The following is a 72,089-nucleotide window of genomic DNA, read 5'->3' on the forward strand; positions in this document are numbered from 1 at the left end:
AGAGAAAGAAAGAGAGAGAGCATATAATATATCTTCTCGTTGACAAATATTTTGCATGTGGAGTAAGGTATAGTGTATGAAGCTTCGATTAAGATTCAGTGGTGTAAATTGCATGTGAGAAGGTCGGATTCAGAACAAAAGAATAAAAATGTACGTTCATTACAAGACAAACTTAGACTTGCCCTAAATTGGAGGGAATCCATGGACCATGGTATACACGATGAAAAAGTTGGACATGTCTTCATCAGAATGACAATAGTGATAAAAGGATATCTTTATTGGTCTGGCAATTGGTTCCCTGTATCCCCTCTATAAACAAAGACTATCAGGACTAATTTGATTTTATTAAGCTATGATTTTTATTGGTTTCTTTGAAACTAAAGGGCCGAGATCGAGGAGTCCATTTAGGTGACATGTTATACATGGGACAAATGGGCAAATAGTGTGCCAATATCTCTCATTTAATTAAACTTTAACGACTTTTTTATAGAGACATATCCATTGAATTAATGATCATAAACTTTTAAAATTTTAGCACATCTTAATATATATACAGATACTCAAAGAAATGCTCCTACAGTTACAACTAACATAGTTCATTGAAATATGTAATTCAAGCTCTAGAAAATAATCATGAAGTTTCATAGCAAAGCTTGTTCAAACATTAGGAAATAATCATAAGGTCTTAACTTATGAAAGATGAAATTTCAGGACATTGTCGTGGCTTTTAAAAGAGGTACCATGAATGAAAAATCATTTTCACATACCTAGTTCGCTCACAATATCTATTTTAAAAGGTACACTATATTTTATCATTATTTCAGACATGATACCTATTTTAAAACTTTATCAAGAGGTACGTACCATGAGCGAAATAATCACTCATAATACCTATTTCACTCCATAAAAATTCCCCTGAGTTTGAATCTTTATATAATCTCAAGCTTCACCAAAAATTCCTATAGGAGTTCGAAATGTAATTGAGAAATGTCAATTTAAACTCTAGGAAGAAATGTTGGAGTTTGAACTGCATTTGTAACTCTAAAAGTTTTTGAGTTCCACTTGTCAAAGCATGGTGTTGGAACTTTTTGTGTTTTAACAAGGGTTATTTTTATCCAATTGTTACTTTCGGCCTAAAAGCATGCAGCTATAAAGTGGCTAAACTTTGATTGCCCACTCAAAAACTAGTCATCCCACCTAATTTGTTCGTTATACATTGACTTAGAATATTATGGATTTAACTTAACTGACAATGCAAAAAATGTTAACATTATAATTAGTTCAATTAATTTGTTATATCAAGTTACAATTACATGTATCTATATTTTAGTTGAATTCATGAATAAAAATGATTTTTACACTGTTAATGTCATAAAAAATCCGACAATTATATCTCAGCAACAAGAGAAAATAGTGGTAAAACCCTAATAATTGTACTCACATTAGCCACACATTATAAACAGAATCACAGCTGATGTTGTACGTACAATGCAACGACAAGAAAGAACTACTACTAATATGAACATTGAACAAGCTCAAGCACTTTCTTCCTTTTTTTTTTCCTTGTTTTTTTTTGTTTTGTCCAGTGGATTCAAACTAGGAAAAAAAAACATGATAAAGATAATAGGGTCTGTTCCCTAGGCTTGGCAAGAAAGGGCAGTTGCTTCCTCCTCAATTATTCTTAGCATGTGGTGGACTGCACCTGCTATGTCATCTGCTGAGTTTAGTTGGCAACCTTCTTCCACCTGCCATTTTTTTGGTAAAAGAAGATTAAAAAAAATACGAGAGCTTCTTTCAATTCTATAATTACAATATGTTAAAGACATAATTAAGAAAATAAAAATATACTATATAAATAAAATAATAACATAATTTAACATGATATCAGAAGGGGCAAAAATTCTTCATTCGAGTCTTCACCGCCATCTATTACTATCAATTTTCTATTTTACGTGTTTGGGTCCATAAACAAGAAAATGAAAATGTGATCTATTGCACAATTTAACACAACCACTCCAAAAAAAAAAAAAATCTTCATTTGCAAAATATTTCCTAATCAAAAGTGCTAAAAGACAAGTATAACTTTACTAAGAAACGCCATACAAGAATTGTAAAGAAACACCCTTTCTGACCCATTATTGCCTTCTGAAATTAGTAAAAAGTAGTAGACCTTTTTAAATTCCCAAAATACCCTAACAATTGTTTTTTGTGCTTTAAAAAAAAGAAAAAAAAAAGGAGTTGATATGTACATAGGCTATAGCAACAAAACAATGGCTCATATTTTCATGTGATGAAAAGTACCTGTGCTATAGTGTAAAGTATATAGATTCTTGCAATCTCTAGTCATTTTCTTTCAGAAAAAATTCATATGAAAGAAAAGTAAAAAAAAAAAATAGTTTAATGAGTTGTACATTTAGAACGAACCTTAGCACTTATAGAATAGAGAACCAATGGATCTAAGGTGGTGACATTGAGGTGAAGTACATTAAGGTACAATGACTGAAACGAAGCTACCAATTTTGATAGCTGACGAAATCTTCTTCTTGATAGGATTCTAACGTTTGCATGAGTTTCAATGAGAGTCACTTCAATATCCGCTATTGCTGCCTTGCTCTTTGATGTGTATTTGTTTGGTAATTGACAACATGTGTACTGTGGGTACGAGAAAAATTGAGCAAATGGGGTCGGAAAATACTCCGTGGCAGCGGCTGGGGAGGCTGAAATATCGCCTGTGCTTGTGTTTGGTACTTCACCATCGCCACCACCACCGCCACCATCACCTTGTTGTAATAATACGAACTTTTGAGCTTCAAAAGACTGTAAAACGTGCTCTAACTCCTTTACGAATTCAATAGCACCACCTACTATTGAGGCCTGGTCACCCTGAACCACAAAACATTCGTTACATACATACCACAATAGTAATTATGTCTCAATTTTAAGTAAATTGTGCATTTTTACTGTTCATATCGCTTTATTTAAATTTGCAAAATAGTTCTTTTTTAACGGAAAAAATAAATCATGATGTCAGGATTGAGGTAAGAAAGATAAATTAAAGAGTCATTTTCCAAAACTAATTTATGTCTATAGGACATTCTTACATTGAATATTCTTAATAATTAAAGGTGATGGAAATGTTGCTTCTGCTACTTTAATAAATACACAAAATGATTGAATTTCAAGTTATTAATTGACAAATGCACGTTGGGTGTTTAGAAAAATTGAATGCAAAGCGTTATTTTCTGTTATTCAATTATTTCAACCTCTTTTTCGTCGAATCCTCGACAAAACTTTTTCCTGTTTGTACCTAAAAGGAAAAAAGGAAAAAATAATACCCTCCTAGTTCAAAGAAAAAACATCAAACCCCACACCAACCCACAAATAAAATAGAAAAAACAAAAGAACTTTTGATGAACTGATTAGTAATAGAGGGACCAAGGCTGAAAGTTTCATATATGCATAGGGTTCATAATTCGAGAATGAATGAAGAATAGAGCTATGTTAGTGCAGTCACTTCAAACGAAGCAAAAAAAAAAACCTTTATACTGTTAATTTGCAGAATAGAAAACAGTGTTCGTTCAAACATATTCAAAAAACTTTTAACGTCATGCATAATAATAAAATAAACTGCAATTCCTTTGCTCCAATTTATTAGGCATTTTCATTTTTCAAAAGTCAATTTTTACTGAAAAGTGCCAAGTCAATTTGACTAATAAAATTAGCATAATTCTTACGTATATTAATATTAAAAAAAATGTACATACGTACCCTTTGAACATAGGATTCAGGCATGAGTGAACGTAAAACAGAAAGATGTTCATTCATTTGTTTCCTTCTATTTCTCTCAACAGCAATGTGTGTCATTCTTTGATTTTCAGCTTCTTCTTTATTCTTGCAAATTTTAGGTCTTCTCCTCCTCTTTTTTCGACCACAGCCGCCTTGTGCCGCCACAGCCAAATTATTCTTCTCCTTACGTGTGGAAGTTTGTGGCCGCACGGTGGCGGTGGTGGTGGAATATTGTTGCTCATGAGTACCAAAATCTTGAGGTTTTAATAAATAGCCAATATTTTCATGTTGATGGTTTACAAGTAAGGCATCATCAAGATTGCTGTTGTTGTTGTTGTTAAAAGGGGTGGAAGAGATTTTATGATAGATGATGAAGTTGAGGAGTTCATTGGTAGAAAGTGCTTCTAAAGCCATTTGGATTTTTCTATTTTGTTGTGATTTTAGCTATAGCTTAGCTGCAACTCTGAACTTTGCTTTTGTAAGAGGGTGGTTTTTTTTTTTCGGTTGAGAAGTCCAATGAATATTTGACTTGCTTCTTTGCCTGCTTACTCTCTATTTATATGGAGCATATAAGAACAATTATTTTTTATAGTGCTAGCCCAAGCTTTAACTTAAATAATCTACTATTATTTAAAAGAATTAACAAAATTAATATGATATTCTTAATATTTTCAGAAGTAGATTATAGCAGTAACGTTTTACATTAAAACATTTTAACGGACAAACGTTGATAGTTGACAGAGGGGAGGATTTTCTCTTTCTAAAAATGGTGAAAAGATCACATTCTGATTTTTTTTGAAAGCAATGGGTGAATTATTTTGCTGAGCTATAGTTTTGTGTTTTAATTGTTGATTGTCAATTTTAAGGATTGAACCAATTTAGTGATTAATAGAAAAATCTAATTAACCAAAAAAAAAGCTTAAGAAGGACCGAAGTAAAAATCACACGTTTTTTTCTCTCTCTGTGAAATTGTTTTTTATTACAAATTCTATAGCATTTTTCCTTGGCAAAGTGTAATGGAAGGGGGTTATTCTCTCAAGTACCTTTTTTTTTTTTTCTTTTTTTTTTCTCTCCTACATTGACAAAACAATTTTGATCTGGTTCTTTTCAATAATTCCACCACAGCCAGACAAGATTGGCAACTAAAATAAAGAGTACCAACAACTAGGGAAAGAGCATACAGAACAGTTGAGTTCCTTGCATACACTTAGGCCACAAAGAATCAAAAGCCACAACAAAAAAGTATCAACTAATTCACAACAGTTCATTTGGACCAGAGTGTCGTTAGCCAGAATAATGAAATACCGGTAAAACGTTACTCACAGTTATGTTTTATATCTGTTTACTCCATTTTCTATATGTTAAACTTTTGAATAAAATATTACCGAAAACGTTATTCACACCTACGTTTATTCTATTTTTGAAACTTCTTAAAATCTTGTATTATTTTTGTTAACTGCTTTAATAATGTATTGTGTTTAGGTCAAAAATTCGCTGAGTTCCTTGAACTTGCATGTGTAACAGTGTAAGACAAAGGCAGATTATGGCTATTAAATGATGTGGTGGCCATGTTTGTAATTTCATTCCTTTTAGTTAGAAGTCTTGAGTTCGAGTTTGACAGTGAAAATTTTCTTAGTAAGAAGATTTTATTTTATGGTGGACCTAAGCCTGGCAACCGGTTCAACCGGAACCAGATCGGTAACCGGTTATAGACCGAAAACCAGCCACCGGTTCCGGTTCCGGTTTACCTGTTCCAAATATGGAAACCGGAACCGGCCGGTTTCCGGTCTAAAAAATGGAACCGGCCACCGGTTCCAAATATGAAAACCGGAACCGGCCGGTCCAAAACATTAAAAAAACCTTTTTTTTTTGTTTTTTGTATAGTATATATATATATATATATATATATATATATATATATATATATTATAGTATTTATTAGTATATTGTAGGTATATTTATATATATTATATAAGTTTATAAGTAAAGTTTATATATTTACTAACTAACAGCATATATGTATATATATATTAAGTTATATGCTTAAGTTATACTACATATACCTAAAATATACTAAGAATATACTTATAATATCAATATACTTAGGTTATATAACTTAAACATATATATTTAAGTTATATGTATACTATATATAGTTATAAGTTATATATATAGGTTTAAGTTTTTCTTTTGTTTTTTGTATAGTATATATATATATATATATATATATATTATAGTATTTATTAGTATATTGTAGGTATATTTATATATGTTATATAAGTTTATAAGTAAAGTTTATATATTTACTAACTAACAGCATATATGTATATATATATATATATATATATATATATATATATATATATATATATATATATATATATATATATTAAGTTATATGCTTAAGTTATACTACATATACCTAAAATATACTAAGAATATACTTATAATATCAATATACTTAGGTTATATAACTTAAACATATATATTTAAGGTATATGTATACTATATATAGTTATAAGCTATATATATATAGGTTTAAGTTATATATATACACTATATAAACTTATATAAATCATATATATATGTTTAAGTTATATGTATACTATATATACTTTTATATGTTTAAGTTATACTATATATACTTAAAATATACTAAGAATATACTCATAATATCAATATACTTAGGTTATATAACTTAAACATATATATTTAAGTTATATGTATACTATATATAGTTATAAGTTATATGTATACTATATATACTTTTATATGTTTAAGTTATACTACATACACCTAAAATATACTAAGAATATACTCATAATATCAATATACTTAGGTTATATAACTTAAACATATATATTTAAGTTATAACTATATTCTTAGTATATTTTAGTTATTTTTCAAGTATATAACTTTCTAGTTTTTAATTTAAGTAGATGTATATTATAAGTATATTCTTAGTATATTTTAGGTATATTCCTAACTTAATATAAGTAAAAATATGAACACAAGTAAATAGAAGAAAACTCAATAAGCCATATATTTTATTCATTCATGGATAACATTTATTTGCAAGTTGTAGTTTTTTTTAACTTGCAAATAATACATGAGTTGCAAAGAAATAGTAGAATAATAAAATCAAAAAGTGTTAATCATTTGGCTAATATCCGTCATATCATATTTGGTCATGGAGATATCTTCAAAGTCTTCCATTTGGTCCACTCCACTTGCTATCAAATCTTCAATCTCTTCCTCTTCGCCTTCCACCTCTTCTAAGTTTTAGTTGCGTCGCTCCGATCTAATCCAATCGCGAATGCACACTAGTACTTGCAAGCTAAATCCGGATAATGAGTGTCTATGGTCTCCAATTTGTTGTCTTCCTTGGATAAATGCACTCTCCGAAGCCACGGTTGATATTTGAACCGTAAGGATATCTCGAGCCATTCTTAAAAGTACCGGATGGCTTGCCTCGTATCTCTTCCACCATGCTAAGACGCCAAATCATCTAGTTCCTTGATATCCATATTTGGCTGCATCAAATAAAGGTGATATTCATCAATGTTTGCATTATGAGAAGGAGTTGGATGTGAATATAAAACTTTTAAATTCGACAAGCCCTTTTTGCTACTTTGAGGAGTTGGATTTGAACCCGTTTGCTCTCCTCAAACATCCTTATGTTTACCTTTCATACGATTCGTTAGTGTACCCGTTCCACTATCCTTACTAATTTGTTGCTTAAAAACAAATTCTTGTCTACATTTATTGCATGTAGCTGTTTGTCTTTCCCTATTCTTAGTCATAAATTTCCAAATTTTAGCGGTTGGCTTACGAGTTCTTGGCGGTTTGTCTTGTATATGCGATTGTGCAGGACCTGTATCTCCTATGGGATTTTCGGGGGCTTGTGTTTCATCATCATCATCAATTTCATTAAAAGTGTCGGTATAATGTTGTTGCATTACCTCATGATCTAAAAGTGGATTATTTCCACCAACATCAATACCTAAATTGGGTGTTTCGTTCACAAATTTTTCCTCATTAAACCCACCCCTAACAATACCACTACTACCGGCACCATGTCTAAATCTCTTCACCATTATTAAATAGAATTAATTTAAATCACAAGAAAATAAATTGCAACAAATTAAATTGCTAGGATTAAATTGCGTAAATTAAATAGCAGAAAATAAAGATAGAGTTGGAACGAAAGTACCAAATTGCCGGACTAATTTCCAACAAAGTGAAGGTGGCTAGCATTGCAAATCCACCAAAGCTTTGGAGTTACTTCGGATTGTTACAAAATCACCAATTCCACCAACAATTTTTTTTATAATTGCAAAATTAATAATTGAAACTAGAATAAAACTTTATAATATTTAATTGAGAGAAATTTAAAGTACCTAATTGTTGCAAAGTAACGATAATTGAGAGAAATTGAGAGAAAGAGAAGAGTGAATTGGTGTGGATTAAAATGGAAATGGAGAGGGGTTTATATAGGGGTGGGGGATGCGTTAAAGTGTTAAAAAAAAGTTTGGGGGGGTTGGGGGGCCAAAAGGGGAGTATGGAGCCGTCGCCAACGACCATTTTAGCAAATGGACCGTTCGCCAACGGTCCAGCCCATTTTTTAAACGACTACTTTTTAAAAAAAAATCGTTTTTGACAGGTTTAACCGGTCCGGTTCCGGTTTGACCGGTTTAACCGGTTATCCGGTTCCTAAAATACAAACCCGGACCAGTAAAAAATAAACGGTTGACCGTAACCAGTAAACTGGTTCCACCGGTTCTGATTCCGGTTCCGGTTACAGGTTTGAACCGGTAAAATCGGACTGGTTGCCAGGCTTAGGTGGACCTATTCAAGGCGAATACCAGGTAAATTTTATAAATAGCCACTATGTAGGCCCCTATAATTAAACAATAGCTATTGCAGTTTTAAGATTTCACAGGTAAAATCTCAAGTTATCATGGAGTTTTACCACTAAAATTTAAAAATCGGTGACTATTTTCCAAAAACGAGGCCGAAAAATGGTCAATTAACACTATAAATTTATGATCTCTTCATAGGCCTACTCAACGTGAATTTAAGGAGCCGTTTGGACATGGTTTGAAACCATGAGATGAAACCATGTTTGGACATGCAATTTAGATTTCTTAAGTTGTATTTTTTCTTATAGACATAAAAACCCCCACAAGTTGTGAAAGCTATCAAAATATTCTCAATTCTTAAACAATCTTACCAAATGAGCAAGTCATAGTTCGTAACAAAATCAATACGCTATTAGAAGGCCTTTCTAAAAAATACAACATCAATTGATCAAACTTTAGTTCAATAAAAAAGAAAATTTAACATGAATAGTAATGTAACTACTCTTTAATATAATCCTCCCACGTGGTAGACATAAATAAAGGTTGGTAAATGGTTGGTGGGAGTAATTGTTAAAAATATCTACCAACTTATGATTTTTTTTTTCAAAATATAAACTTAAGGGTCAAGCTTTATATTTACAAATTTTGAAACCATGGTTTGAAACTCAAATCATATCTTGTTGGATGATTTAGGATTTCAAATCATGTTTTCAAACCATGAGATTAAATGCATGTCCAAACGTTAATTTCATCTCATGATTTCAAATCGCATGTCAAAACGCCTACTAAATTAATTGGTAAGTAAAATTTGGATACAAAATTATCAACCAAAAAACAAAAAAAGATAGATTATTAACTGGCATCTATCTTTTCTTTCCTTTTCTTCCTTTTCCCACGCACACATTTTCAAGTATAAAAGCTCATTTGGTATACTACCCTCACGTGCATTATATCCTTCATTTCTAGTCCGGAGCCTAAAGGACATAAAAATACACGGTACAAACCAAAAGGAGGATGTCTTTCATTTATATACCAAAACGGGTATAACGTGGACTCCTCCACGTTATACCCCCAATTTTTTTTTTTGCATTGTCAGAATCACAACAATAATAAAACAATAAAAAAAAATTAACGGTATAACGTGGACTGATCCACGTTATACAAATAATTTTGTATAACGTCGATCAGTCCACGTTTTACAACATATATGTTGTAAAACGTGGGACTGTCCACGACTCATAAAATTGTTGCCCTAATTTTTCTCCTTTCTCCTCCGCCTCTTTCTCTATCCTTTTGAAGTTACAGAATTTCTTCTTCGTCTCCGTCTCCTTCTCCTCCATTATTTTCTTTTTAAACCCTGCGTTACAGTCTAATTTTTGGAGCAACTTCTTCATCAAAAATCTTTTGTTGCTATCTAAATTAAGGTATGTTTTCTAACTCATATAATATTGTATATTTATAGTAGATGTAGGATATCTGTTTGTCTTATTTATCTTGATTGTTATTTTTTATTTGTGTTATTTTAATACCTATAAGATATTTGTTTGTCTTATTTGTGTTATTTAATTTGAACTTAAGATATGATTGTCAGGAGCATTATTATATAAAAGGTCCGATTTGTTTAGTAGCACTTTTGAAGAAATTCGTTGTTATGTTACTGTTATTTTTGTGGATTATTATATAAAAGATCTAAATAACTAATTATTTTTCACAACTTTAATGTGATATTTATATATCCAGAAAAGTAAAACTTAATTGATGTCTCACTAGCCCAAAAAAAAGATACTTAAAATGTCATGATAATGCTTTATTATATGAGACCTAAGTCTAAGTGGGTGGACAATTATTTTGTCTATACCTTATAGGTATTAATGTGGTCCACTATCAGTGATTTCTAAATAAGGCGTATGGAAGTTGGCTTTATCTAGCCAGTGCATATTTGTTCTGCTAAAATTGGAATAATATTTTTTTAATAGTAAGTTACTCCAAATAGCTTAATCTGGACTTCAATTTTTTTTTTCTTCTAAGGTATGGAGCTTCCATGGGTATGCCTACATCCGGGGCCAGAAGAGTACGATGTGTTAACACTCCAGGAGAAGCATCGATCACAGGCTGTGTGGGATGGTGCCTTGAGAGGACCGACCGGATGCCTGTTTCCACGCCGCGCGGATACCGAATTTTGGAAGCACGTGAAGCGTCATCCTTTTCATCCTTGCATCCTTGACTACTTTGGCTTGTGTGGATTTAGGGGAGTAGTAGAGGTAGGATGTGTATCATATGATTAGGCAGTCATCACTGCACTTATAGAGAGATAGCGTCCTGTGACGCACACCTTTCATCTGCGTACGGGTGAGGCGACCATCACATTACAAGATATTGAGCTCATGGTTGGCATGGTTGTTGATGGTAATCCCCTGAATGATGTTAATGCTAGACATATAAGTATTGTTGGGTGGCAACAATTAATCCATGAGCTTACTGGTTAGGCACCCGGTCTAGATTGTTTTAATGGTGTTAGTAGGTTAGAAGTAAATAAATTAATTGAATATATTAGAGGTTTAGATGACATTACAGATCAGACCCAGAAATTGTTGTGCAACAGCGGGTTAGGTTGTACTTGGTATGGCTTTGTGGCGGCGCGATATTTCCGGATAAGTCCAGTGACTTACTTAATTTAGACTATTTGCTTGACATGCGTGACCTTAGAGCAATGAGTAGACAAGCTGCATTGCCATATTTGTATACTTGTTTATGCCACGCTTCGTTGAAGAAAGTCAAGGATATGTGTGGATTCATTTCCTTATTGCAGGTACGTGACCTTTAAAATTATATAATTTTATTTGGTTGTCCTATTTGATAGTTATAAGATTTTTATGTATTTATTTTAATTTTTTAATATAGTTTTGGGCTTAGGAGCGAATTATACCGATGCAGCCACCACCCAGGGCCCTTCAGCCACACACGGCTCATGCACGAAAGTGGACTCATCGTAAAGCTCGCGAAAATGAGGCACGTGTTGTGCTACCCATATGTAGGGATGTATTGTACAACCTAACAGATGGTCAGGTATTTTATCATAATTATGGTTGTTAATGGCGTTTTGATATAATAGTTACGCTTATGTGTAATATATTTATTTTATTATCATGTAATTTTATGTTCTTTCTATCGTAGTTTGTGTGGCAGCCTTATTCAGAGGTCATCATTAATGGACTCCCTGAGTGGTGTCGGCGTGGTCGAGCTATTTGGATGACGCAGGTTCTCCTTATTTGTGGGATCTATCGAGAGTGGCACATGGTAGACTGCGTTCTCAGACAGTTTGGTAGGAAGCAACATATTCCGGGACCATGTGCTGAGATTGATCCTTTTCATTACAAACGTGGCAAGCGGTATGCTATAACAGTGGAGGATCAACAAAATTTTATACAAACGGACCTTTTGTGGGAAAATTGTCGACAAAGGGTAATTCTGGCCGAGTATGAAACTCAAGACCCAGAGTCATTATCAGAGTATTTTTGTTGATATTGACGTCACTCGCGCACTTTCATAGGAAATCCTGCGCATACTGTGAATAGAGGATACCAACACATGGCAGGCAGGCATGAGGCACTGGTACGTACATTACATTCCATTAGATGTTTGATGTCTTTATATGTGTCTTAGACCACTATCAAATCTTATAATTTAATTATTTTTTTTAGGCTTTAAGACATCAAGAATCGTACAGGTTGGCTCAGGAGACTATCCAAGATCCAACCAAGTGTAATGAAGTGAAGAAATTAGCAGAGATGCTTAGCCACATTAATACAGAGTCCATGGCTGCTGCCTCTTTGGAGACGATGTTGAGTTTCGCTCCTAATTATACACCACCGGCGGAGTATGTTGAGCCGCCTACTGTGGAAGTTCCTCGTCGCCAACGTCCTAATGTACCAAGACCTGTGGCGCTTGGTAGAGGACGCCAAGCAGGTAACAGACGGGGTCAAGGTCCCGTGGATCACCATTTGGTTGACGAGGAAGAGGTTCGTTTTGATAAAGATATGCCCAGCTCAACGATGCCTGCAACTAATAATGCATATTACCCAATAATAGATTTTGGTATGTCCAGCTCATCGACGTCTGCTCCCGAGGTCCAATCACAGGCCGTAATCAGACGTGAGGGGCCTTTTCAGGCATTCGCATCGTCTGATCCTATTAGCCTCGAAGTTATGGCCCAACAGTTTGGTGTTCAGACAGGCAGCTCTTATGAGATGACTGAGGGGCCTTTACCTGCATTCACTGGACAGAGCTCTTCAATTGAGAGGAGACTGAGTTTTACTGACGTGAGTATTCTAACCACTTAAATAGCTTGTATCTTGTTTAATTTCATTAATGTAATGGCAACCTTATGTGTCTATATTATTTATTTTGCATAGTCTCCCATGGCATTTGATGTTGGATCCTCACACATTCCTGTGCCGGATGTACAAACTTTAGAGCCACAGGTTAGCTTTTTATTCAAAGTGTTTATCTATTAAATTAGATTAAGAAGTCTTTAAGGAGTGATATGGTGACTTGTGGTTGTTATGTCGTGTTTTGTCTTGGTTGCTTTGATTGTTTGTGTTGGTATATGGTATTGGAGGAAGTCCTTGTTACAGGGGAGATGTTGTCCGATTTTACATAGACAATTAAATCAATTGCTAAGAAAAGTTTTCTAAGGAATCCAATCATACAAAAATAACTTCTATTTTTTTTATGGCATTTACAGGATGAGGGTGTGATACAAAAGGAGGTTCACCAACGTAGATCAAAACGAGAGCGCCGGCAAACTACGTGTGGCGGGGGGGGGGGGGGGGGGGGGGGGGGGGAGGGACACTGTAAAAATTGAATTTTTAGTAATTATTGAATTTATCTCAAAATCTCAATCGTTATCTAACCTTTCAAGAATACATATTATGTTTTGAATAAAGGTCACATTTGAATGCTTGCCAACGTTTTACAACTAAAACAATTGCATCCTTGATTTTACGACTGCGTGGCAGATTTAACGACTGCATGGATTCTCAGCTATAATGTATATAAAAAAAGTTTCATGCATCAATTACACGTTTTGCAACAATTCATTTTCTCAATTGGTAAACGTTGGCCGGCCAACGTAGCAATAATTGATTCTTGAATTTTTTTTTACGCCAGAGAATCCATGCAGTCGTCAAATCACTCATGCAGCTGTAAAAGCAAAATAGTAAAATAATTTGTAATTTTTTTTTGTTAAAGCTGAGAATGCATGCAGTCGTCAAATCTGCCATGCAATCGTCAAATCAAGCATGCAGTCGTAAAATCAAACAGTAAATAAATTTTTTCAACATCAGCATTATGACATTCAAAGGTCCGTGAAACATTTTTTTATATACCAGTTAAGATTTGTATTCTGCATATCTCTCTTGTAGACTTCATTTTTCAAGAATTCTCCACTTCTCTCTTGCATTCTCCATTCATTTTTACATTTGTATTCTCTTGAAAATAATATGGCGGAAAATTATATAAGAGTTAATTTATATTGGGGTGGTGAAGTTGTGTACGAAGAAGGTTCAGTGAGATATAACCGTCGTCCGGGAGTCGTACAAAGGTTTCCAATTTCCCTCAAATACGATCGTCTACAGCGTGTTTTCATAAGCAAAATGGCCATAACTGATCCTAGCCTTTCAGTGGTTATCACTGGACGATATCCAACATCAATTACGACTAAGGGATTTCCCATTTACGAGGAAACTCTTATTTCGGATGATGACTCCTTATCATTATTTCTTCGAAGTCCTGATATATTTAGCAATCATATAAGCATAGCGACACTTGATATGTATGCAACTGTTGAACGCTCTACTAATATTGAAGCACCCACTGACGATGAGTTTGATATTCGGGGTACTACGTATCTTCCCGCTATGAATATTGAGAGAAGCACCCTTGCTGATTTGTTGATTGCGGATAAAAAGTTTTGGTCGCGCGCTGTTGAAATGAAGTTTGATGAATACTGGGAGAGGTCCCTAAAGCATACTGACATGCAGCAATACAATGCAGCTGAAGGGGTGTCTTTGAGATTCTGACATTTGCACACGAAGGTAAGGGCGGAATATCCATAAAGTCTCTGCCGAAGGGAAAAAGTGTTCGTGTGGGAAGTGGAGAAACTACCATATGCCATGTTCACATGCCATTAAATTTTGTGATATCCGCGGAATTCAACCAAAGACCTATGTTAGCAAGTACTACAGTTGCAGGTTTTACAACCAAACGTACAGTGGAAATTTTTCACCGTTGGGTGATGAGGCATATTGGCCACCTTCTCCCTTCAGTTTAATTGCAAACACTGAATATGAGCTAACTTCAGGAGCGCGGACTACAACTAGAAGGAGGAATGAAATGGATATAGCTCCTGCTCGCATGGCTAGACAGTGTAGTACGTGCAAGCAAACAGGTCATAGCAAGAATCGCTGCCCCAACAGAAATCAGTAGTTGTTGTTACTTGTTGGCTTTTATGTTTTTTCTTAAGGTGTACGATCGTTGTTTCCTTATGTAATCTTCCAAAAATATATAACATGTCTTGTGCCGTTTAATAGTTAGTATGTAATTTAACATTTACTACTCGGTTAATATGTGACGTTTATTTAACTTATATTTTATTTTTTATTTATGTTCGCATATATAACACATATTTAATTATTGCATATGTTAAAATATTTATTTGAGTTAATCACTGAAATTAACTGTATGCTTTAAAAAATTTAAAAATCAATAAAAAAAAAATTATTAAAAACACAGCTGAATATGATTTAAATAGAATCAACGTCTTACAAACTATTTTTGTAAAACGTTGGGGAGAAAAAAATATATGTTTTAAAACGTGGATCAGTCCACGTTATACCATTAATTTTTTTTATTTTTTTATTTTATTTTATTGTGATTCTGACAATGCAAAAAAGAATTTGGGGTATAACGTGGAGGAGTCCACGTTATACCCGTTTTGGTATATAACTGAAAGGCAGCCCCCTTGTAGTTTATGCCGTGTATTTTTATGCTCTTTAGGCTCCGAACACCCTTCATTTCCTTCTAATGTTTGTTTAAGTACTCTTGAAAGGGAATGGGTGATGCGGGGCGATTGGACCATCTTTGAAAGTATAATTAATTGGAGGTTTTATATAAATTCAAGATACAAGGCATACTACATGATTAAGCGAAGCACAAAGCAAACCTGCATTTTTAATTTAGATTAAAGTTATACAGAAGTTTCATTTTATAATATTGTTCCTTGTTAAAAGATTTTAAGGACCCGTTTGGCCATGAGAATTATTCACTTTTTTTCGGAATGTTTTTTTCACTTTTTCCCCGAATCAGCGTTTGACCATGAAAATTCCAAATACAACTTGAAAAACACCAAAAAACTTATTTTCACTTTTAATACATTCAAACAACCAAATATTTTTTGCAAAAACTATAACCAAACACAATTCCAATTCCAAAATGCCAAATAAAATGAAAAATATTTGGTTTTCATGGCCAAACGCATACTAGGATTTGCATTTTCTCCTGAATCTCAGTGGTGTTTTTGTACTGTGGAGCACTGTTCGATTTATGACGAGCCTTTTTTTAGAAACGCATTATATAACGTTTTCAAAGGCACTTTATAACTTTTTATTGTACTCGTACGTTTATGACAAATTAATAATTATGATATTTATATCCGGCGAAATACATTAATTGACAATAAGTAGCCGTTACCACGATACTGGAATTGGATACAAGATAAAAAGAATATATTTAAATTGAAATTAGAAAAGAAAATTAAAGTTCATTAGAACAAGAAATTGCTAGTCGTGAAAACTATTTTTTCACTTAAATCCTCCTCAAATTAATTTTTTAAGATTTCAAACACTGGATCTCAACATTTACAAATGCTCCATGTGAAATTTTTGTCCAACATAGTTTCAGCTTTTAAGCACATTTTTTCCACTTCAACTGGAAAGATTTTTTTTCACAACAACCAGGTTTTGTCAAATGCCCCACCCCACGGCCTGTCGGCAATAAACAAGCAATAACCAAATTGCACGACGAGGTAACAGCGGAAGAAATACCCAAGTCGAAACTTTCCACACTATTTGAACCAAGAGAAGACAATAAACACTAGCACAAATGGAAATCTAGGCAGTAGTTATACCAACAATAAAATAGCAAAGCAAGCAAAAATGAATCGAATAGAAGAGACACCAAATTTACGTGGTAAAACCCCTTCAAGGTGAAGAGGAAACATTCACGGGACCTCCGGCCCACAAAATCTCTACTATAAACAACAAGAGTTACAAAAATGTTCTCCAAATGGCTACAACAACAAAGCCAAGCACGGAGCAACAATACATAAAAGATAGCACCAAAACTAGCGAAGAAAAAAGAGAAATCACCCCCAAAAACGAGCTACTGTTCGTACTCGAAAACTGGAGCTACATACCTCAAAATCCGATCTTCACCGTTGAAATCGAAGAACCAGATGTTGAGAACCCCCAGTTCAAATTTCAGCACGATCCAACGGTTAACAAATCAAGAAACGCAATTTAAAGCGGAATGCTGTAGCAGAAAATTTCTGGACGAAAATCTGCTTTGTCTCTCACATTTTTCTCTCTATATGGCTGCTATGAATTCACTCTTGTGTTCTCAAAATAAGATCTAAATTGATCCTATTTATAGAGGAAATTTTGGGCAAAATTGGCTTGGTCCAAATTGGATTGGGTTTTATTAATCCAATTCCACATAGGAAGGGAAAACCCCAAAACCTAATTGGATTGAGTTTTATTAATTCAATTTCACATAGGAAGGGAAAACCCAAAAACCTAACAATTCTCCCCCTTCTGACTATGTGGAGGAAACCGCCATCCCGGCGATCAAGCAACACTCTAAATCTAGACTCGCAGCCAAGACTAGGACAACCTGAATGAATGACATCTTCACAACTGGAGAAAAGATTTCATCAAAATCAACTCCCTTTTTCTGATTGAAGCCCTTGACAACCAATCTAGCCTTGTACCGTGGAACTGGGTTACCATCTTCATGTTTCACCCTAAAAACCCACCTGTTTTTCAAAGATTTTCTGTCTCTAGAAATCTTAACCAGATCAAATGTTTAATTATCATGCAAGGATTTAATCTCATCTTGCATAGCATCAAACCACCTTTCCTTTTTTTCACTATCTATGGCCTCATCAAAACTTTCAGGTTCTCCCCCATCAGTCAAGAGTACAAACTCATTGAGAGAATAACGAGATGAAGGTACTTTCTCTCTAATAGATCTTCTGAGAGAACTCTCTGGAACATCAATAGCAACTGGTTGCTGGCCAACCATATCATCTTCCACTGGAGCATCAACAACATCATGCTGGTCATTCTGAACATGATCACTATCTTCAATATCAACTTGATCTTCATAATTTTGAAGATTTTCTTCAGGTGCAATAGTCACAGGAATTGGATCAACATCAACTAAGCTCTTATTGCTTTGAGAATCAACCTTCTCAGCTTTGTCAAAATCTCCAATTGTCTGGTCTTCAAAGAACACAACATCACGACTTCTAACAAGTTTCTTCTCAACTGGATCATAGAAACGATAGCCAAATTCGTCTTGACCATAGCCAATGAAGATACACTGTCTAGTTTTAACTTCCAGCTTTGACCTCTCATCCTTAGGAACATGCACAAAGGCCTTACACCCGAAGACTCTCAGATGAGCATAAGAGGCATCCTTACCAAACCAAACCTGTCAGGGACATCACCATCCAAAGCAACAGTAGGAGATAAATTGATAACATAAGCAGCAGTATTAAGTGCTTCTGCCCAAAATGAATCTGGCAACTTAGCATCTGAAAGCAAACATCTAAACCTCTCAACTAAAATTTTGTTCATCCTCTCTGCTAAACCATTTAACTGAGGAGTCTTTGGAGGAGTTTTCTGATGCCGAATACCCTGCTGTCTACAATAATTATCAAAGGGACCAATGTATTCACCACCATTGTCTGAGCGCATGCATTTTAGTTTCTTCCCTGTCTGTCTCTCAACCAAGGCCTGAAAAGTCTTGAACACATCAAGTACTTGATCCTTGGACTTCAAAGGAAATACCCAGAGTTTGTGAGAGTGATCATCAATAAAAGTCACAAAGTAAAGTGCACCACCACGAGAGCTTACTTTAAAAGGACCACACAAATCAGAATGTACCAACTCCAGCAAATCATGCTTTCTTGAAGGTGAATGACTCTGAAAAGAAACTCTTTTCTATTTCCCGGCTAAGCAATGAACACATCTCTTTAACTTTGCTTGTTTCACTCCAAAAAGCAAATTCTTCTTAGCCAAATTATCAATCCCCTTCTCGCTCATATGACTTAACCTTCTATGCCATAACTCTGATGAAGTATCATTCTCCACCAAATTTACTGAGTCACTACAAATGGAGCCCTGAAATAAGTACAAGTCAGACATCTTGTAACCTCGAGCCACAACCATTGAACCTCTAATTAGCTTCCACTGGCCACCACCAACGGTTTGATCATAACCCTCATCATTAAGTTTTCCTACATAAATTAAATTCAGCCGAACATCTGGAGCATGCTTGACATTATTAAGAACCAACCTCGAACCATTATTACTTTTCAAGCAAACTGTGCCAATACCAAGTACCTCAACCTCGCTATCATTGCCCATTCGTAAATTTTCAAAATTACCCGGAGTATAAGAAGAAAATAATTCCTTCTTTGGCGTGACATGAGAAGTGGCACATGAATCCACAAACCAGGTAGACCCATCACAAATAAGATTGATATCATTTTTACCACAAGCAACAAGAAGATCATTTTCAGCAACAACAGCAACACGATTTTCATTATCGCCTTCTTTCTTTTGCCTTTTCTGGTCTCCCTTAAACTTGTAGCAATGTTTCTTGATGTGCCCTTTCAAGTGACAATAGTCACATGTAAGATTCTTGTACCTGGAGGATCTTGACTTGCTTCTACTATTGCCTCTGTCATTCTGACCTCTGAAGTTATTTCTCCCCTGTCTTCAGTAACCAAAACATTGGAGTGTGAAGTTGAAGAAGACGAAGCTTGAGATCTTCTTCTCATCTCTTCATTCAAAACACCACTCTTAGCATATTCCATAGTTACACCATCACTGGGAGCAGAATTAGTCAAAGAAACTCGAAGAGTTTCCCAAGAGTCTGGCAGAGTATTAAGAAGCCAAAGTCCCTGTATTTCTTCATCAAACTTGACACCCATTCCAGACAGCTGATCAAGAACACCCTGAAAATCATTGATATGATCAGAAATAGGGCTGCCCTCTTTGTATCTAATATTCATCAATTGTTTCAGTAGGAACAACTTATTATTGCCAGTCTTTGAAGCATAAAGCGTCTCGAGCTTTTCTCACAAGCTTTTAGCATTTGTCTCATTCACAATATGATTTCGAACATTATCTTCAATCCATTGCCTAATATAGCCACAAACCTGTAAGTGCTCAAATTCCCAATCCTCATCTTTAATAGATTCGGGTTTCTTAGAAGCAAACACAGGTAAATGCAATTTCTTGACAAATAGAAGATTTTTCATCTTGCTTTTCCAAATTTGGTAATTACTGTCATTTAAACAAACCATCTTGTTCATATTTGCCTCCATCATTTAAATAGACGATCAACACAACCAAATAGAACCACAAGCTCTGATACCACTTTGTCGGGAAGAAACAACCAATAACCAAATTGCACAACGAGGTAACAGCGGAAGAAATACCCAAGTCGAAACTTCCCACACTATTTGAACCAAGAGAAGACAATAAACACTAGCACAAATGGAAATATGGGCAGCAGCTATACCAACAATAAAATAGCAAAGCAAGCAAAAATAAATCGAATAGAAGAGACACCAAATTTACGTGGTAAAACCCCTTCAACGTGAAGAGGAAACATCCACGGGACCTCCGGCCCACAAAAGCTCCACTATAAACAACAAGAGTTACAAAAATGTTCTCCAAATGGCTACAACAACAAAGCCAAGCACAGAGCAACAATACATAAAAGATAGCACCAAATCTAGCGAAGAAAGAGAGAAATCACCCCCAAAAACGAGCTACTGTTCGTACTCGAAAACTAGAGCCACAGATCTCAAAATCCGATCTACACCGTTGAAATCGAAGAACCAGATGTTGAGAACCCCCGGTTTAAATTTCAGCACGATCCAACGGTTAGCGAATCGAGAAACGCAATTTAAAGCCGAATGCTGTAGCAGAAAATTTCTGGACGAAAATCTGCTTTGTTTCTCACGTTTTTCTCTCTATATGACTGCTATGAATTCACTCTTGTGTTCTCAAAATAAGACTTAAATTGATCCTATATATAGAGGAAATTTTGGGCAAAATTGGCCTGGTCGAAATTGGATTGGGTTTTATTAATCCAATTCCACATAGGAAGGGAAAACCCAAAAACCTAATTGGATTGGGTTTTATTAATCCAATTCCACATAGGAAGGGAAAACCTAAAAACCTAACACGGCGAGCCACCTCTGTGCAAGGGAAGCCAGTTGACATATTTTTGCCGGAAAACTACATTGTGTAATGATAGGTAATTTTTTTTTACATATATAAATTATATTTTAAATTCCCATAATCATTTTCTCATATGTACTTATTTATATTTTAATTCATCTTAATAAAATCCTAACTCCGCCTCTTATGCCTCTACTAAAATCAGACGGAATTCCATTTACTAATAGCATCTCTTGCTACCCAAGCAGACCAGATCTTTCGTTTTCCCTACCTTTTCTTGTTAATTATTGCTTCTCTCTCTCTCTCTCACGTACAAAATATACATACAGACACATAACACTAGTCATATGAATTATGATGGTGGTAATGTTTTGGTTCCCAATTTTTTCATGGAAGATGTCAAAACATACTGCCAGAGTGTCTGCAAAGGAAAGGGATCCAAGCGGGGTACTGGGGGGACCCAAGATCTAGATTGAGATATGCATGAAAACAACACAAGAAGCTGTGCAAAAGCTACCCTTCACATCTTTATTTTATTTGTTTAATCTTATTTTTCCCGTTTCATTTCCTTTCGAGACTTGTGAATTTGCAAGAAATGACTGCCTCTCTCTGCTTTTCTCACCCACTAACCCAATTCCCTAGATGATACACGTACATCTCCCTTTCTGAGCTTTTTCTTGTGGCTTTCATGTCTTTAAAATACATTATTATTATACCTGCCAATACAATGAGAGGAAGTGTACGTAAAAAAAAAAAAAATTGATTCTCCCCAAACATCTTTTCTCATGCTTTCAGTGGGAAATGTCATTCACATCTTCCAATTTAACCTAGGTGAAAAGTTAGGGTCAGTAAGATCACTTTGGGGGTGGGGGTAAATAAAGGAGTCTCCAGTGTCAGTTTAGGGTCTGAAAAGAACTTCATAGAAATAGTAGGATTAAGCTTAAAAAAATTATTAGCAGAAGACGAACATACTTCTCGTTAGGTTCACAACAAGAACTTGTAAGAAGGTGATGAGCTCTCAACTGGAGGGTTTTTACTGTGGGTACCTATACCCTTGCTAAAAAAAAACAGGGATGCCATTTTTCTTTCCTTTCATTATCAGCTGGGAAAAGGGCCAATTTTGCCGGTGAAATATTCAAAATTGGATAAATTTATCATATGTTTCGATTTTGGTTCAACAATGTCGCCGTCGTTAATCAAGTAGCTCCAAAATGCATTGTCCACTAACATTGAGGGGCATTTTGGGCCAAAAGAAAAATGCAAGACAAGGTTATCCCGTTTGGAATAGTTCAATGATATTTTTAATCATTGACGGCATTTTTACGCATATTTTTGGTCTTTGCAGGGATCAATTTATATGGTGCGTGAGATGAAGAACAATTTGCAACTAGAAAAGTAGGTGCGTGCAAGGATTTTACGAAATTTAGGTGCATAACGCAATTTCATAAACTATAAGGGGGTCGTATGAATACCAGCAAACAACGAAACATTATAACATTTGCATGTCCCATATCAATCCATGAATGCCTGATTCAGAGGAAATAGTCAACACAACAGGATAGAGATTGTATGAATCAGCTCTCTGGGAACCATAATATTGTTTAATATAACGGCGTACATTATATCTGAAGAAGAGAACAACAGTTCCAATCTCAGGCACAGACATGAAGGCTCTATTGGATATTGACACATATATCGTCTTAATTTAAATATTTAAAAATCCCTCAAACACTTTTTCGTGAAAAACAGAGAATCCCCCTAAATCTCCACAAAAAAGGCGAAGTGCAAGCACGATTTTTCATATCGAACTTGCATTCTCACGGTGTCAATAGGAGTTCTCGACAAGTAAAAATCAGGGCGTGTCACGCTTCGTATTACTCATGTAATTTCTTATTTTTGATTCATATAATTATCTATTGTGTCTTGTACTTTGATTGTCATATGATTTTGTGATAATTACGTTATTGTTTCCTTTTCCAAATAGTTTTGTCATGCTTTATTTAGCATTTTACCATTCGTTACTTCTGTTAATTCTTTTTCCGGACTGCTATGATTTACTTTTCTTTGAGCCGAGAGTCTGTCGAAAATAACCTCTCTACCTACGTGGTGGGGGTAAGGTCTGCGTACACTCTACCCTCTCCAAGCCCCACTTTGTGGCGTTACAATTGGTATGTTGTTGTTGTACCCTATATAATATCTACTATATACTAAATATTACTCCCTTCGGATCAAAAACTGTGTCCACTTAGCCATTTGCACACTCCTTAAGAAAATACTAACTTCTAAACAAAAATAGGTAATTTGACTAAACTGTCCCTAATTAAATAGACATTGAGATTTGATCACATAACACTTAATTGGGGCAAATCTGAAAAAATAAGGTTAATTATTTCTTGATTTGATTAGTGCACTTTTTTTACCCAAGAAAAAAAGACCAGAATTTTTATTTGCCATAATTACTCCTAAGACTTAATTATGGATAGTAACTACCTTTTTTTTAATATTTAAGTTTAGTGGCTATATTATTCAAAATTACATTTCATAGCTACCCCACCTTTTTTATTTAAATGTGCTACCCCATAATCCCCAAGTTTTTGTCGTTTTAGCTTCATGCCCATCAAGTGTATTTTCAGTGTATACAGCCGTTTTCACACCAATTTTCAGTGTATACAGCCGTTTGTTACTCAACAGCGATTTTGTATTTCATTGTATTTTGAAAACGCAAACGTGACAAGACTCGACAACAATTTTGTATTTCGCTGTATTTCGAAAACGCGAACATGACCAGACTCAACAGCGATTTTTGTATTTCATTGTATTTCGCTGTATTTTGAAAACGTGAAAATGACCAGAAATACAACAAAAGCATTTACGAATTGTAATTTTGCAACTTGTAGCTATAAATTGTTAGAACCTATTAAAAAGTAGCTATTTGTGTAAGGTTTACAAAAAGACCCGGTGAACAAAGGTAGCTATTTGTATAAGTTTTACAAAAAAGACCAAGTGAACACTCTTTTTGATCGGGAGGGAGTAATAAATATTTGGCTTAATTTAGTTAATATTGTATATTAGCCTGAGATTGTTGGAGGATCCATAAGCTTTATATTCTAGATCTTCCTCTACTAATCTACCCACGTAATGGGTATCTTTTTTTCGAAAAGAATACGATTTCAATTCACTATTTAACTTGTCTTTTGCCTTTGCATCTCTATTTCCTTGTAGCGCTAACAAGTTCTACACTTATAGTGTAGTACTAGTTGAGCATATTTTTCCATATGGGTTAAATTGAACCAATGAATAATGGGAACACGAAAGTGGAAAAGATTCGTCTTTGATAAGAATAAAGTCAATACAATCAATTAGTCTAAAACGGAGTTACTCAACGATGAGTCAAAATTTAATAGACGCTTTTGTTCCATTACCATTCTGATGTATCATACCAATTTTACAATAGGTCGTGAACTTTATATTATAATATGTAGATTATACAGGAAAAAAAAGACGAAATCTGGCAAAATGTTGAGGGAAAAGCTGCCATACGAAAAGCCTTACAACGTAAATAGAATGCATGATGCATGCATTTGTTGTTCAATGCTTCTATCCTTTGACTCTTATTCTATCTACCTAACACGTTAATCAACTCATTAAATATGGAGTTCATTTTTTGACAATGGATTTTGAAATGATATCCACCAAAATATTTGGAACTTTGCATAAAACGTAAGTGCTCACTCGGGTCCTCCATGATACTTGAATCATACTTTTGACATCAAGTTTGTCATTTCCCCTTGTCCTACTCTACCTCTCACTGCCCCTTGGGTATCCAACGAGTTTCCACTTTCTTTTTGTTGCAAAACTTATACTCTCTCTGTCATAAATAATGTGATATATTTTTCTTTTTAGTAAACAAACAAACAAGAGAGAGAGAGAGAGAGCGATACACTTTTATATATAGAAACAATTCAACTTAAAAATTTTCTTTTTACCCTTGAAGAGATGCTTTATAGATAACCACACATGCCTATATATTGTTTTAGATCATAAGTTTCAAAAAAAAAAAAAAAATCCTTACTTCCTAAACATCATATCTGGTCAAACAATTAGCATAAATTAGGCGGAGGGAGTAATATCTAGGTGTGACATTTTACCCGCTAAACAATCCCTTTGAGAAATGCTACTACTTGTTAGTACCTTGCTCCCCAAATTTTCCCTCCGAAAAGGGGAAAAAAAAAAAAAAAAACTTCCTCAAATGAGCACTGCTTATTAGTCCTTTGAAGCCTACAGTCAGGCCACCCACATCATCAACCATGAAATTCGGTATTGGATTGACAATTTTGTGATAAAAAGAAAGTTACTCTTAACTACCTCTAGCAAATGTTTGATAACCTAAGGAACTAGGAGTTTTGTGAGACAATTAACTACTCCATTTTTTTTTTTTTTTGGGTAAAGGACAATTAACTACTCCAATTAATTCAACTAGAGATCTAGTTTAAATATATTTTATACGTGAAAAGATAATCTTCAATCCAAAATATGAAATAGCTCCAGTTGTTTATCAAGCACCTGCTACGCTTGTGGACTATACAAAGTACTCAGTGCATTAGTGACCAAAAAAAAAGTACTCGGTGCATCAGTCAACATGCACGCATATTGATCCGAACACCAGCATCACTAAAAAAAAATAAAAAAAAATAGAATGATGTTTTATAATGCAAAAATATGTTGTACATCGTCTCATGACTGTACCTTGATCTTGTCGATCCAGATAAAAACCTTATATGATAAAAATATCCAACCTTATATTGTTCATAATCACCAAAGTAATAAAAGGTAAAGGCCAAACAATAACTCACCAAAAAAGAAAGACAGAGAGAGAGAGAGGGGGCTTGGGGGGAAGAAGAATAGGAAGGTAAACTGTAGATAAGGACCACGTGAAAGACAAAGAAAGGAGAAACACAGGAAATGTCACCTTATCTGGAGAAGAGGACGGATGAATGCATGTTGGACCATGGTCCAACCTGTCAGACCCTCTCTGTATAGGGTATCCATAATCCATGTGACCAACCAAACCTCTCTCTTCTAAAAAGTACATTTCAGCAATCATCTGCATTCAAAACTGAAACTCTCGTTCTATTATTATTTTAAAAAACAAATAGTATTATCACTTTCTTTTTCTGGGACCCTTATGTTCCTGGGGGGACCCGTTAATACCATTTCCCAAATGGGCTTTGAGTTTAGCTTTCTTTTTTTGCCCCAGTATTTGGTATTTATGTACGGCCATGGGCAATCCAACCCGGTGCATGCACAAAGAATGCAAAAAAGGGATTGAGGTCTCACTCTCTCTCTGCTGCTTCCTGTCACACATACTCCTTTGGGCTGTTGCAACACAGCAAGGGCATATGATTTAGGCCGCGATAACATGCTCATGTGAGTATGCTTTGCTCACTTCTCTCACAATCCTCACTGCACATTTCTAATTACTATCAGAAATAAAGTGTTTCGTAGCGCAGTTTAAATCAACAGGTTCTTCCCCCCCCCCCCCCCCCCCCCCCCTCTTCTTTGAAGGGAAAGGGGCAGCGGGCAAGGGAAAAATATTGTTCAGCCATATTGAACTAAAACTGAATCCAATACCTCGATTTCAGAATCTATTGTAGACACACAGGATCTCTTACAGGAATAACATTAAGAATAGTCATAAAATGGAGCATGGGTTAAAGAATGAACGAATGAAACACTAGAACAAGCTCCACTACCAAAACTTCAATCGAATACCATAAAAATGTGCAACTGCTGCGGCAATAGATAAAATGTATGCATATCCAACCAAGATAGCAAGTGCAGTGAATGGTGAGACAGAGAGGGTATCCATGGACAGGTTAACCATTCCAGTTAGCACGTTAGCCTGCATGATTGCACAACGATTGTTATGACTAAACATCCAGAGATCTAAGGTTGAACATAAAGTATTATAGAATGTAATGTCAGTCAGCAATAAATTTTCCTCACCAGAAGAAAAGAGCCCAGTAGATTTCGGTCAAAAACTTCTATCAGTGAAGCAACTTTATATCCAGGTACATAATCAGCTAGAGTTAAAACTGCAAAAACCTGAAAAGGGGAAACGTTGAGTCATGCCTAAATCAAAAAAAGAAATGCAACATTATATGGATCACGCCAGCAGATTTGGGTATGAAATTATGCAGCATTGCATTCAAGAGAAATTCGCAAGTAATCCCAAAGTTCTTCCCAAGAAAATACGAAAAATTGCTAATTAGTAAAGTCTTCCTCTATCTAGCAGTCCGTTGATGTTCCCTTACGAGAGTGAAATGAATCTATCTTTGATCAAACCTTTTGGAATGTGTTAGCAACATTTTGAAAAAGCAGTACGCAGCTTGTGTAGATGTATATTAAGTTGAATCTTCAGAAGAAAAATTAAGAGCAAGCATCGTACTTCACCCAGAAATTTGGTCAAACAACCCAAAAAGCAAAATAGGATTAGCTTTTTCAAAAGACAAGAAGTTATCAGCCAACCTTTAGTTCTTAGCTCAATGACATCCATTCTCTGTGGTATTACTCACAAGACACTCTTTCACTAAGAAGCGTGAATGATCCCTAACTAATTAACTTGTTAAAAAGAAGTTTAAAGTTAAAACATTTCCTTACAAGTCACAACTTGACCCATGCTATTTAGTAAATAATAATGGGAAGAGATACAAAGAGATTTTCATTGAATCCAGTGCCTAACAAAACGAAAGAAAAAATTTCGGAACAGTGGTGGGAGATACAATGTTATACTGGAGTAAATGTAGCGTCTCGATAATGCAATATATCCGGAAGACGAATGTCATAGAAATGCACAAGTTAACATGGATATGCAGTTGAACAAGATTACAAAATTGGGCAAAGTTCGAAACAATTACATCAGATGGAGGATGCAAGTAGCACATAAAGGATAAAATGAGAAAAAATATTATTGGAGATGGTTTGACATTATGATGATTGAAGATGCTAGAAGAGGATAACAAATATGGGAATATAGTTATGAAACTGGACATGGCTAAAGCCTATGACAAAGTTTCTTGGCTCTTTCTCAAAGCTGCTATCAGAAAAATGGTTTCTCTGAAATTTTTATTGATGTCATTCATAGACTCATTTCTGAGGTTTGGTACTCAGTCATGATCAATGGTGTGAGACATGGTTTCTTTCATTCTACCAGAGGTCTCAAGCAAGGTGACCCTTTGTCACCTTGACTTTTTGTTTTGGCAGTTGAGACTTTGTCCAAGGCACTGAATCAACTACACAACAAAGAAAAGTATATTGGTTACACTGTGCAACAAAAGGGGCCTTTGATCAATCATCTATGTTATGCAGATAACATAGTCATTTTCTCATCTGGAAACAAGAGAACCATCAAAATGATCACTAGAATTTTGAAGCAGTATGAGAAGGAATCTGGACAAGAGATCAATATAGACAAAAGTGTTTTCTTGACTGGAACTCATTCACCTGAGAATAGAAGAAGTATGATTAGCAGGATTACTGGGTACAAACATCAGTTTTTTCCCATGAAGTATTTGGGATGTCCTATCTTTCCTGGAAGGAAGAAATTATCTTATTTTGCTGGCATTGCTAAAAGTGTCATGAACAAGGCTCAAGGATGGCAAGGCAACATTCTGTCATCTGGAGGAAGAGCAATCATTATTAAACATGTACTCCAGTCCCAAATCCTTCATCCCCACCCCAAGGGGATAATAAAACAGCTTGAAAAGTATTTTGCAGACTTTTTCTGGGGACAGACTGACAACAAAAAGAGGTATCATTGGAGTTCTGGGACAAATATGTATTACCCTCAATCTGAGGGAGGTACAGGTTTCAAAAGCATAGAGGACATCTGTAAAGTTTTTGCCTCTAAAAGATGGTGGAGGCTGAGAGCAGAAAATAACCTATGGTCTCAGTTAATGATGGCAAAATACTGTCAAACAGGTCATGTAGTTGCAAGAAATGTTCAAGGTTATCAATCTTTCATTTGTAAAGAACTTTTGAGAATTAAAGCTGACACTGAACCTCACATCTTATGGATGATTAATGAAGCAAAAATCTCATTTTGGTGGGACAATTGGACAGGTCTTGGTCCTCTAGCTATCTATCACCATTTTAACAGTAACCCTGGTACTCTTATGGTAACAGACTGCCTAGAAGGAGACAATTGGGACATGGAGTATATTTCAAAGCTGGTTCCACCAGATATATGCTATGTCATTCAGAAGGTGGATATTGGACAGAGAAACAAAATGGGCCAGGCCATCTGGATAGATAATCCTTCAGGAAAGTTCACCTGTGCCAGTGCCTTCCATGCCCTGAGGAAAAGATTGCCTAAATCTCCTCTATGGAAGTGCATATGGAATAAAGGAAATTCTTTTAAAATGGCATTTATCAGCTGGAGAATTATCAAGAATAAGCTGCCTATGTATGATAGAATTAAGAATTTCTCTAATAATTCTGATCCTATGTGCATTTGCTGTAATCATCCTAAGGAGGTGACTATGCTCCATGTCTTCATTGAAGGGGATTTAGCTATGAAGGTCTGGGGATTCTTTGGTCAGTCTTGGGCATCAATATGCAGAATCAAACTATTCAAGCAAGGTTTTTAACATGGTGGAACTTTTACACAAAGAACTCTATGTTAAGAGTAGCATACCAGTGCATTCCTGTCCTTATCTATTGGGAGTTGTGGAAAGCTTGGAGCTCCATAAAATATGGAAACAAGAAGTATTCTGAGGCCAAGATTTGCTATGAAGTGGGTCAGCATGTGAAGTGTATCATGATTAAAAAAGGATACAATATTGACTTAAGAGACAATTGGAGCAGGATATGCAGTAGCATGGAAGTTCATAAAGCTGTGTTAACTAGCCTACCTGTTGTTTGGAGCAAACCTCCAGATAATGTCATCAAGATGACACTGATGGAAGCAGCACGGTACACAGCAACAAAGCAGGAATTGGAGAAATTGCCAGAAATTCTAGAGACATCATTATGGCATTTGCCAAAGCAGTAAATTTTTGCTCTAATAACAGTGCTGAAATTCAGGCTGCAAGCTTTGGTATCAACTGGTTCGATCATAATGATATCAATAATGGTATTATGGAAGTCGACTCAATTCTGGTGGTTAAGTGGCTTGATGGTACATATGGCATCCCTTGGGAATTCTTGAAGGAAATTGAAGCAATGAAAAGGATCATTGACAAAAGAAACATCAAAGTGCAGAGCAATGAAAAGGATCATTGACAAAAGAAACATCAAAGTGCAGCATTGTTTCAGACTCTTTAGCTAAATTTGGTAGTAATGCACAGTAAAGTTTGATAGCTAACTTGTATAATTCTGTAACATCTCGGATCTTTGAGCTAACATTTAACGCGTAAGATTGGGGGTATAATGGAACCAATATGGGAGATACAGGAAGTGTTTTGAAAACTAATCAAGTCATAAAAAGAGTCTTTGGACACAACAAAGTTGCAAGCCACTCTACGGGGCATGTTTTCAAGTGAGTTTGTAGAAGGTCTTACTTCCAGCTGACCATAACCCCTTTATTATTTGTGAATTTGGGAAAACTTCCTTGAAAGTTGTAGAACTTTGAAATATCTTTCCAACGGTATATTATGGAGGTCAACCGGACATCTGTACAAAAAGTTATGGCCATTTTTACTGAAGAGTCGCAGAGCACTCCAAAAATACGACCCGAAATACGACCCATATTATGAAATACGGACCGTATTTAGTGGCCATATAATTTACGACCCAGAACAGTATATATTCGTCCAAAGCAGTCCAAAATCATTATTTTTTATTCCTTCAAGCCTAGAACGACCTCATATCCTCTCTCATCACCAAGAACAACAAGGTAAGCCAATTCTAATCATTCCAAGTCAATTCTAATGTATATCCTTGTAATCTAAACAAGAAATCATTGTTCCTAACCTAAGGTTTTCAAGAAAACCCGTTCCAAGTTTCAAGAATCAAGATTTAGAATTTCTTATTCAAAGATTCCGATTTTTCTCAGGTTTTTGGAGCGATTAAGGTATGTAGAACTTCTATCCACGTGTGGGAATCTCTACGTTCTTCCCCACGCTCAGTTTCTTGATATCCATGAAGTTCAAATCCTTGAGCATTAAACCCAAAATATTGGTAGCCCATATTTATGTATTTATGAACATGAATTTTGTATCTATATTCGTTATTGTATTCCTAGTCTTCCATTACTGTTATTAGGAACCCTAGCTTAATCCATGAATCATGAATTCTTCCTCATGTGTTCTCATTATGTTTATATCAGTGTTATCAAAGGTGCGCTTTAAGCGCGCTTAAGCCCTGAAGCAAGGCTCAAAACATGTTGAGCGCTTCGCCTCACTTTAGTGTCTTCATCAAGGCTCTAAGACATACTTTCCTTGCCAATGAGCCTCTCTTGAGAAGGTGACACTAGATGATTGATATTTCACTTTATCGTAATATTTTTACAATTTTTTTGTCCATATATTTGTTATTCATGCTTATTATTATTAATCTTGGACTAAACATATATATATATATGTATTTTTGCACCATTGCGCTTTTTTTCATTAAAGCCCACGCTTTATTTGCGCTTTGCGCTTAAAGCCCCAGCTGATCTTAGAGCTTTTTTGCGCTTTTCGCTTTTGATAACACTGGTTTATATGAAGCCTTATGATTTTATCAAGCAAGTTACAAGCATGTTTTCAAGTTAATTATATATATAATTATGAACTATTATTATTACTCATGAATCAAGAACATGTTTGCAAGATTATGACAAGTATCTCATGAAACTAAGGACTCACAAGCTATTATGATATTTTCAAGAAAAGCTATATATGTTTTATAAGTTCATGCAGGAATAACACGAACGATATCCATGTACATGCAAGTTATAATTCATGAAAAGCCATGGGCGGCAAGTGCCATTTATTTTCCATCTTCATATTTTTGGGAGTTGCATTAATTACCGAGAAAGCTTCAAGCAGCCTAAAACTACGCAGCCACCGTAGGATGAGGATCGCTCCACCCATGCTTAGGATGATCTCTCTTAATGACTGGATCCTTTCATGCCATGTTTAAATCTCATTACCCTGGCAAGGTGTGAGTGTTCTGCTGGTAGGACGCAAATACCAGACCATGTTGTCGGTTATATATTTATTGCTCTCCCAACTTGAAATGTTTTACCCATGTTATATATATGTAACGGAAAAGGTCCAAAAATACCCCTGAACTATTGAAAAAGGCTCATAAATACCCTCCTTCCACCTTTTGGTCTAAAAATACCCTTCCATCCACCTTTTAGGTCTAAAAATACCCTTAAGGTTTGTTTTTGGCTCAAATATACCCCTCAAACTAACAAGTTAAAATTAACTCTTTTAAAAAGCCAAATGGCAATTTGTAATTGGTCAATAATAAAATTCCGTAATTTAAAAAAAAAATCCAAATTTAAAAAAAAAAAATTGCCAATAATAAATTTCCAGTAATTTAAAATTCCAGATTTAAAAAAAAATTGCCAATAATAAAATTCCGTAATTTACATATTTTTTTTTAAAAAAATTGTGTGGAAACTTAAAAATTAAAAACTAAAAAATTTAAAAATATGAACGAAACTGTTTTTTTTTTTTTTGCATTTCGTGAATTAATCAACGAAATATGTTTTTTTTTGCATTTCGTGAATAAAAAAACGAAATAGGAAATTATAATTTTTTTTTGCATTTCGTGTATTAAAAAACGAAATAGGATAAAAAAAAATTATTTTCGTTCATATAAAAACGAAATTGGAAAATTGGACAATATATTTTCCAATTTTGTTTTTATATGAACAAAATTAATTTTTTTATCCTATTTCATTTTTCAATACACGAAATGCAAAAAAAAATTATAATTTCCTATTTCGTTTTTTTATTCACGAAATGCAAAAAAAAAAACATATTTCGTTGATTAATTCACAAAATGCAAAAAAAAAAATCAGTTTTGTTCATATTTTTTAATTTTTAAATTAAATAATGTGTCCAATCACAAAATGTCATTTGGCTTTTTAAAAGAGTTAACTTTAACTTTGTTAGTTTGAGGGGTATATTTGAGCCAAAAACAAACCTTAAGGGTATTTTTAGACCAAAAGGTGGAAGGAGGGTATTTATGAGCCTTTTTCAATAGTTCAGGGGTATTTTTGGACCTTTTCCGTATATGTAATTATGTCCATGTCAGATATTCATGTTCATGATCATGTTTCAGTTCAATCCCTATTATGCTATTTCCATGTCTCATGCTATTTCATTCAATTGCTTTACATCCCCTTTTATTTGTCTGGGGCCTGCATTTCACGATGCAGATTCAGATTTACAGGACGACGCACCTGCTCAATGGGACTTCAGACTTATCAGCCTATTGGTGAGTCCTATCTCATTCGGGGTTTAGTCAACTTTTTATTTTATGATTAGCTCTGCATTTCAGGTATGCTGGGGGCCTTATCCCAGCAAGTATGTTTTTCAGTCAGACTCATAGACTCATGATAGAGGTTTCATAGACTAGACAAGTCAGTTATGCTATGTCAGACTTTCAGAGTTGGTTAGCCACCCTAGTTCATTTATGATATTATCCGCATTCATGATTTAAACAAGTATTTCTATTTAATATTATGACTTACTATGTTTTACAAAGGCTCATTCACTATGCATTTATGTCTTATTCTGCTTATGATACGTCTCATAATGATTCAGGAAGCCATGTGGTTAGCTCGGTCATATGTAGTAAGGCACCGAGCGCCGTGTTTTGCCCTGGCCATGGTCCGGGGCGTGACAAATTCAATGCAGGAAATTCCAATGCAAACTTCAGAATCTGAATTACAATTGGAAGAGTAAGAAGAGAAGCAGCAAGCAGAAGAAGAAGAAGAAGAAGAAGAAGGAAGATCTCAAGCAACTGCAAGGAAAGGAACGTGATTTTTTGGACCGAATGTTAGTCATTTTTTGCTGGACTATTGGCAGCACCTTCATTAGGAATGTGTTGCAAGTCCTATGTAAAATGAGTAGGTTGTTTTTGTATTATAGTTATGATGTCCCATGAGGTGTGCTGTTGTAATGACAACATAACTAATTGGAGGTAATCTAATTAGTAGCGTTCTCCTAGCTCATCGGGGCAAGTAGTAAGAGAGGTTATTCCTCATATGTAAAAGAGGGAGTCATGGCGTAGCCCTCCTCCCATGTATATCTGTGAATGTGTTATTAACAAGGTAGGGGTCAACGCCAAACCCCCCAGTGGCCATAGACAAAGGTAGTCTGTGGAATTGATTTAATATAAAAAATAAAAATAAAAAGAGGATAAGGTAGACATAGAATAACACAGAAGGAGGTCATCTAAAACAACCTATGATTTATTGGAGATGCATATTTAGCAAAAAAACAGAAGATAATGGTAGTAATGAATCCATATAGACAATGCCAGCTAGTTCAAATTAAGGATTAGTTGTTGCTTTTACTGTTACATTAAAAATGGTGTTTGTCAGGAATATTTTTAGTTCAGGAGAAACTTGTATGTCTCTGTGGGAATAAGTGTAGGACTTAGAGAACCTCTAGTTTTAGAGAATTGCCAGTATTGAAATGAAATTGATACAAATAGAGAGGAAAGGGTGTAGATTATATATTTGACCCCAACTAGTTTGGAAGTGAAAGGTAGTTGATTGATTAATCATTTGTCACTTAATTCAGAACTTGATAAGTTCAATCTGTCAGTGGAGATATAAGAAATAATAGGAGATAGAGAAACAAAAGTAGCTTTCAGTTCTGAGAAATTAATGACATTGAGAACAAGGAGTTCTACTGTTCTCACACTTGTAACTGCTCCTTTGTACATATCCTTTATCGCATTTATATTTGATATGGATTCTTTATTTTCAAACTACCAACAAAGGACTTTACTGGCACTACCATATGCTTTCTCTAGTTAACTGAATATCATGTAGATACCTTTCTCTCTCAAAAAATTTCTACAAATCTTAACAAAAATACTCCGCTAACTACAAGGGATGCACCCACTCAGTCACACTTAATGTCCCTATGTCTATGCTCCATCACTATTTTCGCAATGTTATATTATATGAGTTTAATTTATTTCCTTTGTTCTTATATATTGGAACCAATCTTCCACTCATTAGGTATCTTTCACTCCTTAACATCGATAGCTTGGTTAGTCATCACTTTAACCTCAACAACACACTTCAAAACTAGTCTATCCTCATCATATCCTTTACTTCAACATAGGTTATCTATGAATTCAGCTAAGGTTTCTATCTGTCCCGCGTGTATGAATATCTACTTAAGTCATTCTTGTAATTTTGTATTGAGCAATTGACTGAAATAACCACTCATCTATCTTTAGTCTCACTATCTCAAAACTTTTCGAAAATCGTTCTTAATACAGTTGGTCTAAGTTATTCCGTTTTTGCATTCAGTCTTGAAATAGCTTATGAGAGATGACGTCAGAAACTATGAACTTAAAGAGACAAAAGTACATCCGTCCAATAAGACTAACATGTGTGTCTGCAAGCATAAACTCCATTTACAATGTAGAACTGTTTGATAGAGTAATCATTGCAGAGATGGAATGAGTAGCTGCCACAGTAAAGCAAACAAAAGGAGCTACAGGGAAGAGACAATTCCACATTCTAACTATGAAAAAAGAACTTTAATCAGCATCTAGGTAGATACAATAAAAGAGTGGATTATGGTCTTTAGCAGTATCAAAGAAACAGATTTGAATGAAGAGATCAACAAACGGCTCAGAACATTCTTGAAACACACAGCAGAAGAGAAAGTCCAGAGCCATTTGGAAACAGAGCCAATTTATATGAATCTTACCTGAAGGTTCATAGCCAGTGTTACAGTAACATAAGCCAGGTTGCACTGTTAAAAGAGATTATTAGTCATTTGACTTAAACTTCCTGAAAACTAAGATATTTGCTACTGAAAACTAAGATATTTGCTACTGAAAATAAGAGGAAAACTCCCAGAGTAATAAACTCTACCATTCTGCGAGAAACCCTCTCAACATGCCTGTCTAGGAAAACAGTCAACAACCTGCAACATGAAGAGGCAGCAACAAGCTAAGAAATATCGGCAATTAAATAGCAAGGCAGCAAACATGCAGAAAGTGGACCAAAAAAAAAACTCCAAAGCCAAAAAACAGACCAGAACAGAAGACAGATAATCCAGACTCTAATCCTTGCCCAATCATTTGTTCTCAACACAGCATCTCCAGGACTTCCAAAGAAAAGATAGTTGCCTAGTTGGACACAAACAAGGTACAAACCCCAATAACCTGATAAAAAGAAACAATTTGCTAAACCAAAAGTACCAACCATAAAATAAAATATTAAGGAGATAGTGACAAGAAAAACTGAAAATATTATGAGCAGCTTCAACCCAGCGAAAGTCAATAATGCTCATACAATGAAATTAAAATCACATTTGGTTAAAGATGACTCACAAATACCTTCTGAGAAAAAATATGAGCAAGAAAGTAGAAATAGCTAATTACTTCTTCATTTAACATACTTTGTTCTGCCTTGGAAAGAAAAGTCATCGTAAGAGTTTTCAATTCCTCTAGAAAAAGGGTATCCCAAATAAGCAATATTTGCCTCATTCTGGAAAAAAAAAATCAAAACTTGCACAACAAAAACTTATCTTTTCCAAACCCTCAGGGGTTGGCCTGGTGGCAATTGACTTGAGCCTTGGGGTGCTCCCTTTCAAGGTCTCAAGTTCGAAACCCGCTGGGTGCAAACAATTTCTGAGGGCCATCGGACTGGGGAAACCCTGAATTACCCGTGGTGCACTTGCGGGAAACTCCTTGCCGAGGGCCTGTGCACCCCTGGGATTAGTCGGGGCTCAAAGAGACTCGGACACCCGGCGCTAATCAAAAAAAAAACTTATCTTTTCCATCTGGAAAAGAACTATTTTTCTTCAGTGGGTCTCGGGTGTGCGTGTTAATCTGGATGTTTATTTGTCCCAATATCTACAAACTTACCTAACCCCTTTGTGTTCCATCATAGGCAACAGTTGATACATGTGCTAGATTCAACAAAGAATGAACCCCAAAAAAGAAAATGAATCCCTAGTTCTTACAACAATGAAGTTATGTTACATGGATCAACATTCACCTAAGTCCACGCATTATTCACATAATTCTTCCACTTAAAAAAATTAGCAAACCTCTGTATCCCCTGCTAGGGAGCAGTTTACACGTGTACGCTGGACAGACAAAATAAATACCCCACAAAAAAACTAAATAAAACCCCCAGATCTTGCTAAAATAAAGTTACAATTCATGAACTGCCCTTATTCTGAGTACTACTAAATTAAGAACTAATTATGATAGTTATATCTTAAAGTTTATTTTGATTTACAAGCACTGCGACCCAGAGCTTTAAAAAAGTTCCATATATTGGTATGTTGAGCTAGTGTCAAGACCAGAAAAAAGAGGAATGTTTCAATTCCAAGTTAAAATTAAACAGGCAACCAGCCAGTCTCTTCTTCAAAGAATTCCCAAAAAGACACAAAAAAACATAAAACTGAACAAGGAAATAAGCAAACGCATGGTATAAAGAGAGAGAGAGACAGACAGACTGCTCTAACTTCAATTCACAATTATACTTACCAAAAATGCTATAAATTCCTTCTTTGTTTTGACTGATGATGTCATGTCCTCTTTCATTTGAAAGAAGATATTCATTTAGCCCAAGCAATAGGAAGACCTCATATACTGAAAGGACAAACAGCATTATAGGCTTACCAAGCACATGAGAAGGTACCAAAAATTCTGAGATGGGCCAAGATTACAACAATACCTAGTAGAATAAACCACCCCAGAATTCCACAATAACTCGGTGGAAGATTAATCATCGACGTCAAAATTGCCACAGCAGCAAGAGTAAAAAAGAAATTCCAGTGCACACCATATTCACCTACGTGAACCTGAGGAAGGGAATGACTTCTATCAGCTATAAGAATGAGATAGTTTGAAGAAATGCCTACCAATGCATATGAAGAAAGGATCATAGTAGCTTTGCAGGAAAACCTCATGAGAAACATCTGCAAGCATTAGTATAGATATATGATGCATTTAATTGTACATACAAACAGAAATACATATAGGTAAGCAGTACTTCAGAAAGGAAGTTTAAAGCTAGAAGACTACAAAGCTTATGGACCCTTCTAAAATTACCATTTTGACAAAACAATATGCTGAGTAAAGTTAACGATGATAGCTGCAGTCAAACACAGGAAAATAAGAACATTTTGAGAATAGGAACTGAAAAACATCACAAATCGCCTATATAGAGCTTTTTCTTTCATTGTCCCTTATCCTTCGCTAAGTTCACTTGAATGTCAAGAGACTATAGGTCTCTCGAAACAACTTCCTTCCATGTAACTTTAGGTCTACCTCGTCCCATGTTAACACATTCACTACCATGGCATCACAACTATGGACAGGTGTATTTGGAGGTCGATGCAGGGCATATCAAACCATCTCAAGCGACCATCTCTTATTTTATCCTAAATGTGCTACTTGCACCTTCTGGCGAATGTGGTCATTTTTAATCTTGCCTAATCTTGTTTGACCTCACATCCAGCTTAGCATCCGCATTTCTGTGACACTCATCTTGTGGATTGTGTTGGACATAATCAGAAATACATACAGAACAATAAGACAAAAATTCTTGATTAAGAAGGCTATCACGAGACATTCTCAAAGATGGCTATCACAAGACATTCTCAAAGACGGCTATCACAAGACATTCTCAAAAGCTTCTCCGTAATCCACTGGCTGAAATACACCGTCCCCCCACCCCCACCCACCACCACACGTACACAGAAAAACAAGGATAAACATTGGTAATGTAGAAGAATTAGGATTCTGTTTACCTGATAATCAACACTTGATGTGAAAAAGACTCGAGCAAACCCCAGGACTATGAGTGGACAAGTTGAAGATATTGCATTTCTCAAATTCCTGGAAATATAAGTGCCAAATAAGAAACTGCGAGATTTTCTTTATTAAATGAATAAAAAAAGAGAATCAATTAGATAACTACAAAGCAACGTGATCTGACTATACTTTTGTTGACCTAGTGCAGAGGAATATCTTCCGTTATCAAATGAATCAAGAAGAGAATCAATTATAAAAGTAATGGAACCGAATTCTGACTTTCATAATGAAGAAACATTATTGACTGTATGTTTTGATTGAAAGCCCTAGTATAGGGGAATCAGTTATATACAGCTATATGGTTTCCATGAAATAATATTCTTTCTTGATCAATTTTTATATTTTTTGAAAAAAAAAAAAAACCTTACTAGTGCTCGCCAAGGAGGTTTTAAGTTTACAAAGGTGACTGGTTGAGAGATACGTGAAGCATCCCAAAGAATCAAATAGGATATTTAATTAGAAATCCATGGAACGAGAAAGATCACCTAAGAAGAAGCATGACAGTATGTATACAGGGGAATCTGTAGCATATGTTACCCAGAGATGGACAAAAAGGAAAAATATTTTGGATATTTGTAGAACTTCCATGTGCCCTTTCCTTGGCATTGCTAAATGAAACCTAGTGAGAAACTCCAAGGCAGTGATAACAGAAGATGCAACAAATTAAAAGGAATGAGTAGTATTGAGGAGTTAAATGTTGTTGAATTTTATACTTGCAACATCCCTTAGAAATAAAAGCCCTTCATAGAAGATTGGGCATAGTAGCCATATGCAATCTTACACCTGTATGGTAAAAAAACATATCCTATGATGCTTAAGCACATATCTATGTCACTGTCCAATTCTGAAAAAAATGCAGCGCCAATCTACAATGAAACTAAAAAGTGTTCCACCCAGCAATACCATTCTTTTCAATGCCTTCTGATCAAATAAAAGTACGAAAATATGCCTTTTATTTTCCCAATAAAGCTCCTTCTGAATCTGATGAACTGTAAGCAGTCAATGATTTGTGGACATCAAACATCACTCCTTTAGGCATCCACGTTATTTCATAAGGGCACCATGACCTTGTCATTGAAGCTTAATTCAGTGCGAACATAACTAGAAATTCTACCTGCTTTTACGAATGAGTGTGTTACTTTCAACTCTTATTGGTCAGCATAAAATAAGAGTACAACAAACTAGGGAAAAACATTGAAACACAGCAAAGGACAAGTCAGTTCAAGTAACAAATTCGCTCTACGATGTGCTTATTATGCTTTTCACCCTGCCATCTTCACATGGTTTACTCACAGGCAGAATTAGCTAGCTTGGTTGCTACGGAAGTACATATATGTGGTAGACAAAATATTTTTAAGAGAAACATGTCAAACTATATAGCACCATCCACGAGAGGTAACATCTCATCAATGATCGTGATAAAATTCAAATCGAGAATCATCACTTACGTTTTTGCAATTCCACGAGCCTGTCGTGAAACCAACGCATTTGCCACAATAAATGAACCTACTCCAATGTCCATCTGATATAACAACAAGGTAAACATAAGGTACCTAATTCTAACTCCAGTTTACATTTTGTAAAAGTTTCATGAGAAGTAGTAAGTTGACAGAACCAGGATGAAGAACCTAAACAAAAAGAATGAATCAATGAAGTTGATCTCAATACAATGAAAATGACTAATGTAGGACAACATAAAAAATTAAAGAAAAATAGAGAGAACTTTCATAATGACAACTTGCAATAAGCATATTATAGCGAAAAGCCACTCGGATATATTTAACATGTCAATGCCTAAAATGAGAGAAAGAATGCAATTTCAAGAACTATACAAGGAATCTTGATGTGTTTGAAATAACAAGAGAGTTTACATAGTAATACTAATCAATAACACAGAACAACCCTCATCTACTCTAGAAAACAATACCATCAAATCATCTCTTCTATTCCATTCTTTTCCTTTCCAGAAATAACCCTTAATCTTACAATTGTTTCCTCTCAGCTTAATCCTTAATCTCCATTTCTCAAAGAAAAATTCACGTCAAGAGAATTTTCAACTGATGCATTCTAAATCCTTAGCCACCAGTGTTGTTAAAGGCGCATTAGAATTTCCCTTTCGCCTTATAACTGAGCAACTGCAGATTGGGTTGTTCCTAATCGCTCAAGCGGCACTAAAGTTCACGCATCAAGGTTTTAGCACACATATTACAATAGAATACAGATAGTAGTTTACCAAGCCAGTACCATAGGTCTCTGTTTTAGCATATCTTCTAGGAAATATCTTGAAGTCAACCGCCAGAATACATACGCATGTCAGAAAATTCTGCAGTAATCATCCCTAAAGTCATAAATAGTAACGAAATAAAAGGTGACTAAAGTAGATGAAAGCATTACATAAATGAGGTTACTCTGCATACCATAGCAACCCTGTAGGCAGATATATTTGTCCTAAGTGATCGGACCCCCTCTTCCTGAGAAACAGAAAATCCAGATCTGCATTGAACATGAAGTACCTTTACATACAAGAAGCGACATGAAATTCATGTAAACAGCTTCACGGAATGGCTATAGAATTCTATGATCGATTACCTTCTAGCTAGAATAAAGAATGCCACCAAGGAGGTCATCACAACTGCATTAGTATAAGTCCAATCCGCCAGAATCTGAGATTGAATGATTACTCATTTGATTATGAATATCAGGTATTAAATCAAGTGTCAAAACTTGAGATCATCTAGCACGCAGGAAACACTACTACGTTAACAAATGACTAAAAATAATAACCAGTCAAAACTAAATCTTCTTTCTCTTTCCTGTTCATGAAGATGTCAGTATAAATAGAGATCTTTTCGTCCATTTATTAGACTTGCTAACATGAACCACAAGTATTGTTAGTATTATAGGACAGACAGAGAAAACTTACAGTTAAACATAAAATGACTGGAAAAACAATGTATAGGACATCAAGAGTCACTGCAGCGAGATATGATCCCATGTTCTTCTTAGAAATGACTGCATTAATGTTATCATCTTTCTTCGACAAGGCCTCTGCGGAATTAGGACCTGTATTGAGAAACAAAGACAACGGGACCATTATGTCAGCTTGATATAACTAAAACTGCCTAACCAATGCAAACTCTGAATAGAGGATCAGATGTCTCACGAAGGGGCGACGTGATACAGTACTTTGCCACATAAATAAATGGTGAAAAAAGAAAAGGAAATGGAAAAAAAGAGCAACTAACGTCACAAACACAGTGTTAGGATTTCTTTAGTCAAAAAATACAACTAATCCAGCACTTATGAGTTTCGGCAACAATGATCAGCTTAAAAAGGGAGAAAACACGGGACATTACTTATCGCTAAGTAGGATTTTTTTTTGCTTCTGTATCATTCCATTTTTGTAGGATGCCCTGACGACACACTATTTAGTGCTCAAATGTAAGCTATATAGTACTCCCTCCGTCCTAATTTAAGTGTCTTAGTTTGACAAAACACGGAATTTAAGAAATATAGGGAGACTTTTCAATCTTGTGGTTCTAAATTAAAGATGTGTGTCATGTCCTTTGAATTTTGCGGTTTTAAAATTGCCATGTATGGGGTTTGAATTGTCAACTCACTAAATATAAAAAAAGACGCTCTTTTTGGGACAGATTAAAAAGGAAAGTAAGACACTTCAAATTGAAACTGAGGGAGTAGCATACTAGCATCATCTAAAATAGAAAAACCAGCAAAAATTTAAAAAGAAAACAAATTAACTAAAACTTAATAAGAAGCAAAGATAATCCCAATCCCATATGTTGGTAAAACAAGAATGAATAAAATGATACACAATTTAGTGTTATTTCACACCTTTTTTGGTACTGGAATATACTGAACGTAGAAAGAGAATCATCTGAATCACAACACACAAAAATTAAAATAAAACACATAATACTAACAACAAAAATAAATAAACATTTATAGGAAGGGTTTGGTACAGAGAGAGTAGTAATGAGAAGCAACAATTCCATCATTGAGGTTCCTTTCAAATTGCTCACAAACCTGAAAAGGCAAATTGTCAAAAAATCAAATCATAACAAAGTGAAATTTATAGATTTGTCGTTAAAAGAAAAATAATGAGAAGAAGATCGTAACTGTTCCTTGAGATGTTTGTTTGGGTTGAATGTACTCGCCGGAGAATCCATCATCAACGAGATGCCAAAGTTCGGATTGAATGTTTGTTTGGATTTTTTTTAAGGCTTGATTAGATGCCTCTCACGAAGAAGGTGAATGACTGGCAATTGAAAAAGAAGGGGAAGGAGCGGTGGATGGAGGTGGCGGCGGTGACGGAGTGTGATAAGGAGATAATACCCAATGAAGAAGAAGACCAAAATAAAAAATAAAAAAAAATAAAAAAGGAAAATTGGGAAAAAAAAAAAAAAAAAACCTCTCACGCGCCTGTGATGTGTGCATTGCACACATTTTGCCCGCAAAAAAAAAAAAACAAAATATAGCAAGTAGTTCTACAATTAAGCTAAAGCAATCCCCGCAAAAAAAAAAAAAAAAAAAGTCAGCTGTCCTCTAGCTTGAACGACTGGAAGGTCTAACAAAAGAATTAGGGGTGGAGCCACCCTTTCCCAAGGACTGTTAATTGCTCGTGTGCTAAAATATTATATATTGTACAGATAGATACAAAAAATTAATCTCTCCATCTCAATTTGTTTATACTTTTCACTTTTAAATCATTACACAAAGTTTTTGTTAATAAAATAGGAGAATTGAAGGTAAAATGCAAGTACTGCCTCAAAATTTGGAATTATTACACAAAAATTTGTTATTTCATAGATTTTCATTTTAATTTTAGGTAGTCTTTATATTTAATTAATATGTATATTTGTAACAACAACTAAAAGCTCCTATACTTTACTTTATTTCCAGGTATGTGTATTAAGATGACAAAACTGGTGCAGCTACTACTAAGTTAGTTTTTAGCTCTATGTGTAATAGTTTAGCAACTTTGGGTAATTTGAGTACTACACTATCACTAATAGTGAAAATGTTTCTATGATGTATGTTCCACTTTAAACTATAAATAAAAGTTATCGTTTGAACAAAAAAAAAAGACATGTCTTTTTCAACTTTTTAATGTTTTACTGATAAGTCTCATGGCTACTAGTCATAAATCAAAAAAACAGAACCAAATCGGTGGTTATATTTTATTTGGTTTGGTTATGGTTTAGACATTTAAAAACCGACTAAATTGGTTTGGTTATGGTTTTAATCAATAACTGACCCAAACCGAACCATGAACACCCCTAGTAGCATCATCTAAAATACAAAAACCAACAAAAATTTAAAAAGAAAACCAATTAACTAAAACTTAATAAGAAGCAAAGATAATCCCATATGTTGGTAAAACAAGAATGAATAAAATGATACATAATGTAGTGTTATTTCACACCTTTTTTGGTATTGGAATATACTGAACGTAGAAAGAGAACCATCTGAATCACAAAAACAAAAATTAAAATAAAGCACATAATACTAACAACAAAAATAAATAAACATTTATAGTAAGGGTTTGGTACAGAGAGAGTAGTAATGAGAAGGAACAATTCCATCATTGAAGTTCTTTTCAAATTGCTCACAAATCTGAAAAGGCAAATTGCCAAAAAATCAAATCATAACAAAGTGGAATTTATAGATTTGTTGTTAAAAGAAAATTAATGAGAAGAAAATCGTAACTGTTCCTTGAGATGTTTGTTTGGATTGAATGTACTCGCCGGAGAATCCATCATCGTTAATGGAGATGGCAAAGTTCGGTAAGTGTGTGAGCACTGAGCTGTTGGACGGACTAACTTGAAACACTTTTGAATTGAAAAGAAATGAAATATAGGAAGTAGTTCTACAATTAAGCAATCCCCGCAAAAAAAAAAAAAAAAAAAAGGTATTTTTCTATGCTATTTCCTTTTTGAGCCTGAAATTAAAATAAAAATAAAAAAGAGTTTCTATATATAGTGCAACATTTTTAGAAATTTAAAATTAATTTAATTCTAATATTTCCATTTTAGCTTTAATAAGATTATGTATAATCACAATCTTCTATGTCTTGTTTTAAATGTACTTTTAGAAGTTCTTTTTCTTTCTTTGATTCGTTCACGATCAAATAAAATCACATAAAATGGGATAGAAGAAATAATTCCTGAATTGGAAAAGGATCAAAACATATTGAAATTGCTTAAATTTTACTTCCTTCTGTTTATGGGACCAAATTGCCCTTAATATTAATTTTTAGATTAAGAATGCTCCTATTTTCACTTATTGAACCATAATTGTCCTTAACATTAATTTTTGGACTAAAATAGTCCTTCTTTTTAACGAAATTATAAGATGTAACATGTGAGACTATAATTAAATATGTTGCATTGATTTATTTGTGCATACGGCCCCAACCATAGCTAACCTAATCCATCCCAGTTAGCTCAAAACAACTAGAAACTATTTGAATTTATTGGAATATTTGGTATATCAGTCGAGTGGTTAGTATTGTCGTTAGCAACGTAGTTAGTTAGTTGGTAGCGACAAATGTGATAATTGTCCACAGCTAAGTGATGATTAGTGGCAGTGAAGTTAGTTATAGTGGACCTCATGTGTGTATTTAACTAGTTTAGATATTTTCTCTTTTCTTACTTAGTCGGTTATGAGATGTATATATTCATTTTCCTTCATGAATGAAAATCAGAGCTTCTTTTCCAATGTTCCTCTTCTAGTATTGCTCTATTCTTTCTTAATCAAATACATAGATATGATGAAATCCACATTCTAACATGGTATCAGAGCAGTTATTAATCAAATTAACTCGTTGAAATTAACATGGTATCAGAGCAGTTATCAATCAAATGTAGTGTTATTTCACACCTTTTTTTGGTACTGGAATATACTGAACGTGGAAAGAGAATCATCTGAATCACAAAAACAAAAATTAAAATAAAACACATAATACTAACAACAAAAATAAATAAACATTTATAGGAGGGGTTTGGTACAGAGAGAGTAGTAATGAGACGGAACAATTCCATCATTGAAGTTCCTTTCAAATTGCTCACAAACCTGAAAAGGCAAATTGTTAAAAAATCAAATCATAACAAAGTGGAATTTATAGATTTGTTGTTAAAAGAAAAATAATGAGAAGAAGATCGTAACTGTTCCTTGAGATGCTTGTTTGGATTGAATGTACTCGCCGGAGAATACATCGAGATGGCAAAATTCGTTAAGTGTGTGAACTTAAAACAGTTTTGAATCGGAATGAGGTGACTCTACAATTAACTGATTAAGAAATCAAAAAGAGAAAAAAATACTCCATTTTTATACTTTTCTTTTTTTTTTTAGTATGTTTTAAAAATACATAGTATATCACTTCCGGAACCACTCTGTCTCAAATTATTTATGTTTCTTTACGTGCCCCTTAACAATTTTTAAGTTGTAAATAATTTTTAAAAATTTATCATTGTCATTGTTCATCGATGTGAAAAAGCAAATTAGTAAAGAATCCTAGATTTTTTCTTTAAATTCTTTAATATCTCATATGTATACCGACAAGTTACTATCCATCTCAATTAATTAACTGTTCAGATCCAAACATAAGAACCAGTGTGTTGTATATATTGAATTTTTTAAAAGCAAAACTAATAACATATTTTTATTAAATTAATTAAAAATATGTTAATAAGGGGTAAGTTAGTTACATTATAATTTTTTATATTAACAATTATAGATAAAAAGAATTGTTACAGAGAAATCAAAATTAGAAAGATATATACTATATCGTAAATCACCAAATTAATTCTTAAATAACGTGAAAAGTCAAAAGTAATTGTCCACGTTAACATATCAGAGAAAGAAATTTTTCTTCTTCTTATTTTACCCTTCACATTAATTACTGATTTTCAAATCATTTTCTAAGGCTATTGAGACTATACTACACTAATAAATATGAATATTATGATAAAATATATACTTCATTTATTAATTGTTAAAGAACGTGAACAAGTAAAAGTGGACGGGAAAAATAAATATGTCGGAGAATTGTTCATCCTCTCTTCACGTTTAAAGTATTGAGAAAGAAGGAAAACGGGGATAAAAGTCGCTCCCTTTATTAGAGAGAGATAGTAGTATGATAGTAAAATACATCTTTTATTTATGATTTCTTAAGGGCTATGCAAAACAGAAAGTAGGCAAGTAATATGGGACGGAGGGAGTATATATTTTACCATAATATTCATATTTATTGGTGTATAATGTCAATAGCCTTGAAAAATGATTTGAACATGAGTAATTAATGTGAAGGATAAAATCGATAATAAGAAGAAAAATCAACGTGGACAGTAAAAGTGCACGGACAGTGCATACATGTATATATGAGAAGACAATAAATATTCAGTACTATGACATATGTCCACATGGAATTAAAAAGTAGTTGGTTAAAGTGTACAATTTATTGTCCACGTGGAATTGAAAGTAGTTGGTTGAAGTGTATAATTTATATAGCTCTTGGTACAAGTATTCATTGTGTGTGCAATTTGTAAAGCTTGTGGTACAAGCATTTTATGTTGTGTTCGTCCGCTCACCACACTTTTATATAATAGAAATAAAGAAAAATAGACATATATTTTTAGTAATGTAGCCAAGTAATATGGGACGAAGGGAGTACTTCATTTATTAATTCTTAAAGAATGTGAAAAGTCGAGTATAGTAATGTGGCCAAATAATATGGGACGAAGGGAGTACTTCATTTATTAATTTTTAAAAAACGTGAAAAGTCAAGTACTTTGCTCAAGTAAAGAAGAGAATAAATATTCAGTACTATAACATATGTCTACGTGAGATTTATTATTTCTTAAAGAACGTGAAAAGTCAAAAGTGAACAAGTAAAAGTAACGGGGGAAATAAATAAGTGCATACATGTATACATGGGAAAAGAATAAATATTAAGTACTATGACATATGTCCACGTGAGATAAAAAAATAGTTGGTTAAAGAGTACAAGTTATATATCTTTTAGTATAAGTATTCATTGAGTGTACAATTTCTAAAGCTGTTGGTACAAGCATGGGAAGTTGTGTTAGTCCTCCTTCCATGCTTATATATAATAGAAATTTATTAGGTGAAAAAATTATTTTCATCCCCTAAGTTTAGCTTAAAAATCACATCCCTCAGGTTTGACAAATTGACATTTTCATCCCCCATCTCAACTTTCGGCCATTGACGGTAAGTTGACATTTTCATCCCCCATCTCAAGTGGGTTGGAACAATTTTTCAAATTTAGAATCCAACTTCAAATTGGATTTGGCGAAAATGGATTATTTTTATAATCAAACACTAGTTTTGAAAAAAAATTAAAAAATTATTCTGAAAAATATAAATTCTTTATGGCCAAATCCTAAAAATGACAATAGTCAACATGAGTTCTTTTTTTTCTTTAAACATGAATAGTCAACGTGAGCTCATGAACTAGAAATTATAATTATGAAAAAAAGTGTATATGATTAATTAAGGAAATTTATTAAATTGAAATATTAATAAATTACATTTTAGCCCTTTGATGACCGGTTAATTATCGGACGACTTACCCGTCAATGGTTGGAAGTTGAGATGGGGAATCAAAATGTGAATTGGTCAAATATGGGGATCAAAATGTCAATTGAAAAGTTGTGTAGGAAAATATGGGATCAAAAGTAAGCCTTTGCCTTTGATTTTTCTTTCTTCTCAGGGTACAGTTTTATGGAACCGTATGTGCGGGTTTTGGCCGTTGTCCATCATAATCATTGTTGATCAACTGCTAATGGTAATAATTGTTCCTTTTGGTATGACATTTGGTTGATGGATAAACCTTTAATTGAGGTTGTTAACAATTTTATTCCTGATCATATTTTGCATTGGAGGTTAGTGGATGTTGTTAGGCATAATGGAGACTGGAATTTGCAACTCATTTCTGGCTAGGTTCCACAACAAGTAGCGGAATTACTTGACAATTTTCTGCCTCCTATTGAACAACTCAGAGATGATGAGTTTTTCTGGAGAAATAGTACTAGTAGTCATAGTTGCTTCGATGTATGAGGTTCTTAGCAATTCTGAGCATCTTCTTTCTAATAGAGTATGAAAATTAATCAGGGGGTTGGTCAGGGTCTGAAAAAATTCGAGTGTCCCTTTGATTGTGTGCAAAGATAGAATCCTTACAAATTTGGGGAGATATCACAGACATCTTGCTTCAACGGGTACTTGCACGGCTTGTGGAGCAGAGAAGGAGTCCGTGTTGCATGTTTTACGGGATTGTATTCATGCTTGGGCTATCTGGGTTCGCATACTTGATCCAAATGACATGTCTCGGTTCTTCGCTATTGATATCCATGATTGGCTTACTGACAATTTAATGTCTAAATTCAAGGGAATTACAGATGATGATTGGAGAATTTTCTTCGGATAAACCTGCTGGAAATTTTGAATATGGCATAATAATGCTGTTTTTCCAAATGAGTATCTTTTGGTGGACAAAAAGATAACAACCCTTGTTAGCATGGTCAGGATTTCATTGAAGAATATTGGGGAAGTGTCTAACATGAAACATATGTTTCCTTTAGCCAGTCACCTTCTAGTGTTGGGTGGGCAGCTTTGAACACATAGGGGATCTTCGAATGAGTATTTTGATAAGGACTGCAGGCGCTGTAATTCATGATTCTTATAGCAGGTGGCTTGAAGATTTTTCAGTCAAAATTGAAGTTTGTACATCATTTAGAGCAGAGCTATGGGGAGTCCTCATTGTCCTTCAGGAAGCATGGGATCGGGGTGGTGCCGAGTTGCCTTGCAAATCGATAATGCTAGGGTAGTTCAGGTGTTGTAGGCTGGAAGAATTGTGCCTCATCGGAATGGTGATATTGTCAACCATATTTGTCACCTCTTGGTTAGGAAATAGATGGTCTCTGTTGCCCATATTTATAGGGATGCTAATTCGGCTGCTGATGGTTTAGCCGATTTGGCGTTTAGTCAAGGGTCTCGCATTGAGTGGCATCCGCACGTGCCTTCTAACATTTCTTCTACTCAGAGTAAAATGGGAAAAAACAATTAATTGTGTCTTGAACTCCTAACATGACAAGTAATTTGAGACAACTATTTTTAGTGACCACAACAAATAATTTGAGACGAAGGGAGTATTAATTAAGTCTTTCTCTTTCCATTTATGTGGTATATTTTTTTCTAATTGGTCCAAAAAGATGATATTTAAAATAATTAAAAAAATTCTAAAAATACTCCTCAATTATGAGAAATAAAACAAATTTGCCCTTTCTTTGAATTTGGTCCCAAATATATCTTTGTTATTGGTTGATTTAGATTTGTCCTTTAATTGAAACTAGAATAAATTTGCCTTCCGTTTGAATTTGCTCTCAAATATATCCATATCATTAGTAGACGAGCTCGAATTTGCTGCTCAAAATTAACAGCATACACTTTTCCAATCCACCCTTTAATCTAGCGTCAAAGGTTTTCATACTGTACATATTGTTCGTCTTTTAGTCATTTTGACTAAGGGTGTTTGCGAGAAACCAAAAAATTGAACCAGATCAAAAATCAAATAAAATTCAACGAAAAAATGATATTTTTCTTAGTTTGATTTGATTTTGGTTTTAAATTTAAAACAAAATAAAAATTGGTTCGATTTTAAGCTAAAAATAGTCCCAACATAAGCACCAAATTAAACTGACCACGTAAATACCTTTTTAAGAATTATAATTACACATTATATGTATATTTTTATTCAAAAAAAAAAAAAACCTAAAAATTAAAATTTTATGGTAGACTTTAATCTTTTCAGTCCTATTCTCTCAGTTAATTTTTTGTTGTTATAGTAATTGTTGAGATTGTATTTTGATGATTAACAAAAATGATGTAATTTATCACAAAATTGTGCTAAGAACCAGGTTCTTACTGCTTGTGTCTTACGAGCTCTGAGATCTTGTGTCGAGATTTTTTTTTTTCAAAATATATAGGAATAGACGTGTATGTCTCATGTATTATTCGTACAAAATATTATACTGTGAAATATTTACAAGATATTTTCATAGAATCTGAGTAGGAAAAGGATTTTGTGTGATTGAATATATTTTTGGAAAGAGTCAAAAATGTCCTTAACATATCGGAAATGGCTTAAATTTGTCCAGCTTCGAACTACTGGGCTCAATTGTACTAACGTTAATTTTTCAGTTGAAATTGTTCCTCCTTCCACCTATTGGACCATAATTATCCTTAGCATTAATTTTGAACCAAAATAACCTTTCCTTTTACCGAAACTATGAGATGGAACACATGAGACTTTAATTAAATAGGTTGCACTGGTTTGTTGGTCAATGCGACCCCGACCATAACTAACTCGATCCATCCAAGTTAACTCAAAGCAACTAGAATCTATTTGAGTTCAGCAATGATGAAATCCACTTCAACATGCTAGAAATTGTAAGGTTTTTGAGCATTTTAATATTAAAAAATGTCAATCTTAAGTTCATTGTCATTTGGCTTCTCTTTTGGAGCCATACTCTTGTTGAAGGAAGGAAGTAAAAAACACTTTCCATTCTTCTAGTACATGAATAAGCTAGAGTCAGCAAAATGCATACTTCCAGCGAAGCAAAGGATGAAAATCAGAGGTTTCTAAAAGCCACAAAAGTTGACCATGTATTTCACATTTTTTGTGGTAAAAAATGTGAAGACCATGGCAGCCACAAAAGTTGACCATGGTAGCAGCCAATGTTTTTCACATTTGTAGCAGCCAATGTTTTTCACATTTGTAGCAGCCACAAAGAAATAATTTGGTATAAATGTTTCTCACGTTTTTGTGGTAAAAAAAATGTGACCACTATACCTTTTCATCCATTATATAAGGATGATATCACTTACCAATTCACATACATAGAAAAAATCCTTAACTTGTGAAAGTAGAGAGAAAAGAAAATATAGATTCTTTGAAAAATTCATAAAAAGTGAGGTAAGTAAATATAAAAGAGTTTATTAGTTGAAGGAAGGTGTTCTTCTTTTTTGGTGGAGCTTTGGACTCAACATCTTGTCCAGAGTTTGTTGAGTTATACGACGTGTTCGGGCTGTTGTATCCTGGAGGGGACAAGTCAGAAAGACTTACTGCTGGACCGGTAAATTTGCTGCAGTGGGCTTGAATCTCCTTAAAGAAAGCGAGATATCCGCGCCTCAGCCTAAAAAAATTTATTTCTTCATTTTTATTTTTCAATTGTAATTGTAATTTCATTGCAATATCGCCAACAGAAATGATCAAGTTCAGCAACGAACAGACTTCAATTGAAAACAACTCCAGAGTTACAAGTATAGCTAGTCTATATAACTCAATCGTTTGGGTCACTTTACCATTTTGGTTTTACATTTCCTTTTTTCCAGACTTATTTGGTCTTGCTGTGTTTGGACTATTTAGTTTCTAATAAAAGAATAAAATAGTCGATGGGACCCCAGTGACCTTGTCTTTTAAAAAAAAATCTATAATTCTAATTCCCAGTAAAAACGACACTTTGAAATTAGAAATACCTCAAATTCTCAGATTTGAGAACACACAATTGATCCAGCAATAAATTTTCAGGTTTAAAATTCAACCCAAGCTCCAATGATTGTTGAACTATGGTTATAAATTCAATTCCAACAACAAGTGTTGACATAAATCAGTTTAATAATGGTTTATCAACCTAAAGAAATGAACAAACTTTCCACAAACTTCGAATTTATTCGTATCCTTCGATGCTTCACGTATGCTTCACGTTTTGCAACTGAATGAATTCAAAAGACAACAATGTCTTCTTCATTTGGAGCTGCAATCTTTGGTTCAAAATCACGGCAAACAAGTTCCAATTAATCCCAACTTTAGGTTCAACTCAGTTGTTGATCCTTTAAGAATGATGGATTCTTAGAAATCCAACCTAGCTCAACAATTACCGACAGTTAACTTCAAATCGATTGGATCAAATATCCACGTGGAAGGGGTTTAAGACGGGCATACATTTTCTCTCCTGCATATGTTTGCACTTTGATCGATCATTAAAGCATGGGATAGTATGGATTAGGAGTTAAAATAATTTTAGCGAAAACAACTAACCTTATTTCATGAAAAGACATAAACCTGTTTTATTGGAGGAACAATTATAACAGGTCGATCGACAATATAAATTTCTACAATATCCTGTTTGGAGGGGAAGAATTGGACCCTATATATGTATTTAAGTTGAAAAGCTTAGACTTTTTTTTTTTTTTTGGAAATATTTAGGGAAAATTTGGATTTAAAGATAAAATCTAAAGCACGGTTCAGAGCTCTTCCAAATTTAGAAAATTGGAGGTGAAAAAGTGACCCCCGTCTTGACCTTTCAAGAGGCTATTTTTGCCTAACTCACATTGTTATATTCGTGTGTGTCAAATTTATTAATTAGCACCTGAATACAAGTTACTATTTGAAACATATACATTCAAAAGGAGAGTTAGTTAAATAGGATATAAAACTGAGGACACCGTTAAGAGTTCGGTGCCATGCTAATGTACATTGTTATATATGTATGTTGTGTATGAAAGAAAGATGGTCGGTGATTAGCTAAGCTTATAAGCTGGTCAAGCTGTCTAACAATCACTTTTTGGTTTATCAACGTGTTCTGTAAACACTAAAGTAACCAGCTAATTAATGTCTTTATAATTAAGCTGGTCATCCTAGAGCTTTTTAATTAGCTTATAAGCCCTTTTGGTTTGACTATCCTTAATAGTTGTTCTAGTTTTCAAAGTATCTTTTCCAAAGCAAAATTCCTAACTTCCTTATCTCCACTATGTATCTGTTGTTCATCCTTTTTTCTTTTTAACAAGTTCTTTTGACTATTTATATATATATATATATATATATATATATATATATATATATATATATATATATATATATATATATTGTAATAAGTTAAGGATATTTTAATCATTCTAGCAAAAGAGCAACTTATCAACATTTTCTATCAAACACATCAACTGCTTTATTAACAGATTCAGCACCTAAAAGTGTTTTTCAACACTTAAAGCTTATCAACTACTCCTATTTACAACCAGATATTGCGCTATCTAACAAATCATCTTTCTAAGAAGCCAAATAAAAGAAAAGAAAAAAGAAAGAAACTAAAACTTAGAAAAATAGAAAAAAAAAATTATACTTTGTTGATATCTACGATGGATGACTCTGAAACTTCACCAAAACCACCATTCCCACTAGTTGTTTTGCTTTTATATTCTCCAAAAGTGGTGCAACTTTTTGTTGAATTATGTCCCTTTATAATCTTTGCCCACACATGTTCTGGTAATTTCAAAGTAAACCTATCTTCAGCTCCTCTAGCCCTATCTATCGAGTGCCCCGTTGAATGTGATCTTGAAAACTTTCTTACTATATTTCGTAATTCAACACGTTCTAATGTTGCACTAGCCCTTTTCGAATTCTCACATGAACTTTCTTTTTTTTCTCCTTCTTTATTATCATCACCGTCATCGACTTGGATTATAATGCTCAAAGAATCTTCTGACTCGTCCTCATTAATGCCACGCATGACATTACTATTAGTCATCGTCGTACATGACCTTTTTTGTAGCACGTCGGCCGAGTCCAGGCTGGCGCGACATACGGGGCATGTCTTGTGTGATTCGAGCCAGAGATCAATGCATTCTTGATGGTACACATGGTTACACAATGTTACTAGACGAAGCAAGCTATCATCCTCGAACTCCACCAAGCAAATAGCACATTCAAGACCATAAGTTTCTTTTCGATAATCTTTTACACTCGAATAGGTAAATGTAGGAAACGATTTAATAATCTTGGGATCAAGACCTTGTTCATTTGCTGAAACTCTTGGGTCAATAGGAATTCCGTTACGACTATTTCGTAAATGCCATGTATATAGTAAATATTGAATGAAACACCTACAAAAGAAAATAGAGAAAAAACTAATGAAGAAAATTACAAGGAGAATGATTGTGAAGATTATTGCTATTGGTGGGGAGGCATAATTTGTAGGGGGTGGTGAATTTTGGACAGAATTTGAAGACATTTGAAGAAAAAAGAGAGCATTAAGAATATGAGTTTGGCCGGAAAATATATTAATCCGGCCTTGGTTTGTGTTTTGTATGCATAAGAGGACGAAAAGTGAAGAAAGAATTAAGTGGAAACATAGAAGGAATAATTGTAAAAATATTGGATGTTTTAGATTTTCTATTTAGTTTAGTGTGTTGTTATTGGGATCAAGGATGAATGAGAAAATTAAGGATTAATAGTATATAGAATAATTATGTGTTAAAATATGGTACAGTAACGTGGACAAAGTTGGTTTCTTATCTATGGTTAGGAAGCAAGTTCTCGAGCGCGTCCTTATCACGAGGAAAGGTGAGACATTTTGGATTAATTGGTCGCATACTCATTGCGCTTGCAAACAGTGGCAAAACTCAAAATATTGTTAAGAGTATTTAAAATTTAGTATACTCCTTTTGCCCATATTATATGAGACGATTTGGAGTAATATATATATAAAAACGTAATATTACTTATTTCTATGTTGTATGAGGCGGAGTATTGACCAGTCAAGAAATCTCATGTTCAGAAAATGGAAGTGGCGGAAATGAGAATGCTGCGATGGATGTGTGGGCACACTAGGAGCGATAGGATTAGAAATGAAGTCATCCGAGACAAGGTTGGGGTAGCCTCAGTGGAAGACAAGATGCGGGAAGCGAGGCTGAGATGGTTTGGGCATGTGATGCGGAGAGATGCAAATGCCCCAGTACGGAGGTGCGAGAGGTTGGCCAGTGACGGTTTCAAAAGAAGTAGAGGTAGGCCGAAGAAGTATTAGGGGGAAGTGATTAAACAGGACATGGCGCATCTCCTGCTTACCGAGGACATGACCTTAGATAGGAGGGTATGGAGGACTCATATTAGGGTAGAAGGCTAGTAAGTAGTCGCGTTTATCCTTTCTTATGAGTAGCTATGTTGCTCTATAGTTTTTTGTCTCTTCATTTCTGCGAGTATCTGTTGGTTTATAATGGTTATTTACTTTCATTGTTTTCATTTTCATAACTGCTTTGATTTGTTTGCCCGTATCTGACCTGTCTTATGCTTTCTCTTGAGCCGAGGGTCTTCCGGAAACAGCCTCCCTACCTAAGGTGAGGGTAAGGTCTGCGTACACTCTACCCTCCCCAGACCCCACATTGTGGGATTCACTGGGTATGTTGTTGTTGTTGTTGTTGTTGTTGTTGTTGTAATATTTGACTTATTTATGATAACTCCGAGATCAGACAACCTACATTATCCCGTCTCATGAGCAGGAGTCAAGCCAAAACACTTCGTGATTATAGGGAAGTTTATGTAATAATTAGCTTAGGGGTCGTTTGGAACGTGTACTAAATTATTCCAGGATTATAATCTCAAGACTAATTTATTCCATCTGAGAGATGGGATAAAATAATCCCAAGGTTAGTGGGATAAGGTGGAATGTCTCATCCTTAAGATTGTGCTTCATTTTATACTCTGTTTGGTAGAAGGTATAAATTTATCACATGATAAATTTAGATCTTCTACCAAACATGGTACAAAAAATTAGTGCTGGGATATCCCAACTCATACCATGCACCAAACGACCCCTTATATATATATACCCTAAGCCCTAGTACATTTCCCTCAGCTAGCAAGCTTAATAATGATTATGTATATTATTGGTGATGAACTTCTTTTGATTGTGAGCATTGGTGAATTCCTTATTGCTTGTTCAATTTGACAAGAAATTTGCTTGAGATTGCTCTCTTGAGAATTCCTTTAAAGATAATTAGGCGCTTGCTTGATAGATCCAGAGGTATTTTGAATCATATATTTCATGTATAAATGTTTTGTTTATCTCCTATCTCTAAAATTCTTGCATTTCAATTCTTCGTTTTGCTTCCCAATTGTTATCAATTTATAATGCTTCCGATGTGACTAAGATTTGGACCATAAATTCTTGGTTATTTTCTGTCTAACCATTCATTGTGTTGGAATCAGACGGAACAGAGAATGCAAACGTAATCTTTTAGAGCCATGTGGAATTTGGGAAATGGGAATTCAAACGTGATTATATAGGTTTATTGAGTGAAATGAATAAATGATACAATATAAAATCATCAAATGTTGCATAATACTATAAGAGGATGCTAATATAGGAGTAAGTTTTCTTCCGACTTTATTATGAATCTATTTTAGCAGAAATATTTAGTTTTCGTAAGAATTTAACCATTCAAATGGAGATTACATTTGGAAATTAACCACGCACAAGATGCCTAAATCTTGGACTTAGCTCCCAAAGATAATTCACCAAGCCCAGCCCTTTCCCAACCTATATAAGGAAAGCGGAAGATGACGGAACAAAGACAAGGTCCTAACTAAAGATAACACAAATTACAATTCCATCTATCATATCAGTCGAGTCGGTCAGATTCTTTAGCCCTCATCAAACTGAATGTCCCACATTTGAAGAAAGTGAAATTTCGCTTGTGAATTTAGAAATTCACACATTAGAAAAGCCAAGAACTAAGGCAGCTCTCTAGATCTCTACCAACGCCGAGACACACACTTTACCTTTCACCTTAGGCAGAGGTTCAACTGACTGCTTAACAAGAGGAGGGGCATATGTTCCACAAAGACTTCCTCACACTACCAGGGCACTTTATTATTTTACTTTTACCACAGTTGATTTAATAAGCATTGATCCGCAATTCTCTCTTTATATTAATTTCTTTGCTCGAATTGGACTTGAAGTAAATGATACTGCACTTAAAATCAACCACTACAATCTGCAAAATCATATCCACTAAAAGTCACATAGGCTCTTAAATTATTGCTTTACGTACTAATGTTGACTTTTGCACATCAACATATTTACATGTCCTCTATTAAGCCATAGTTGGGCTTAATTCCTTCTTTATTTTCTTTTGTTTGGGTGGAATATTGTTGTCGAATTTAATAACATTGGACAACTATGAATGGAGGTCACCCATCAATTCATAGTGCCAAGGGACAACAAGCTGGATATTATGTTGACACTTTCATAAGCATTCCTCTTGATTTGCCAGAAGGTCATTGATCTGTGGCTGGCATTCAACCATTAGTTTGTGTAACTTCTTGTTGCTTATCCTCTGTTGAATTATCCTTGTATCATTTTCCGAACTATCAAATCAAAAAGGAAAAGTATCAGATTCATTATCCTCACATATTAAATATCTCAATTTATCATAGACAACAACGTTGATATTTAAGCGTTAAAAATATCAGCAGCAAACACAATTGCAAGTAGTAGCAGAGGCCAAATTTAGAACAAGGAGTTTCTTATTTGTAAATGTTTCAAACAGGGTTGGCCCACAGACAACTTTTGTCACTAATCAATAAAAATTCATCACTACTCCTATAGTCCTATTTAACAACATTAGCGTTGAATTATAGAAAAATCTTATTAGCTACAGACTATTTAGCTATAGATTAACAACAAAATTTGTAGTTAATTTTCTTTGCAGTGGGAGTAGGCTTTTGGTTAACTTTGAACGCTATACTACCCATTTGAGATGTAGAGTGAGTTACAACACTAAACTACAATACCAAACTCGCAAGGGATTACTTAAAAAAACAAGGGAATAATTTGCAATTTGTTTTAAAAAAAAAAAAAAATATGGGACCGGCCAACCTATAACGTTTAAAGAATCTTAAAAAATATCCATAATTATTAAAAAAAAAAAGAGTTTTAATTATAACTTAGGGGCGCATGCAGCTGAACCCACCCACCAAATATTTCCAATAATGTGGAACTCTTTTGTGAAATTATTGTACTACTCCCTCCGTTTCATAATAAATGGTATTTTTAGCTTATTCATATCACTTAAGAAATTGTTTACTTCTAGAAAATTAGGCGTGTTTTTATTAACTTACTCTTAATTAAATTCTACCTCTTTCTAAGTTACCTCCTTCCTAGAAAAGCTACTTAATAATTCTTGATTATGTAAATAAGAGTAATTTTGGAAGAATAAGATTAATTTCTTTTTGAAATCCTAAAGCACCACTTATTTTGCAACAAAATGAAAAGCCTAAAACAGCATTTATTAAAAAAACGGAGGGCGTAATTACGTACAAAAGAGCAAATTTTAATTTGGGGGAGAAAAATGAGATAATATATAGTACCTTTGAGGTGATGAAGGCTGAGGGGACAACGTATTGGCAAGCTTAACAGCATCTTCAGTCTGGTTAATAATGTGATTAAAGCACAAATAGCGTCCATAAGTTGAAATTTCTTCATAGACACAAATGTGGGCCTCCACCAAGAAATCAAGATCAACGGTCACAAAAACTCCATCTTCGTACATCTCAGCAGCTCCTTTCATATATGGATTTGTGACCGTTAGATCAGGAGTCATCAACAGTCCTGCATTGATGGATACCATGTTGACTCCTCTGTCCATGGCTAATGCCCATGCTGTCTTCTCTGCTAGTGTTTTTGACAATGCATGCCATAGCTGTCCATTTTCATGAATTTTTTTTTTCACCAACATCGAAATAATAGTGATAATATATTGTATAATTAGGATAATGTTACTATTAGTCTAATTTAGCACTGGGTGCAATGGAGTAACTTTATTCTCATTTTTGTGCGGTTAAAACGGTCCAGAGATACTTTTAACATGGTGTGATAATGATATTATCCTTTTGGACCAAACCCAACACGATTTTCCCCCCAAAAGTTATCACACCATTAAGAGTATCCAACATCTTCTAAGTAACTTACTATTTTTTTCAGCTACCAATGTGAAAGTTTGTTCACACACCTAACAATTTTCACCCCAGATTGACTATTATAATTAACATATTAAAATATATTTTAATAAACTATTAGAAAAGTCTTCTTATTGAACATCATGCATAAGTAGTTGTATACTCGTATAAACGATAACTTTTGGTTCTAATCGATCGGTACACGAACTCTGAATTAATTCCATTATTTACTACTCCTTTTTTTTTTCTTCACCCCACCCTTAGGTATAATTTAATTTTAATTTGAATTGGACTTATCAAAAGAAAAAAAAATTAATAGGGTGTTGCATAAAATAATTTACAGATTCACAATGTATGTTGGCATACCTTGAATTTACGACAAAAATTGATGTCACTCCAGCGTCTTTCATCAAGATGAGAGGATTCAGAGTTTTGGTGATGATCATGTCCCCAAATAATTGCAGTTGCTGAAGAAGTGAATACAACCTTTTCCATGGTGTCTGTTTGTGCACATGCTTCCAGTACATTATGTGCTGCCCTCACCTCTACTTCTCCCATATATTCCTGCCATTATATATACACACACACTTGTTAATTAACTTATATATTTCAATTCCCAACACAACACAACTCGGAACTCGCTACCAAATCATATAATATAACACAAGGTAATTGTCATCCCACTTGAACATATTTTAATATGTGGAGTCAACACCTTAGCGCAAACAGAAAAGGAAAAATGTATAAAGTAGAAGAATTTGCCTAATATTCAGGTTACTAATTCTATGGACGGTTAAACTTTAATTACTTTTTAAATGACCTAATAGAAGCTAGACTCCAGCCAGAAATTAAATCGCGCAATATGAAAGAGTAAAGAGTGATCATACATCGTAAGTGGAATGATCAGAAGGAGGCTCAAAGGAATAGAACAGAGCAGAACAACCCTTCAACGCATCAACAATACTATGATAATCAAAAAGGTCCAACTGAAAAATCTTCAATTTCTTCTTGTCGTGATCATCACATTCAAGTTTGTTCAAGAACAACGATTCGCCTAATGAAAGTATATCCTACCTCGTTAATTAACAGAGGAAATTAAGAAAGAAAACTATTGACTGGAAAAGGAAAAAAAAATAAAAATAGCAGTGATAATTTTTCTAACCATAATTTTGAACAGCTGCATGAACAGTATATCCTCTCCTAAGAAGACATTTAACCAGTCTTGTACCTAAACAACTCGAGGCATCCATTACACATGCCGAAGCCATATCAAATGAATTATACAACAATCCAAATAATAGAGAGTTTGTTGGATTGTTATATAAAGAGAGGTAGGTGATGAATTTTGGGATGTTAAGAGTTTGATTGATGAACTTGTATATATAAAGCTACTAGAGCACGGATGCCAGCATCCGTATATACAACAAAAAGGTATCAGTAGGGCCCAACTAATAATGAGAGGGAGTTTGAAGGGAAAAGAACAAAGGAAATTTATGGAAGCTAAGCTGGCATATTTTCTCGGTGCGTGATAATTACGTAATGATTTTATTTTTATCTTATCTTAACGCATTTCCTCCTATTCAAAACATCAACGAACTGTCGTTTTAGTTTAACTTAATGTAGAAAACCAAAAAGTTTTTTTTTTTTTGATAAATTATTGTAAAAACATTTACTCCTTTTCCATTAATATTATTTAGTTGGTTCTTTTCTTTCACCTGTTATAGCCAGAGAGAACGTGTGCTCAACACTTGTCAAGTTGTAGGAGGAAAACTTGTGCCCGCAAAGGAAGAGTGTTTCTAAAATGTTCTTCTGAACAGCTACTAAACCATGCAATTGTAAATTTTGGATGCATTCATTGCCCAAGTAATGCAACTGCATGTTGACCTGAATTTATTGAACTCCCCAACGTCTTTTATGTGCTCTTCAATTTTGTGCATTCTTCACTTTTACTATTCGTACAGGAGGATAAGAGATGAACCTTGTGTGTCACTTAAACATTAAAAGTTACTTCATAAAGTGATGATTACTTAATATTTATACTAAAGAGCTTAATATTTAATCCACAACTGATATGAGAAACTCAACGCTCCCTGAAACATCGAGGACTCAACATCTTTATTAGTGTGAATAAAAATAATTGTGTATTGTATAAACTAAGAATTGACGAATTAAGCATAACTCAATCCCAAAATCATATGAAAAGCTTAATATTAATCTCACCATCGATGTGTCAAAACTCAACAATCATTATGTATACACTACAAAATTAAATTTATGTGTTTTAACTTTTTACTTTTGAATACATCTATTAATTATAATCTCCTAAGTCCTCAATAAATAAAATTATCCTCTCTTAAATTGAAACAGAGGGAGTATATATTATCCTCTCTTTAAATTCCCCCACCTTCCCCGCCAATATCTACAAAAACTTTTGTTCTAATGTTTCTTCCATCTTCTTTAGATTGTCCTCTTTTGCTTAAATGCATCGCCATGTGAGTTCATATATAGTAAGCCATGACAAAATTCCATGCCTAATCTCTTAATACACGCATAATAATTAATCTTGGAAACCAATATTGAAACAGTAAAAACTATACTAATTAATATTATTAATTCACTTTCAAATTAAATATGCACTTCAATTTTCTTGCATCCATGTAGGCGGGAGACCAATTAAGCAGGTCTTCTTGAGCTTTCCAGAGTTACGTTTCTATTTGATAAAACGTTACAAACCCAAAGGCCAAACTGCACGCAGCTATATATGTACACTAAAGTTAATTTATACCTAATTTAATTATTCTGCTTACCTAATAAACTAGCTAGAACGTGATATAAATATGTAAACCAACTCTAGCTAGCTATACTAGGTTTCGTGTCCCATTGATAATTTACACATAATTAGATGCTATACGCTATTGACTTATTCCAAATTTTGATATGAAAAGTTTCCCTAGAATATTAATAAAAAGCACTTTGGTCCAATATACGACGTCCAACTCATAGTGAAAAAAAAAAAAAAAAAAAAAACGAGACTCATTCTTGACAAGTTCGATCGATGGAACTCATTGAATATTTCAATGCTGCCATGGTGAATTTCAAAGAGTAAACTTCTGTCAAATGGTTGGGAGAAGTATTTGCTTAAGTACAATGTATTATATCTAGTCTAGGGCAAAAAGTGAAAAGTACAAAGTCGAAATGAATTTCCCTTACAGATCACACATGCTTTGTCTTCTCGAGTACTCGAGTAATTTATTGCCTGAGTACTTGACGTATGTTAAATCTTGACATTTTAATTTTCCTTTACCCATTAATTTAAGATAGTGCTTTCCTTTTCCTTACCTTTTTCTCTACCTTTTGCCGACAACTAAAAATTAATACTCCATCAGACAATGGTTTAATTAAGAAAAGAGTTTAATTAAGTTATATACACTTTGTAACGCATTTACTCTATCAAATCACAGAAATTAAGGATATCTAACTCCTTAAATTATGAGATCAATTAATAATCTTGAAAATAAAACACATTACCTACTATAACAGATAAAGTCCGATGCTATAAAGATTTCTTATACTAACGATATATACAATGTAAATTCATTAAAAAAAATGATGAAAAAGGTGAACGTACATCGTAAGTTCACGCATGACTGGTCCTTGGGAGGCTCAAAGGAGTAAAACAAGCCAGAACATCCCTTCAGAGCATCAACTATACTATGATAGTCAAACGGGTCCAAATGAAAAATCTCCAATCTCTTCATGTCACATGCATCGACTCCATCACTGAATGCTAGGAACCCATCATAATCACCTAATTAAAGAAACCGAACATCATTAAGAAAATGGAAAAATATGCAAGTGAAATTACAAAAAGGACAGTGTATGACAAAACTAATTGACGAACAATCGTGAATATTTTGAGTAGCCGCGTGGACAGTTTAGCCTCTTGCGAGTCCCATGGGCGGACCCACATAGGGTCAAGAGGGTTCAAATGAACCACTTTGTTGAAAAAATTTAATATTTTATATAGGTTAAATTCTGTAAATAGCCAATATATATATTTGAATCCACTTAAACACAAGATGATCCTGCAGAGTGATGGTTTTGTGGGTTCAAAGTTTTACGAAGGTCATGAGTTTGAAACTCAGCTGCACCATTCTGCACAAGTTCCCGTACATAGTGTTTATTCTTCTTGTTCCTTTTTATTAAAACAAATAATGATCTGCTTTGTTTTTTTTTTTTTTTAATCTTTTTACTCAAATTTCATAGGATTAATCTGCTGTCAATTTTACTTCAAAATATCAAAAATTTCTACAAAGTGAAATCTTATATTATTTTTACCTAAAATATGCAAGTGTAATCATCGAAAATCTATACTCCCTCTGTACCAATTTATATGACACACTTCCCTTTTAGTGTGTCCCAAAAAGAATGTCAACTTTCTATATTAAAAAATAATTTAACTTTATGAAATAATTTATAACCACAAAAATACATAAGACTTGCTTTGGAACACACATTTCAAATGTCTTCATTTCTTTCTTAAACTCTTTGTCAAGTCAAATGGTGCCACATAAATTGAGATGGAGAAAGTAACTAATTTGTTAGTTCCTCTTATATTAGTTTATGCTATATTGCATTGAAATTGTTAATTTACTTTATAAACAATTTTCTCTTATAGTTTGTAATAGTGTAGTTTAAGTAACAATTTATTCTTTATCAATAAGAAAAAGATTTTAGATTTTGTCAATTTTTTTAGTGTTTAATATATTTTGTAATTTGGGTAAATAGATTATTTTTTTAAAGTTTAACAAGTTGTAAAATTTATTGACATAATGTTAAATTAATAAATTATTAGCAATTTTAGTTAAAGTTATTGGTCTTTGTTAAACGTTTAAATTTATTCCCCAAGTTTTTTTGAGAGAGAAAAAGGGGAAAAAGCATGCCGATCTCAATTATTTAAAATTGTTCACATTTAATTTTGTGGTAGTTTTATGAAACTCACACCCCCCACCCCCCCCCCCCACCCCCAACCAAAACCCCCAACAAAAAAAATAATAAAAAAAGCCTTGGACAATCTCACTTGCTGGTAGCATATTTATTGTTGAATAGGTTCGGCGTACGTTCGTTGCACGTGACAATAACTTAAAAGTTTTATATAAATAGAAAAAATTATATAAAATAGCAACAAAAGATAAAATAAATGTAACAACTTGTCTAATAATACCTAGCTTTTCAAATACATCATTTTAATAATTCTGATTAATGAACTATTATCGTCATCAAGAAAGGCTGTAACTTTGATTTAATTAGTTGAGAACAAAAAGAAGAGAAACTTTTCAAGCCCAAACTATTATAACTGGAATTGGAAGCATTCAACATTTTATAGCATACTTTCATGATATAACAGATGAAACTTACATGCTTTTGAGATTAAACTTAAAAGAATGATAGATAATACACGACCAATGAATTCAAAATACCAAAAACAAGAATAAAGAAGATTTTTGATAATTCCCCCAACTACCGAAGTTGTTTGATTGTCTTCTTTCTTTTTCTTTCCCCTTCCCTCCCTTCCTATATCTCTCTATATCTTTTATATTTTTAATTATTTTCATCCTATTTGTTCGGATTGTTGAATGTCTTTCGAAAATATTTCACAGACAAATAAAACTTATTTTGAGTAGAAATTAGTAGAGTTCAAAGATAAATATCAATTTAATTATAATCTATGTTATGACAAAAACATAATTATGGTCATGTTATAATATAAGAAAATGATTTAGATAAGATAAATTCTTTATGCTTTTAAAAATGTAAATATCAAGACTTTCACATTGTTCAAATAATAAAGAGTTCAAAAGGTCAAAAAATTAATGAATATTTTATTGCTAAATCTTATTTTTTTTCCCACTTGTCAATGGAGTTAGGCAAAATTGGGATTGATCCCGAGGCAAGACACATGTAAAACGCCTTTGGACTTACGCCGTTACGCGTGGGCTCTTATCTTGCGAAACTTACATCTCAAGTGCTCGAATATTCGTATGGTTTGCACCCAACGTCTTTCGCATGACCTCTTCATAAGTTCTGCAATCTTGTGTAATTAGCTTTGTATGTAGGCCATTAAAAACTGATTAATAAATCTTTGAGTCGTCAAGATCTCTATTGATTAATTGCATTTTAGAAGTCGAGAATACTAATATCGCATCAGGAAAGTGAACTTCATAAAACTTCATCCAATAATTCTTCTTGTTTTAATTTTTGTTAGGTCTTCACTGATCAGTTTTTTATATTTTTTTCTTCAAATATTTTTTTTTTACTTTATTTCTTTTGATATTAATATTTTTGTATTTGTGGGTTATTATGATACTTATTTATTAGTTACTGTCAGTGAATAACAACATACAATTAACTGTATTCATTAATGTTCTTTTCGTAATGAATTAGAGTATTGAATTGTTTGTTAATTTATTAACAGCTTATTGGAAGCACGCAGCCGTAGGTAATACGATGCAATTGTGAATCATTCTTCTAAGATTAAATACTTTCAAAATTATTTAACTTGTAACTTGATTGCCTCAAAAAATGTCAAAAATGAAAATAGTAGTCTCCAGGAAAAAACATTAAATTATTGGATTAAAATTTTATTTTTGAGTTATTTACTTCGCAAGAGGTGTATGAGAATTCTTCTTAAGATAATTCTTTAAAAGATAATAATTTGGTTGTGGAACGTTGTGGCGAGGGTCAATCATGGTACTTTAATTGGTTAAGACGGCAAAATTTAATCATTTAAAAGTGAATACGGTGTAAAACTTAAACTCATTTTAAAGTTTTAATATCAATAAAATAATTAATATGATAATCTTTGTCTAATGTGAAATAAATATGTATATTTTTCTTTTCATCAGTTAAAACGATTGAGACCACCTTTAACGGCACATATATTTTACGAAGTTTTGGTTTCCTCTCAAGTATAAAGTTAAGTTGAATCAATAGTCTAAATTTTTAAGAGGAAAATTCAACAATTAAGTCTATTGAACTTCCAATGTTTAAGGTAGTGCATTCAAACCTTCCAATTGAGAAAAGTATAGGTAATGAAACCACCAACTAATTAAAGTGAGAACGAAAAAATGTTTCAAGACGGTAACTTATTTGGAAAGGCTCCTGTGATCTTATTTGTATATAATTTAACCGTGAAAGAAAACTTAAAAGTGATTTTTTGGAGAAATTTTAGGAGTAAAATCTTACTCAATCTAAAATTCCTCATACAATTCAAATTAGGAAGATTTAATAAAAATATTTATTTAATTTTAAAATCCTTAATATTAGAAAAAATTATTAAATGACAATATTGTCTAGTGTAAAATCTATTTTTAAAGGATTAAAAAGTCGAAATGATGCAAAAGACCTTTCCTTCCTACTTTATTGGACTCTCGAAGGAGGAAGAGAACCACATTCTACCAAAAATCATAGAAAAAAGAAAGGTTTTTCATAGAAAAAAAGTTAATTTGATCAAATTTGCTTATATCCGAAAATAAAAGCTTCCTCATAAATCATAATCATCCTTGCAACACAATCAATAAAATCTTAAGTGAAAAGATCAGTACAAACATAGGCATATATATCAATAATTAAATTCTATAAATATTAAATAATATAAAATACAATAAAAATAAAATAAGACCAAGTACCACAATATTTAAAAAAATACACTTAAAGGTATGTACTTACATAATCAATAATGTCGATATTTTCATGTACTTAGCGTTTGAGTTCCATCACCTGCCTTATACACTTTATTGTCATGAGTGCACATAAAAACGAAATTGAAGGTTATTAGCATGTTTAAGAATTGTAAAGACCACTCATTTTACAGAAATTTCAATTGTAGGCATATAAATTAAGCATAAAGAATAGAATCACACGAAGTAGGCTGTGGATAAAAACACAAAAGTACTTAAAGCAATGAATTTACATTGACAGTAGATACAAATTAAATTGAAAAGAAAACTACAAAACAATTTTAATGTAAGCAGAAAGAAAATTTCAACGTCGATAAATTCATTCATTGGTTAGTTACTACTAATTTTGACTGACAGATTCACAATCAAACTTAAACTAAACTGGAATCCACCACAACCGTCTACTACTTAGTTAAAAGTTCTCCGCAAAATGAAATGCAAAAGTAAACATAGAGGGATTTGTCAATTTCTTCAAGGAAATAGAAGTATGATACATTGATTGAAACAAGAAACACATGGGGAAAAATCTATATAGCCACGGCTACAAAAGAACTCTATTTCATATGTAACTCTTTTTATAGAAGCATATCTCAATACATAAAAAAAAAAAAAAAAAGATTCATCAATCAAAAAGGATTTAAAAGTGCATTCGAACACCACGGAATAAATCAACTCTTATATGAATTGAAAATTTAATATTCTTAAAACTACCGTATTTGAGTTCTACCACCCATCTAATTAAGGTAAAGACTCCTATTATTAATTACTTGTGACATAGTTATTTAGGCTTCTATTTTCAACATACTTCTTACCAAAATAGTAGAAAACATATAAATTCAATTTTGTCTGATGTGAAATTTAAGAGAAAATTCAAGTGATTAAAGAAATCAAATTACCTATAGAAAGGTGGATGTGCCAATAATAGATATGGCTTATCCAAAGTGCTTCATCTTTTTGACAAATATTAGTGTACTACACCAAAGAATTCATGTGAAGTACGTACAATAAGCAAATTAGAGAAATTACGTTGCTCACTAGTCGCAACGTCACAAATTAGGTGCAACTTTCAATAAATCATCAATTGTTATAGAGAAAATCGATTATTACATAGTTGATGAATTATGCCGATAAATGCACTGCAACATAAACAGAAATTACGTTATTAGAAATAAATAGATTTAGATAAATATACGACCATATCAATATAGGAAGAAAAATAAATGACTTGATATCTATAAAAGAAGTAATCGATCACTTTGAATCTAATGTAAATTAGGACTTCTTAAGCCGCTATGATTTACCATAAGTCGTAGGACAAATTATGGTTGGTTTGAAAGTCCTAATATACATTATTTTAATTGGCTTTAAAATCCTAATGACGTCCTAAATTATAGGGAAAATATTTAAGCTTTTATTTTTTAAATATTAGGAGAATAATGAAATGACTATTTTGTCTATTGTAGAGTCTTTTAATGAAGGGCAAAAAGTTCAATCAACATTTCTAAGGTCCTTCGTGCTTTTAATATAGTATAGATTAAAGTTATTTTTGAACCCACTTGGGTAAAACTCTAGGTCCACCACTGCTTGCGAGTAGCCGCTTGACCAAGCTCGAGCCGAGACAAATCGAGGCATCTATGACACACAAAGTGTTAGAGATGCAGTTAAAAGAATATTGTTCAAAAAGAAGGAGAGAGAAGAATTAAGGATAATCTATACTATATTAAAAGTGTGAAGGACCTTAAAAATATTGATTGAACTTTTTGTCTTTCATTAAAAGACTCCGCAATAGACAAAATAGTCATTTACTAATTAAGTAGAAACCCTAATATTTAACACTTTAAAATCAATTAAAACTTACCTTATTAAAAATAATTCAAAAAAAAAAACGTATTATTAAATATTCATTATTTTACAAAACTCTAATATTTAACACTTTGAAATCAATGGATACTATTAATTAGGACTACTATGAATGCTTTCCTTTCCACGTAGAACTCCATTAAAATAGTCTAACAATTAAAAACTGAAATTATACAAAATCAGAAAATAATTTACACGAGACATTAATTGCTAACTCTAACAAGTTGTCTAAACTTTAGATGATACAAATTATAAAACATTACAATAATAGCAAGAACATTAAGGACAAACTTTAATAAGTTGCCACGTAATTTCACTCCTAGAATTAAATTACAACCTATCATTAATTACAAATCTAAAAAATCCTTGCTTATGCAATATTTCCTTATTTAAACCTGTAAAACTTTTTTAGTAAAAGTAGAATAGTAATTCTTGAATTCTAAAGCCATAAAAATTCTAAATGCACAAGACTACTTTGAGTCGGCTATGCCTCTATATAGGCACATTAGCAATTTTCTGTTCATTCTTTTCAATTTCACTCCCACTGCCATCTTTCTTTGTCTTGAATGTCAAGCTTATTATATTGTGTGATACATAAACATTCATATATTTAGTATACCAATCTGTTAGCTCTATGTTATTTATTTATTTATATATATAAATATATATATATTTGCAGATTATTTTCAATTACATACTTTTTTTTCGTTCCTTATATGGTTCACAGAGTCTCATAATTTTTTTTTTATTCGTAGTATTTTTATTAGTTTTTGGTGATTTATTCCTAGATTTTGTTATTTCAGAGAATAATTTGGTCAACCCAAAAAGAACCTTTATCTTCACAGCGTGGTCATGATTAGATAATTGATAGCTTCTGTAAGTATTAATTGTCCATGATTTTTTCCTTTAGAGTATTATAATTTGTTATTTATTTCTTGCCAATATTTTGAGAAGGTCAAGGATGAGATATTCGATTCTATTATTTTCAAATCATTAACTATAACTTAGAGATTTTCAATTGTTAAGGTGGAAGAGGATGTTGGTCACAAGGGTACCAATAGAGGCTCTGGAAGAGGGTACTGTTTCTCAATTGATTCTTCATATATTTTTATACAGACGAAAGAAGATTCGAGTATGTGATTGAGACTTCATGTTGATTAAGCTTGGAATTAAAGATATGCTTCTATTCTGAAATTTATTTCTCATTCATATTATTTCTATTTATGTTGTTAAGTTTTTTATTGTCTATTTTAATAGCTAATATGTTCAAGTTAATACTTTTTTTTTGTTGGAACCATACTTATAAAGAAAATAGAGAATTGTTTGCAAAAAGAAAATTGTACATATCGATTACAATTTTCATAAATATCTATTATTTTTCATGTATATGGAATGACATGGTCTATTTGATAATTAGATATGGTTACAAAACTAGAGTTCAAAGTTCAAACATTTAGTTATTCTTCAAAAAACAGAGTTTATTTTATAATTAGACATGATTACAAAACTAAAAAGAATGGGCTTCAAAGTTCAAAACTTGTAGAAAATATTTATTTATTTTTCAACAGACTAAGACTTTTAAATCAACTAAATTTTTTAAAAATATTTTTGTCTTATTTGAACTATATAATATAATGTATTTGCAAAGGTAAATCATAACACAAGAAAATAGCATTATTTTGTAATCGTTTGCATCATTTTTCTACTACTTAGAAGAGGGAGTTTGGTCGTCCCTCTTCGTCGTCCGTTGATGGGCCCCATTAAAAAATAAATAAATTTGGGCCCTATATTAAACAGGCCCTAAAACAAAATTGTAAAAAAAAATAATTGTGGATCCCATATATATTAAACAACAACTAATATTTAAAAAAAATTATGGGCCCCATATTAAATACCAACCAGTATTATAAAAAAAAAAAGCGAATCCCATATTTAAAAAACAAACAATGTTAAAAAAAGAAGTGGGCCCCATATTAAATACTATGCTTATTCGTAGCAAACACTAATATAATAAAGTTTTAGATACGGAGCACAAATTACAATGTTATATCAATCGTGTTTTGAACATAGTACATATAAAAAAAATAAAATTCGGCCCCATATTAAACAGGTCCATAAAAAAAAAAATTGTAAAAAAAAAAGTGTGGGCCTCATATATATTAAACAACAACTAATATTTAAAAAAATGTGGGCCCCATATTAAACACCATCCAGTATTAAAAAAAAAAGTGGAACCCACCACATCCAAACTCACGGAAAAAAAAAAGTGAACCCCATATTAACAAAATCAAGTAATATTAAAAAAAAAGTGAATCCCATATTAAAAAAACAAACAATGTTAAAAACAATTGTGGGCCCCATATTAAATACCGTGCGTATTCGTAGCAAACACTAATATAATAAAGTTTTAAATACGGAGCACAAACTACAATGTTATATTAATCGTGTT

General features: G+C 33.5%; 4 protein-coding genes across 5 annotated transcripts; all 4 read right to left on the reverse strand.

Moving 5' to 3' along the window:
* Positions 1 to 1,411: 1,411 nt before the first annotated feature.
* LOC132635301 (transcription factor bHLH71-like) lies at positions 1,412 to 4,329 on the reverse strand. The gene is made up of 3 exons (XM_060351629.1): positions 3,769 to 4,329; positions 2,425 to 2,883; positions 1,412 to 1,745 (listed from the first exon to the last, which is right to left on the reverse strand). The coding sequence occupies exons 1-3, from the start codon at positions 4,198 to 4,200 to the stop codon at positions 1,638 to 1,640; spliced, it is 999 nt and encodes a 332-aa protein (XP_060207612.1). The 5' UTR covers positions 4,201 to 4,329; the 3' UTR covers positions 1,412 to 1,637.
* A 22,465-nt stretch (positions 4,330 to 26,794) lies between these two features.
* On the reverse strand, positions 26,795 to 45,003 carry LOC132635304 (uncharacterized protein At4g17910). 2 transcript variants are annotated; one of them, XM_060351631.1, is made up of 16 exons: positions 44,939 to 45,003; positions 44,782 to 44,845; positions 43,064 to 43,106; positions 42,135 to 42,274; positions 41,801 to 41,874; positions 41,629 to 41,704; positions 41,445 to 41,534; positions 40,660 to 40,733; positions 39,148 to 39,235; positions 38,070 to 38,196; positions 37,880 to 37,984; positions 36,415 to 36,544; positions 36,252 to 36,303; positions 36,085 to 36,129; positions 27,194 to 27,292; positions 26,795 to 27,089 (listed from the first exon to the last, which is right to left on the reverse strand). In XM_060351631.1, the coding sequence occupies exons 1-16, from the start codon at positions 44,989 to 44,991 to the stop codon at positions 26,937 to 26,939; spliced, it is 1,413 nt and encodes a 470-aa protein (XP_060207614.1). In that variant the 5' UTR covers positions 44,992 to 45,003; the 3' UTR covers positions 26,795 to 26,936. The 2 variants fall into 2 exon arrangements, with proteins under 2 accessions (XP_060207614.1, XP_060207613.1); XM_060351630.1 differs by lacking the exons at positions 44,782 to 44,845; positions 44,939 to 45,003 and adding exons at positions 43,192 to 43,255; positions 43,349 to 43,601.
* A 9,172-nt stretch (positions 45,004 to 54,175) lies between these two features.
* Positions 54,176 to 55,749, reverse strand: LOC132638217 (RING-H2 finger protein ATL29). The gene has a single exon (XM_060355175.1). The coding sequence runs from the start codon at positions 55,315 to 55,317 to the stop codon at positions 54,424 to 54,426; it is 894 nt and encodes a 297-aa protein (XP_060211158.1). The 5' UTR covers positions 55,318 to 55,749; the 3' UTR covers positions 54,176 to 54,423.
* Positions 55,750 to 58,091: 2,342 nt separating this feature from the next.
* LOC132635305 (cinnamoyl-CoA reductase-like SNL6) lies at positions 58,092 to 61,425 on the reverse strand. The gene is made up of 5 exons (XM_060351632.1): positions 61,204 to 61,425; positions 60,929 to 61,095; positions 60,408 to 60,605; positions 59,454 to 59,785; positions 58,092 to 58,451 (listed from the first exon to the last, which is right to left on the reverse strand). The coding sequence occupies exons 1-5, from the start codon at positions 61,307 to 61,309 to the stop codon at positions 58,331 to 58,333; spliced, it is 924 nt and encodes a 307-aa protein (XP_060207615.1). The 5' UTR covers positions 61,310 to 61,425; the 3' UTR covers positions 58,092 to 58,330.
* Positions 61,426 to 72,089: the final 10,664 nt, after the last annotated feature.

This window comes from Lycium barbarum, chromosome 4, assembly GCF_019175385.1.
Source record: "Lycium barbarum isolate Lr01 chromosome 4, ASM1917538v2, whole genome shotgun sequence".
Classification (NCBI taxonomy): domain Eukaryota; kingdom Viridiplantae; phylum Streptophyta; class Magnoliopsida; order Solanales; family Solanaceae; genus Lycium; species Lycium barbarum.

What these genes read in the sequence shown, in the direction of transcription:
- LOC132635301 (XM_060351629.1), bottom strand. Translation starts at nt 4,200, where the DNA reads ATGGCTTTAGAAGCACTTTCTACCAATGAACTCCTCAACTTCATCATC. An exon ending in CTGAATCCTATGTTCAAAGG is followed by an intron (nt 2,884 to 3,768) that starts GTACGTATGTAC and finishes TTTGTGGTTCAG; the next exon opens with GGTGACCAGGCCTCAATAGT. An exon ending in TCTATTCTATAAGTGCTAAG is followed by an intron (nt 1,746 to 2,424) that starts GTTCGTTCTAAA and finishes AAAAAATGGCAG; the next exon opens with GTGGAAGAAGGTTGCCAACT.
- LOC132635304 (XM_060351631.1), bottom strand. Translation starts at nt 44,991, where the DNA reads ATGATGGATTCTCCGGCGAGTACATTCAATCCAAACAAACATCTCAAG. An exon ending in AACAAACATCTCAAGGAACA is followed by an intron (nt 44,846 to 44,938) that starts GTTACGATTTTC and finishes TTGCCTTTTCAG; the next exon opens with ATTTGTGAGCAATTTGAAAA. An exon ending in ATATTCCAGTACCAAAAAAG is followed by an intron (nt 42,275 to 43,063) that starts GTGTGAAATAAC and finishes TTCTCAATACAG; the next exon opens with GTCCTAATTCCGCAGAGGCC.
- LOC132638217 (XM_060355175.1), bottom strand. Translation starts at nt 55,317, where the DNA reads ATGTCTTCAAATTCTGTCCAAAATTCACCACCCCCTACAAATTATGCC.
- LOC132635305 (XM_060351632.1), bottom strand. Translation starts at nt 61,309, where the DNA reads ATGGCTTCGGCATGTGTAATGGATGCCTCGAGTTGTTTAGGTACAAGA. An exon ending in TGCAGCTGTTCAAAATTATG is followed by an intron (nt 61,096 to 61,203) that starts GTTAGAAAAATT and finishes TACTTTCATTAG; the next exon opens with GCGAATCGTTGTTCTTGAAC. An exon ending in CAGCCTTCATCACCTCAAAG is followed by an intron (nt 58,452 to 59,453) that starts GTACTATATATT and finishes TTGATTTGATAG; the next exon opens with TTCGGAAAATGATACAAGGA.